Source organism: Triticum urartu, chromosome 1A (assembly GCF_056163025.1).
Source record: "Triticum urartu cultivar PI428250 chromosome 1A, HENAU_Tu73, whole genome shotgun sequence".
NCBI lineage: Eukaryota > Viridiplantae > Streptophyta > Magnoliopsida > Poales > Poaceae > Triticum > Triticum urartu.
The window spans coordinates 35,233,738-35,305,826 of record NC_141873.1 but is presented as its reverse complement, the minus strand read 5'-3'; the positions used below and the strand labels follow the sequence as shown (position 1 = coordinate 35,305,826).

Sequence of the window (72,089 nt, the reverse complement as noted above, 5' to 3'; positions counted from 1 at the left end):
CAATGTATGTTGTCAAAAAATTTAAATCAAAATTCAAAACATTGCTCGAGATACAAAAATGACAAAACCGACATCAATGTGATAATGGGCCAAATCTAGAGCCCAACTTATGTTGTGTACTATTTACTGTCGAATTTGTCATTTATATTTCTCAAGCTATATTTTGAACTTTGATTTCAAATTTTTTGACAACATGCATTTGTGTTGTGTCTATGTGCTAGATTTTTTTTCAGAATTTTTCAAACATTTAAAAATGTGCTATCGAGTTTGGAGCACCGGGAGATATTCTCCCGATAGATGCTCATACATACGCACATATACTCAATTTGTATCAACACACGAACACCACTCTGAGAGACTTGAGTCAACACATCTCTTGAGATTGACCAAATCACTACAAGCGTCTCCTTAGTCGAAGAAAATGTCTTCTCCCACTAAAAAAACATCGGCAGACACCTGAAATAAATCCAGAAAAAAAACTACTAGAAGTTAGGACTTGACGGGCAATATCATTAGTCTCTCCGAGCACGTGTTGTTTCGGAACCCCTTTATTCATCTGTTCTTGAGAGAAAACCTAAACCAGATCCAGATGCGGGTCTGACTCCGGACCCCCTCCCCCATCGAGCACGCGCCACCCCCTGCCGTCGATTCTCTCTGGTCGCCGAGCAAGCCCCTCCTCGCCGTCGGCCTCCCAGCTCGCGCCTCCCGCTCCTGCCCCGTTTGTGCCTCCCCGACCCCTGCCGCCGACCTCCGCCAGCTGCAGCTGATGCCATCGACAACTCCTCGCCAACATTGCATCCTTCAGCCTCCCGCAAGAAGATCGAGGTAACTGCATGGTCTTTCTTTGTGAGAAATGTTCGTGAGGCCTTTTGTTTGAATTGTCACCGGGGTGGAGATTCCCCACCTGAATTTTCGAGAAGGACCAAGACGAATGAGCCAGGCACTGGTGTGATCCTAAAGATCTTGTGAGGCCTTTTTTTCACTCGATGGTTGGGTGTGATAAGCTCTACGTTCACATACAACAGGTGCAAGCCAGTTTTGCACATGCAGAATACTCGGGTTAAACTTGATGAGCCTAGCATATGCAGATATGGCCTTGAAACACTGAGACCGAAAGGTCGAACGTGAATCATATAGTAGATATGATCAACATAGTGATGTTCACCATTGAAAGCTACTCCATCTCACGTGATGATCGGGCATGGTTTAGTTGATATAGATCACATGATCATTTAGATGACTAGAGGGATGTCAATCTAAGTGGGAGTTCTTAAGTAATATGATTAATTGAACTTAAATTTATCATGAACTTAGTCCTGATAGTATTTGCATATATATGTTGTAGATCAATTGCTCGCGTATAGCTTCCCCGTTTTATTTATGATATGTTCCTAGAGAAAACTAAGTTGAAAGTTGATAGTAGCAATGATGCGGACTAGGTCCGTGATCTGGGGATTATCCTCATTGTTGCATGGAAGAATTATGTACTTGATGCACCGCTAGGTGACAGAACTATTGCAGGAGCAAATGCGGACGTTGTGAATGTTTGACAAACTCCGCATGATGACTACTTGATAGTTTAGTGCACCATGCTTTACAGCTTATAACCGGGACTTAAAAAATGTTTTGAAACGTCATGGATCATATGAGATGTTCCAAGAGTTGAAATTGGTATTTCAGACTCATGCCCGAGTCGAGAGGTATGAGACCTCTTACAAGTATTTTTGTCTACAAGATGGAGGAGAATAGCTCAACCAGTGAGCATGTGCTCAGAATGTCTGAGTACTACAACCGCTTGAATCAAGTGGGAGTTAATCTTCCAGATAAGATAGTGATTGACAGAGTTCTCTAGTCACTATCACCAAGTTACTAGAACTTCGTGATGAACTATAATATGCAAGGGATGACGAAAATGATTCCCCGTGATCTTTGCAATGCTGAAATCAACGAAGGTAGAAATCAAGAAAAGCATCAAGTGTTGATGGCTGACAACACCACTTGTTTCAAGTAAAAGGGCAAGGGAAAGAAAGGGAACTTCAAGAAGAATGACAAGCAAGTTTCCACTCCCATGAAGAAGCCCAAAGCTAGACCCCAAGCCTGAAACTGAGTGCTTCTACTGCAAAGGAAATGGTCACTAGAAGCGGAACTGCCCCAAATACTTGGCGGATAAGAAGGATGACAAAGTGAACAAAAGTATATATGATATACATGTTATTGATGTGTACTTTACTAGTATTCATAGTAGCCCCTGGGTATTTGATACTGGTTCAGTTGCTATGATTAGTAACTTGAAACAAGAGTTATAAAATGAACAGAGACTAGTTGAGGGCAAGGTGACGATGTGTGTTGGAAGTGATTCCAAGGTTGATAAGATCACCATCGCACACTCCCTTTACCTTTGGGATTAGTGTTGAACAAAAAATAAATGTTATTTGGTGTTTGCGTTGAGCATAATATGATTGGATCATGTTTATTGCAATACGGTTATTCATTTAAGTCAAAGAATAATTGTTATTTTGTTTACATAAATAAAACCTTGTGTGGTCATACACCCAAGGTGAATGGTTTATTGAATCTCGATCGTAGTGATACACATATTTATGATATTGATAACAAAAGATGAAAAGTTGATAATGATAGTGCAACATACTAGTGGCACTGACGTTTAGGTCATATTGGTGTAAAACACATGAAGAAACTCCATGCGGATGGACTTTTGGAATCACTTGATTATGAATCATTTGATGCTTGCGAACCATGCCTCATGGGCAACATGAGTAAAGACTCCGTTCTCCAGAACAATGGAGCGAGCCACTGACTTACTGGAAATAATACATATCGATGTATGCAGTCCGATGAGTGTTGAGGCTCGCGGCGGGTATTGTTATTTTCTGACCTTCACAGATGATTTGAGCAGATATGGGTATATCTACTTAATAAAACACAAGTCTGAAATTTTTGAAAACTTCAAAGAATTTTAGAGTGAAGTTGAGAATCATCGTAACAAGAAAATAAAGTTTCTACGATCTGATCACGGAGGCAAATATTTGAGATACGAGTTTGGCCTTCAGTTAAAACAATGTCGAATAGTTTCGCAACTCACGCCACCTAGAACACCACAGTATAATGGTGTGTCCGAACGTCATAACCGTACTTTATTAGATATCGTGCGATCTATGGTGTCTCTTACCGATTTACCACTATCTTTTTGGGGTTATGCATTAGAGACAACTGCATTCACGTTAAATAGGGCACCGTCTAAAAATCGGTTGAGATGACACCGTATGAACTGTGGTTTAGCAAGAAACCTAAGCTGTCGTTTCTTAAAGTTTGGGGTTGCGATGCTTATTTGAAAAAGTTTCAGCCTGATAAGCTCAAACCCAAATCGGAGAAGTGCGTCTTCATAGGATACCCAAAAGAAACTATTGGGTACACCTTCTATCACAGATCCGAAGGCAAGATCTTTGTTGCTAAGAGTGGATCCTTTCTAGAGAAGGAGTTTCTCTCGAAAGAAGTGAGTGGGGGGGTAGTAGAACTTGATGAGGTAACTGTACCTTCTCCCTTATCTACACTATTTATAAAAGATCAAACAATATCTTCTCTAAACGCACCCGATAAATGTACATGGACCCATTACCGCCGTCCTATTAGATCCAGTAAGCACAATCAATAGCTATCCTTAATCTAATCTGTTCTGTGTGTACATTTAGCAATTTACTTTGACTGACCATACTCCACCACGGAGAAAAAAACAAAATCCCACACCGGTCAATTAGGAAACAAATCACGGGCACACAAGAAACAAATCATGGGCACATCATATCATCTCGGGAACCATGAGTCGCCTGCCACCACCAGGCACGCCAATCATAGTGGGGGACGCGCGAGGAGGACCTGCGGCTTCCTCTGGGCACACACGACGGTGCACATGTAGACTAACGCGGTGCCACCGGCGACAAGTCTGACGAGGACAAAGGACTTCCCTCAGGTAACTCTCCTCCTCCTTCCTCGCCCTACTCTCCATCCAGTCCTGCCGCTCAAGCCCAGACGGCAACGGCTCTCTCTGTCTCCCCCCTGTTCGTCTTTCATCGCCTGCGGCGACCTCCAACCTCTGCTCATGATTCCATTGCAGTCGCCCAATCGAAGCAGAACAGAGACCACAGGAGCCACTCAATTCCCAGGGATCGAGTCTCTTCTAATCCGCCTCCCCCCGCATCTCTTTGGATACATGAGAATAAAACTGAAATTTTATGAGTAGATTGCAACTGAACCAAATATTGCACTCTAGCACTCTGTTTATGCTGAAGCAAGTCTTACAAAAATAACATAGGATTAATTTACGCAACTTTAAGCTATACAGAGCACTCTAGCAAGCACTACAAAGAATACTGAACCTTATTGATTACTGATAACCCACAAGTATAGGGGATCGCAACAGTTTTCAATAAGTAAGAGTGTCGAACCCAACGAGGAGCTAAAGGTAGAACAAATATTCCCTCAAGTTCTATTGACCACCGATACAACTCTACGCACGCTTCACGTTCGCTTTACCTAGAACAAGTATGAAACTAGAAGTACTTTCTTGGTGTTGTTGGATAGGGTTGCAAGATAATAAAGAGTACGTAAATAAAAAGTAGGGGCTGTTTAGATAAAGAAACAATAAAGTAAATATAGCGAGTGTGGAAAAGTGGTGGTAGGAGTTGCGAAATTTCCCATTAAGCAATTGACTACTTTACTAGACCGATAGCAAGTATTATGTGGGAGAGGCCACTGCTAGCATGTCATCCCTAACATGGAATTCTATGCACTTATGATTGGAACTATTAGCAAGCATCCACAACTACTAATGTTCATCAAGGTAAAACCCAACCATAGCATTAAGATATATTGGTCCCCCTTCAATCCCGTATGCATCAATTTCTATGCTAGGTTGAAGCTTCTGTCACTCTTGCCCTCCAATACATAGTCCTATCAACATACAACTAACCCTAGGGTGTGATCCACGCGCGCAATCATATGATGGGCACCAAAGGACAGCAACATAACCACAAGCAAATTAAATCAATCATAGCAATTCATCAACCACCGATAGGACAACGAAAATCTACTCACACATCATAGGATGGCAACACATCATTGGATAATAATATGAAGCATAAAGCACCATGTTCAAGTAGAGGGTACAGCGGGTTGCGGGAGAGTGGACCACTGTAGATAGAGTGGGAAGGTGATGGAGATGTTGGTGAAGATGGCGGAGGTGTTGGTGTAGATCGCGGTGATGATGATGGCCCCCGGTGGCACTCCGGTGCCACCGGAAGCGAGGGGGAGAGAGCCCCCCTCCTCCTTTTTCTTCCTTGACCTCCTCCCTAGATGGGAGAAGGGTTTCCCCTTTGGTCCATGGCCTCCATGGCACGGGAGGGGCGAGAGCCCCTCCGAGATTGGATCTGTCTCTCTGTCTCTCTCTGTTTCTGCGTTCTCAGATTCTTCCCTTTCATCGTTTCTTATATTCCCGGAGATCCGTAACTCCGATTGGGCTGAAATTTTGACACAGTCTCTATCCAGAAATTAGCTTTCTTGCGGAGAAAGAAGGGCTCCAACCGCCTTACGGGGTGGCCACGAGGGTCAGGGGCGCGCCTGACACCCTGGGGCGTGCCCCCCTACCTCGTGCCCCCCTCGGGCACCGTCTCGGGATGATTCCACTTCCCAAAATTCATAAATATTCCAAAATAGATCTCCGTCAGTTTTTATTCCGTTTGGTATGGGTTTTCTGCGAAACAAAAAACATGCAACAAACAGGAACTAGCACTCGGCACTGGACCAATATGTTAGTCCCAAAAATAGTATAAAAAGTTGCCAAAAGTATATGAAAGTTGTAGAATATTGGCATGGAACAATCAAAAATTATAGATACGACGGAGACGTATCAGCATCCCCAAGCTTAATTCCTGCTCGTCCTTGAGTAGGTAAATGATAAAAAAGATAATTTTTGATGTGGAATGCTAGCTAGCATAATCTTGATCATGTAATCTAATCATGGCATGAATATTAAGATACGAGTGATTCAAAGCAATAGTCTATCCTTTGACATAAAAATAATAACACTTCAAGCCTACTAATAAAGCAATCATGTCTTTTCAAAATAACATGGCCAAAGAAAGTTATCCCTACAAAATCATATAGTCTGGCTATGCTCCATCTTCACCACACAAAATACTCACATCATGCATGACCCCGATGACAAGCCAAGCAATTGTTTAATACTTTTGACGTTCTCAAACCTTTTCAACTTTCACGCAATACATGAGCGTGAGTCATGGACATAGCACTATAGGTGGAATAGAATGGTGGTTGTGGAGAAGACAAAAAGGAGAAGATAGTCTCACATCAGCTAGGCGTATCAACGGGCTATGGAGATGCCCATCAATAGATATCAATGTGAGTGAGTAGGGATTGCCATGCAACGGATGCACTAGAGCTATAAGTATATGAAAGCTCTAACTGAAACTAAGTGGGTGTGCATCCAACTTGCTTGCTCATGAAGACCTAGGGCATTTGAGGAAGCCCGTCATTGGAATATACAAGCCAAGTTCTATAATGAAAATTCCCACTAGTATATGAAAGTGATAACTCAAGAGACTCTCTATATGAAGAACATGGTGCTACTTTGATGCACAAGTGTGGTAAAAGGATAGTAACATTGCCCCTTCTCTCTTTTTCTCTCATTTTTTTTGTTTTTTTGTTTTTTTCTCTTTTTTTGTAGGCTTGTTTGGCCTCTCTCTCTTTTTTTGGGCTTCTTTGGCCACTTTTATTTTGGTAACCTCACATGGGACAATGTTCTAATAATGATGATCATCACACTTTTATTTACTTACAACTCAATATTACAACTCGATATCTAGAACAAAGATATGACTCTATATGAATGCCTCCGGCGGTGTACCGGGATGTGCAATGATCTAGCGTAGCAATGATATCAAAAAACGGACAAGCCATGAAAACATCATGCTAGCTATCTTACGATCATGCAAAGCAATATGACAATGAATGCTCAAGTCATCTATATGATGATGATGGAAGTTGCATGGCAATATATCTCGGAATGGCTATGGAAATGCCATGATAGGTAGGTATGGTGGCTGTTTTGAGGAAGGTATATGGTGGGTTTATGGTACCGGCGAAAGTTGCACGGTACTAGAGAGGCTAGCAATGGTGGAAGGGTGAGAGTGCGTATAATCCATGGACTCAACATTAGTCATAAAGAACTCACATACTTATTGCAAAAATTTATTAGTCATCGAAACAAAGTACTACGCGCATGCTCCTAGGGGGATAGATTGGTAGGAAAAGACAATCGCTCGTCCCCGACCGCCACTCATAAGGACGACAATCAATAAATAAATCATGCTCCGACTTCGTTACATAACGGTTCACCATATGTGCATGCTACGGGAATCATAAACCTCAACACAAGTATTTCTACAATCCACAACTACCCACTAGCATGACTCTAATATCACCATCTTTATATCGCAAAACTATTGCAAGGAATCAAACATATCATATTCAGTGATCTACAAGTTTATGTAGGATTTTATGACTAACCATGTGAATGACTAGTTCCTGTCATCTCTCTAAATAGATATAAGTGAAGAAGGAGAGTTTAATTCTTTCTACAAAAGATATGCCCACGCTCTAACAAATATAAGTGAAGCAAAAGAGCATTCTACAAATGGCAGTTGTCTATGTAAAGAGAAACATGCAATCCAAACTTCAAATGATATAAGTGAAGCACATGAAGCATTCTATAAAGCCATACTCAAAAGATATAAGTGAAGTGCAATGAGAATTCTATAAATAAAACAAGGACCATCTCATACCAGCATGGTGCATAAAAGAAAAATGAAAACCCAAATGCAAAAGACGCTCCAAGATTGCACATATCGCATGAACGAAACGAATCCGAAAACATACCGATATTTGTTGAAGAAAGAGGGGATGCCTCCCCAGCATCCCCAAGCTTAGACGCTTGAGTCTCCTTGAATATTTACTTGGTGTGCCTCGGGCATCCCCAAGCTTGAGCTCTTGCCTCTCTTCCTTCTTCTCACATCGAGACCTTTTCAATCATCGAACACTTCATCCACACAAAACTTCAACAGAAAACTCGGTAAGATCTGTTAGTATAATAAAGCAAATCACTACTCTAAGTACTATTGCAAACCAATTCATATTTTGTTTTTGCATTGTGTCTACTGTAATATAACCTTTTCATGGCTTAATCCACTGATATGCATTGATAGTTTCATCAAAACAAGCAAACTATGCATCAAAAACAGAATCTGTCTAAAACAGAACAGTCTGTAATAATCTGAACATTCACCATACTTATGATACTTGAAAAATTCTACCAAAATTAGAAAAAAAATAAACAATTTGTATAGGAAGAAGTTGCAAAAATAATCAGAACCATTTGACGTTCCAGCTAAAAATGTAAAATCGCGCACTACAGCCAAAGTTTCTGTCCTGCACCGTACAAACCATCAAGCAAATGTAAACATCCTAAAGGCAAACCTTGGCACATTATTTTTATATTTAAACTTTATAAAAGCACACAACAGAAATAAATGACTCTCTAAAACTTCCGGGTTGTCTCCCTGGCAGTGCTTTCTTTAAAGCCATTAAGCTAGGCATATAGTGCTCAAGTAATGAATCCACCCGGATCCCAAGGTATATCAAAGCCAATTTTAATTAACAATGATTTAGCATTTAGTAGTGAGCACAAAGTAACATATATCATGTAACAACGAAGTCTAACTCTCTTCCTATGCATCGGCATGTCATAAAAGAACAATTCATGCACACATAGTAAAGGCCAATGCATAGTATAAATAGTTTCTTGCAATTTTATCATATTGGAAACATAGAGAGGTGGATATATAGTTCCTCTCTCATAATAATTGCATGTAGGAGAAGCAAGCACATGCATATTATATTCATCAAAATCATCATGTGTAATAGTAAAACGCAACACATCAATATAATCCTTAATAAGTGCAAGCTTCTTCGATATAGTGTAGTTTGGAGAATTCAAAAACATAATAGGACTATCATGCGTGGGTGCAATAGCAACAATTTCATGTTTAACATAAGGAACTATAGCAAGTTCATCTCCATAAGCATAATTCATATTGGCATCTTGGCCACAAGCATCATCAAAAAGGGATATTTCAAAAGAATCAACGGGATCATAACAATCATCATAGCAATCATCCTTCGGTAAGCACGAAGGGAAATTAAACAATGTATGAGTTGAAGAGTTACTCTCATTAAAAGGTGGGCACGGGTAGCTAATCCGCTCTTCCTCCTTTTGTTCTTCGCTCTCCTCCTCATCTTTTTCATCCAATGAGCTCACAGTTTCATCAATTTCTTCTTCCATAGACTCCTGCAAAATATTAATCTCTTCTTGGACAGCGGAGTAGTAATCAATATATGGTTCAACATAGACATTAGAAGCATAATTATCATAGCAATATTTAAATATGGCAAAATTTTCAGATTTGTAAAGAGTAGCATCATACTTTTCAATCAAAGAAGCAATTTCGTAAGCACCCTTAAAAGCAACAAATTCTTCAATTTGTTGAACATCATAGTAACTACAAACACCATTAGCATAAGAGGATACGATTCCATTATCGCTAAACAAACATTGGTAGGGAAGGTGTACCTTAGGGTCTTCAGAACAACAAGTATAATCATATATTTCACATAAATTCCAAGCATAGCATTGCAAACGATGAATTTGATCCAGTAAAGTTTTCCCTTTTCAGATATACGGTGTCGCACATAACAAGCATGCTCATCTAAAGATTTGCCCTCAACTAAGCTAGTTGGGGTTTCAGCACGAGCACATAGGGATTGAAGATGATCCAAGTAATAAGCTTCAGCAGTGTGATAGATTTTGATTGGTTCTTCAACCATTGGTTCAGTAGGTACAACTAATTTTTTTTGGTATTTTGCGTTTCCTACCCATAGCTAAAGATAGAAAACAACTAAGAACAGCAAATAAAAATTACTTAGTGATAAAGCAAACAAGCACAGACGAGAATATTCACCCCACGCTATTGCTCCCCGGCAACGGCGCCAGAAAAAGGTCTTGATAACCCACAAGTATAGGGGATCACAACAGTTTTCGATAAGTAAGAGTGTCGAACCCAACGAGGAGCTAAAGGTAGAACAAATATTCCCTCAAGTTCTATCGACCACCGATACAACTCTACGCACGCTTGACGTTCGCTTTACCTAGAACAAGTATGAAACTAGAAGTACTTTCTTGGTGTTGTTGGATAGGGTTGCAAGATAATAAAGAGTACGTAAATAAAAAGTAGGGGCTATTTAGATAAAGAAACAATAAAGTAAATATAGCGAGTGTGGAAAAGTGGTGGTAGGAGTTGCGAAATTGCCCCTTAAGCAATTGACTACTTTACTAGACCGATAGCAAGTATTATGTGGGAGAGGCCACTGCTAGCATGTCATCCCTGACTTGGAATTCTATGCACTTATGATTGGAACTATTAGCAAGCATCCACAACTACTAATGTTCATTAAGGTAAAACCCAACCATAGCATTAAGATATATTGGTCCCCCTTCAATCCCGTATGCATCAATTTCTATGCTAGGTTGAAGCTTCTGTCACTCTTGCCCTCCAATACATAGTCCTATCAACATACAACTAACCCTAGGGTGTGATCCACGCGCGCAATCATATGATGGGCACCAAAGGACAGCAACATAACCACAAGCAAATTAAATCAATCATAGCAATTCATCAACCACCGATAGGACAACGAAAATCTACTCAGACATGATAGGATGGCAACACATCATTGGATAATAATATGAAGCATAAAGCACCATGTTCAAGTAGAGGGTACAGCGGGTTGCGGGAGAGTGGACCGCTGTAGATAGAGTGGGAAGGTGATGGAGATGTTGGTGAAGATGGCGGAGGTGTTGGTGTAGATCGCGGTGATGATGATGGCCCCCGGTGGCACTCCGGTGCCACCGGAAGCGAGGGGGAGAGAGCCCCCCTCCTCCTTTTTCTTCCTTGACCTCCTCCCTAGATGGGAGAAGGGTTTCCCCTCTGGTCCATGGCCTCCATGGCACGGGAGGGGTGAGAGGCCCTCCGATATTGGATCTGTCTCTCTGTCTCTCTCTGTTTCTGCGTTCTCAGATTCTTCCCTTTCACCGTTTCTTATATTCCCGGAGATCCGTAACTCCGATTGGGCTGAAATTTTGACACGGTCTCTATCCGGAAATTAGCTTTGTTGCGGCGAAAGAAGGGCTCCATCAGTTTTTATTCCGTTTGGACTCCGTTTGGTATGGGTTTTCTGCGAAACAAAAAACATGCAACAAACAGGAACTGGCACTGGGCACTGGATCAATATGTTAGTCTCAAAAATAGTATAAAAAGTTGCCAAAAGTATATGAAAGTTGTAGAATATTGGCATGGAACAATAAAAAATTATAGATACGACGGAGACGTATCAATTACTCATATAGAACTGCCTATTTGCAACTTTGTGGCTCCTTATTACAGCCAATCATGCCACTGAGCAATAGATCAGTAACCCCATTCGTCTAGATTGAGCCTCCCTTTGCGGCCGTGCGAGCGGGATCGTGTTGTGGCCGCCGCTCTCGGGGATGTGGGATCCACATCCGCCAGCCAGTCCAAATGTGTTGTTAATTTCATTCTTCGGGTCCGCTCGGATTTCAGAATCAGGTTTTCGTCCCCTTGCTAATTTCCATTGAATGCAATGATTTTCAAAGACACAGCATGACCGGTTGATGGTTTTATCTTCATTCAGGTGTGCACTGCATGGCTGATGGTTTCTAACAGAGGCATGAATTTTAGGGAACTGTAGTGCAGTGGAGGGATTAGGTGGTATGAACAACTTTGGCAGTGGCCGCTACGTTTCTGGCCACTGCTTCCTAAGTTTATTGTGTTGGGCTGTCTTACTACACCACTTGCCTAATATACATGTTGCTTGGATGATGCAACTTGAATTTCATGTCAGAAGGCAGTACATGTTGTTCAACCTAGCGCATTGCACGTGCCGGATACTTTATCTGAAGGTCTGAATACTTGCTTAATATGTGTCTGACACACTGACTGCTATCATCAAGATTATATTTTCTCTCTTGCAAAAATGAGAAATTTCATCTCTATCTGATACTTGTCCTTCTGATTTTGTCCGCATTTTTTTGATCATAGTGAGCCGAGTAGCAGCATGCCAGTAAGGCTCGGAGCAGTGCTGGACAAAGAGCACATTCCATACCATTCCATTCTAATATGGTAACTGGGCTAAATCCATAAAGTTTGATTAATGGGACCTATTTTACCGGCTCGACGTACCTTGCAGGTTGATTAGAACAATAATTTCCGCTCGTTCATGTCATACTGTTTACTTTGGACTTTTTGTCTTGATTTATGGTCATAGGGCTGCTAAGATGCAATTGGCTCATTGATTATAACGGATGTATCATGGATTTTGATGGTTGGTGCCAAAGAGTGTCCTAATAATGTGTCTGGCAAAGATTGGATTTGTGGCATTTTAGAAGATACATAGTGGCGCTTATCCCCGGCTTGTTGTTTAGACTGAGGAGTGGCTGTACAGATAACCTAGCACCACACAAGTAAGCTCTGGGATTTGGATGACGCTCATCTGTTCAGTTAGTTGGATCGATGGAGTGTCGCTTTCACCTAGTTGTAGGAACTAACCAAGGCAAAGCTAGATTATACCTTGTTGTTTCATCACTCTTTTTCATTTATTATTGGTTGATAGTCTTCCTCTTTATTGTTTTGTTTTATGAAAGTTCATCACCATACACATGAAAAATATATGATGGATACATGGAGTTATGTGGGTAACTTGAATTACTGTGCCCTTTTTCAGGGGTTTTTTGGAATCAACATTCACTACAAATGATGTTGAAGTATAGCGAGGAAGACTATAGCTTCTAAAGCCCTCATCTATTTTCCGTACTTTGTCGGTTGTTTCACTGTAATAAAGAAGCATTGTGGTGTATCAAATATTATCATACTAATGTGTTTATAGTCGTTTCTCCTTTTGGATGACATATTATATTAATTAAACCTATTTTATCATTATTGTAACTTCATTTGGGAACGCAATGTTTGAAATTCAATGTCTTCCCGCTCTAATTTAAACTTCATTTAGACTAGTGAGAAGTTTTGATTTGGATGTTCATTTATTCACGTTAGATGACTTATACTACAAAATCTCTGAAAGTACATTCATGAAGCTAGGCAAAAAACAGAGGATGGGACTTGTAATTAAAAAATATTTTGAATGTAACCATGAGATAAGGGTAGAAGCAATGTGAATGATACAGCCACATAAATAACTAAAACTGATTAGTGGGTAGTAGCTACATATATTAGGTATATTCATTTGCACATTCATTTTGTCCATGTAATTTAGTTGTTTTAGCCCAACAAATGCTATTATTGGTAGTAAAACGTTTAAAATGATGAAAACATGTAAAACTAGACAATTATTTTGATAATTATTCGATATAGTTGAGATGTGCATTGCACGTGCAAACTTACTAGTTATTGGAAAGTAGTTCATCACAGAAATCAGTTCTAGTGATTCCTACACCAATTAGTGAGGAAGCTAATGATGATGATCATGAAACTTCTGATCAAGTTACTACCAAACCTCGTAGGTCAACCAGAGTAAGATCCGCACCAGAGTGGTACGGTAATCCTGTTCTGGAAGTCATGTTACTTGACCATGACGAACCTATGAACTATGAGGAACTGGTGATGAGCCAAGATTTCGCAAAATGGCTTGAGGCCATGAAATCTGAGATGGGATCCATGTATGAGAACAAAGTGTGGACTTTGGTTGACTTGCTCGATGATCGGCAAGCCATAGAGAATAAATGGATCTTCAAGAAGAAGACTGACGCTAACGGTAATGTTACTGTCTACAAAGCTCGAGTTGTCGAAAGGGTTTTTAACAGGTTCAAGATGTTAACTACGATGAGATTTTCTCACTCGTATCGATGCTTAAAGTCTATCCGAATCATGTTAGCAATTGCCACATTTTATGAAATCTGACAAATGGATATCAAAACTGCATTCCTTAATAGATTTATTAAAGAAGAGTTGTATATGATACAACCAGAAGGTTTTGTCAATCCTAAAGGTGGTAACAAAATGTGCAAGCTCCGGCGATCCATTTATGGACTGGTGCAAGCCTCTGGGAGTTGGAATATACGCTTTGATAGTGTGATCAAATCATATGGTTTTATACATACTTTTGGAGAAGCCTGTATTTACAAGAAAGTGAGTGGGAGCACTACAGCCTTTTTGATAAGTATATGTGAATGACATATCGTTGATCGGAAATGATGTATAATTTTCTAGAAAGCATAAAGGAGTGTTTGAAAGGAGTTTTTCAAAGAAAGACCTCGGTGAAGCTGCTTACATATTGGGCATCAAGATCTATAGAGATAGATCAAGACGCCTGAAAGATTTTTCAGTGAGTATATACCTTGACAAGATTTTTGAAGTAGTTCAAAATGGAACAGTCAAAGAAGGAGTTCTTGCCTGTGTTGCAAGGTGTGAAGTTGAGTAAAGACTCAAAACCCGACCACGGTAGAAAATAGGAAGAGAATGAAAAGTCATTCCCTATGCCTCAATCATAGGTTCTATAAAGTATGCTATGCTGTGTACCAGACCTATTGTATACCTTAGCATGATTTTGGCAAGGGAGTACAATAGTGATCTAGGAGTAAATCACTAGACAACAGTCAAAATTATCCTTAGAGGACTAAGGAAATATTTCTAGGTTATGGAGGTGATAAAAGAGTTTGTCGTAAAGAGTTACCTCGATGCAAGCTTTTGACATCGATCTAGATGACTCTAAGTCTCAATCTAGATACATATTGAAAGTGGGAGCAATTAGCTAGAGTAGCTCCGTGTAGAGTATTGTAGACATAGAAATTTGCAAAATACATACAAATCTGAATGTTGCAGACCCGTAGACTAAACTTCTCTCACAAGCAAAACATGATCACTCTTTGGGTGTTAATCACATAGCGATGTGAACTTGATTATTGACTCTAGTAAACCCTTTGGGTATTAGTCACGTGAAGATGTGAACTAATCACATAAAGATGTGAACTATTGGTGTGAAATCACATGTCGATGTGAACTAGATTATTGACTCTAGTGTAAGTGGGAGACTGAAGGAAATATTCCCAAGAGGCAATAATAAAGTTGTTATTTATATTTCCTTATATCATGATAAATGTTTATTATTCATGCTAGAATTGTATTAACCAGAAACTTAGTACATGTGTGAATACATAGACAAACAAAGTGTCCTAGTATGCCTCTACTTGACTAGCTCATTAATCAAAGATGGTTAAGTTTCCTCGCCATACACATGTGTTGTCATTTGATGCACATCATTAGAGAATGATGTGATGGACAAGACCCATCCATAAGCTTAGCACTATGATCGTTTAGTTTATTGCTATTGCTTTCTTCATGACTTATACATGTTCCTCAGACTATGAGATCATGCAACTCCTGAATACCGGAGGAACACCTTGTGTGCTATCAAACGTCACAACGTAACTGGGTGACTATAAAGATGCTCTACAGGTGTCTCCAATTGTGTTTGTTGAGTTGGCATAGATCGAGATTAGGATTTGTCACTCCGTGTATCGGAGTGGTATCTCTGGGCCCTCTCGGTAATGCACATCACAATGAGCCTTGCAAGCAATGTGACTAATGAGTTAGTCACGGGATGATGCATTACGGAGCGAGTAAAGAGACTTGCCGGTAATGAGATTGAACTAGGTATGATGATACTGACGATCAAATCTCGAGCAAGTAACATACCAATGACAAAGGGAACAACGTATGCTATTGTGTGGTTTGACCGATAAAGATCTTCGTAGAATATGTAGGAATCAATATGAGCATCCAGATTCCGCTATTGGTTATTGACTGGAGATGTGTCTTGGTCATGTATACATAGTTCTCAAACCTATAGGGTCCGCACACTTAACGTTCGATGACAATATGTATTATGAGTTATGTGATTTGATTTACCAAAGGTTGTTCGGTGTCCCGGATGTGATCACGGACATGACGAGGAGTCTTGAAATGTTCGAGGCATAAAGATTCATATATTGGAAGGCTACATTCGGACACCGGAATAATTTGGGGCGTTTCGGATAAGTTTCGGAGTACCGGGGGTTACCAGAACCCCCTCCGGGAAGTTATTGGGCCTTATGGGCCTAGTGGTGGAAGAGAGGAGGCATGCTAAGAGGTGGCACGCGCCCCCCTAGCCCAAACCTAATTGGACTAGGGCTAGGGGGTCGGCCCCTCCTTTCCTTCTCTTCTTTCTCTCCTTCCTTCTTCTCCTACTTGGACTAGGAAAGGGGGAAACCTACTCCTACTAGGAGTAGGAATCCTCCCTTTGGGCGCGCCCCTTGAGGCCGGCCGTCCTCCTCCTACCCTCCTTTATATACGGGGAGGCGGCACTCCATAGACACACAAGTTGATCTTTTAGCCATGTGCGGTGCCCCCCTCCATAGTTACACACCTCAGTCATATCGTTGTAGTGCTTAGGCGAAGCCCTGCGTCGGTAACTTCATCATCAGCGTCACGATGCCGTCGTGCTGACAGAACTCTCCCTTGTCCTCAACTGGATCAAGAGTACGAGGGACGTCACTGATCTGAACGTGTGCTGATCCGGAGGTGCCGTGTGTTCGGTACTTGGATCGGTTGGATCGCGAAGACGTTCGACTACATCAACTGCGTTATTAAACACTTCCACTTTCGGTCTATGAGGGTGCGTAGACACACTCTCCCCTCTCGTTGCTATGCATCTCCTAGATAGATCTTGCGTGATCGTAGGAAATTTTTTGAAATACTGCGTTCCCCAACAAAATAATTATATATTTTTCATGCAAAGAGTTTTTAGTATATATTTTTTTCTTTCTTTACTAACTTTTTTGAACTTCTATCTACAAACACAGTATTTCCTTCTTTTCCCAATTAGAGGGTGCATAAAAATCACTAGTTTCCAATAAAAATGTGCATTGTTAACTATCATTTACTCAAAATCTATATTTAGAAGGTTTGTCAGGATAAAATTACTACTACCATTGAATAAACCATGTACCGAGACCTAACCCTCCGCATGTGATCTTCTCTTTGAGGAATGACACATCTCTGCCTTTGCTTCTATCTAGACAACCATTTCGAGTTCGAAGAGCGTGAGGGGTAAAAAGGGAAGTTGGCAATTGCATCTAAGGCATGCGCCACATTATATAAGATATATTGATTTAAAATCCATGCCATGTATAGTGGAATGTACCATTTAATAAATGTGCTTAGTTACTTTTCATTAACTCAATACTAGATTTTGGCCTCATTTAGCAAGAAGGTTTTTAGGAACAATGGGGAGTGGGGATTGGAGAGGACTTGGAGGTCCCTCACCCAATTCCCTCAATTGCATGACCATCCCCAAACCCGTAACATACCAAATCCCCTTTCTATGAAAAAAAGGTTTGGTACAGAAGGTTTTGCACGGCCAAACTCATATTCGTCTATCAGCAGATAACAAAAGTTCATTTTTTGCACAAAGATTGTGCAAATAACAGTGCTAAACTTCATTGTCCAATTTTTACATCAAAGATGTTGCAAATATCAAGAAAATAATTGTGGAAATGTAAGTAGTTGCAATGAAAATGTACAAGATTATGCAAAATGATAAATAAAATAACATCATACGGTCAGTTACAAGTACCATTATTCAGAAAAGGAAGAAAAATGTTGTTGTATAAATACGGACACATGCCACGGTCTAGATGAATCTACAAGACGTCGATTAGCGAATGGTTTGTGGTTCATCCCAAAGAAAAATTACAACATGTTAAGAAAGGGTTGAAGGAAATATGCCCTAGAAGCAATACTAAAGTTATTATTTACTTCCTTATTTCATGATAAATGTTTATTATTCATGCTAGAATTGTATTAACCGGAAACATAATACATGTGTGAATACATAGACAAACATAGTGTCACTAGTATGCCTCTACTTGACTAGCTCATTGAATCAATGATGGTTATGTTTCCTAACCATAGACATGAGTTGTCATTTGATTAATGGGATCACATCATTAGAGAATGATGTGCATGACTTGACCCATCTGTTAGCTTAGCACAATGATCGTTTAGTTTGTTGCTATTGCTTTCTTCATGACTTATACATGTTCCTATGACTATGAGATTATGCAACTCCTGTTTATCGGAGGAACACTTTGTGTGCTACCAAACATCACAACGTAACTGGGTGATTATAAAGGTGCTCTACAGGTGTCTCCTAAGGTACTTGTTGAGTTGGCATATTTCGAGATTAGGATTTTTCACTCCGATTGTCAGAGAGGTATCTCTGGGCCCACTCGGTAATGCACATCACTATAAGCCTTGCAAGCATTGTAACTAAAGAGTTACTTGCGGAATGATGTATTCTGGAACGAGTAAAGAGACTTGCCGGTAACGAGATTGAACTAGGTATTGAGATACCGACGATCGAATCTCTGGCAAGTAACATACCGATGACAAAGGGAACAACGTATGTTGTTATGCGGTTTGACCGATAAAGATCTTCGTAGAATATGTGGGAGCCAATATGAGCAACCAGGTTCCGCTATTGGTTGTTGATCGGAGACATGTCTCGGTCATGTCTACATAGTTCTTGAACCCGTAGGGTCCTCACGCTTAAAGTTCGATGACGGTTATATTATGAGTTTATGTGTTTTGATGTACCGAAGGTAGTTCGGAGTCCCGGATGAGATCAGGGACATGACGAAGAGTCTCGAAATGGTCGATACGTAAAGATTGATATATTGGACGACTATATTCGGACATCGGAAAGGTTCCGAGTGGTTCGGGTATTTTTCGGAGTACCGGGAAGTTACGGGAATACGGGGAAAGGAGTATATGGGCCTTATTGGGCTTTAGGGGAGAGAGAGAGAGGCAGGCCGCGCGCCCCCCAATGACTAGTCCAAATTGGACTAGGGGGAGGGGCGGCGCCCCCTCCTTCCTTCTGTTCCCTCTTCCCCTTACTTGTCTCCTACTCCTACTACTTGGAAGGGGAGGAATCCTACTCCCGGTGGGAGTACGACTCCTCCAGGGCGCGCCATAGGGACCGGCCCTCTCCCCCTCCTCCACTCCTTTATATACGTGGCCAGGGGGCACCCCATAGACACAACAATTGATCTCTTGGATCTTTTAGCCGTGTGCAGTGCCCCTCTTCACCATAGTCCACCTCGATAATATCGTAGCGGTGCTTAGGCGAAGCCCTGCGACGGTAGAACATCAACATCGTCACCATGCCGTCATGCTGACGGAACTCTCCCTCAAAGCTCGGCTGGATCGGAGTTCGAGGGACATCATCGAGTTGAACGTGTGCAGAACTCGGAGGTGCCGTGCGTTCGGTATTTGATTGGTCGGATCGTGAAGACGTACGACTACATCAACCACGTTGTGCTAACGCTTCCGTTTTCGGTCTACGAGGGTATGTGGACATACTCTCCCCTCTTATTGCTATGCATCACCATGATCTTGCATGTGCGTAGGAATTTTTTTGAAATTACTACGTTCCCCAACAAGGGTTCCTTTTGATACTCCTCCGAGTCAAGAGCGAGCATGTAGACCATGTAGATGATGTCCATATGTAGCTCGGGATGGTGAGAAGCAAGCAAGGAAATATTCACTACTACAACTCCAAATAGAACTATCAAGCCAAAACGTGTCATCACTAACGTGTTAGCGGCCCATCAATGATGATTTCATCATCACTCACGGACTAGCTGGCTTGTCTGTGATGAGATTCATCACCAACGAGTCGTCTGGTTAGTGCTAGCTATCACAAAGGCACCAAACACAATCTTGTCACTAACCGGCTCTATCGAAGTGGCTGATCTGTGGTGCCATTTCTGGATGGTAGCTTTGGGTTGCACATGAATACAAATCAGAACATCACGTAGTTATAATTTCAACATTCCATTTCATATGTACATACACAAAATCTTTTACACATACAAAATATTTCAAATTGTCACCGCTTATAGCCATGGAGAACAAATGGTTAGTGATAATTTAACATTGTAACTCTGATCAGCTATCATGCATGACCGACAAGTCTTAAAGATCAATGTATTAGTGTGTTTTCAATTTTATGGTGATTAATAATTGAACTGTGGATGGTGGACTCTTGCACAAGTTTGGGATGTCTAAACATGCCTTAGATTTCATCTCCCAGATTAGCAGGATATCACATCAACAGCTCCCACCACCCCTCAATATTTGGCACACAAATTTTTACCAAGATCACAGACTCTTGCACAAGTTTGTTCTGTCTAAGTAGGCCTTAGATTTCATCTCCCAAATCAGGAGGATATCACATCAAAAACTTATATTCCCACCACCCCTCAATATTTGGCGCATTTTTTTATGAAGATCACGGGCAGCAGAAAGAGCAATTTTGGACTAAGATGTCCCTGCTAGGTCGTAATTACAGCAGTGAAAACTTGCCAAATTTTAGGGAAAGCGGGTCGTAGATGGCCAAGAGAGGGAACGCTATGAGATGTGAGGAGAGAGAACGCATTAGGTGTAATGGTTATACAACTAACGTCTTCTTCACATAGATTGATAAATAGCCTAGAATTTACTCTCTACCCCAATTTTCAGGTGCAAGATCAGAAGTTAGATTCCTTTGTCAGCCTTCGGCTACCTAACTTGGGACTAAATTATTTGAAATTTATGCCGCTTATTTTAGGTTGGAGATGTGCTATGTGTTGGGGAACGCGGTATTTCAAAAAATTTACCTACGATCACGCAAGATCTATCTAGGAGAAGCATAGAAACGAGAGGGGAGAGTGTGTCTACGTACCCTCGTAGACCAAAAGCGGAAGCGTTTAGTAACGCGGTTGATGTATTCGAACATCTTCACGATCCAACCGATCCAAGTACTGAACGTACGGCACCTCCGCGATCAGCACACGTTCAGCTCGATGACACCCCTTGTACTCTTGATCCAGTTGAGGCTGAGGGAGAGTTTCGTCAGCATGATAGTGTGGCGACAGTGATGATGAAGTTACTGACGCAGGGCTTCGCCTAAGAACTACGACGATATGACCGAAGTATGTAACTGTGGAGGGGGGCACCGCACACGGCTAAAATATCAACTTGTGTGTTCTAGGGGTGCCCTCCCCACGTATATAAATGAGGGAGAAGGAGGAAGGCAGCCTAGGGCGCACCCAAGTAGGAGGAATCCTACTTGGGCCCCTATTCCAATCCCCCCTTACCATATTTGGACAAGGGGAAAAGGAAGGAGGGGGAAGGGGAAGGAAGTAGGAGTCCTACTTCATACTTTCCTTTTCCTCCTCTCCTTTCCCTTTCTCCCCACGTGGATGGCCCTATAGGGGGCGCACCAGCCCCTTGTGGGCTGGTGTGTTCCCTTAGTTTGCCCATTAAGCCCATATCTTTGCCGGGGGTTGCCCGGAACCCCTTCCGGTGACCCGATATCACCCGGAACACTTCCGGTGTCTAAATACCATCGTCCTATATACGAATATTTACCTCTCGATCATTTCGAGACTCCTCGTCATGTCCGTGATCTCATACGGGACTCCGAACAAAGTTCGGTACATCAAAACACATAACTCATAATACAAATCGTCATCGAACATTAAGCGTACGGACCCTACGGGTTCGAGAACTATGTAGACGTGAGCGAGACACATCTCCGGTCAATAACGAATAGTGGAACCTGGATGCTCATATTCACTGGTAGAAAAAGGGCCTGTTGTCCCGGTTCGTAAGGGCCTTTTGTCCCGGTTCCTGAACCGGGACTAAAGGGTCGGTACTAATGCCCTGCCCCTTTAGTCCCGGTTCAATCCAGAACCGGGACTGATGGGCCTCCACGTGGCCTATGCACGGAGCCCAGGCAGGAGACCCTTTGGTCCCGATTGGTGGCACCAACCGGGACCAATAGGCATCCACGCGTCAGCATTTCTGTGGCTGGGGTTTTTGTTTTTTTTGAAAGGGGGGGGGGTTTGGGGGTTTTGGGGGGTTAATTTAGGTGTTTCATATATTGTGTTAGCTAGCTATAATTAATAGAGAGATGAGTGTCATCCCCTATGCCTCAGCCATAGGTTCTATTATGTTTGCCATGCTGTGTGCCAGACCTGATGTAAACCTTGCCGTAAGCTTGGTAGGAAGGTACCAAAGTAATCCCGGCAAGGAACACTGGACAGCGGTCAAGAATATCCTGAAGTACCTGAAAAGGACTAAGGAAATGTTTCTCATTTATGGAGGTGACGAAGAGCTCGTCGTAAAAGGTTACGTCGACGCTAGCTACAACACAGATCTGGATGACTCTAAGTCACAAACCGGATACGTGTATATTTTGAATGGTGGGGCAGTAAGCTGGTGCAGTTGCAAGCAAAGCGTCGTGGCGGGATCTACATGTGAAGCGAAATACATGGCAGCCTCGGAGGCAGCGCATGAAGCAATTTGGGTGAAGGAGTTCATCACCGACCTAGGAGTCATACCCAATGCGTCGGGGCCGATCAAGCTCTTCTGTGACAACACTGGAGCTATTGCACTTGCCAAGGAGCCCAGGTTTCACAAGAAGACAAGGCACATCAAGCGTCGCTTCAACTCCATTCGTGAAAATGTTCAAGATGGAGACATAGATATTTGTAAAGTACATGCGGACCTGAATGTAGCAGATCCGTTGACTAAACCTCTCCCTAGAGCAAAACATGATCAACACCAGAATTCCATGGGTGTTCGATTCATCACAATGTAACTAGATTATTGACTCTAGTGCAAGTGGGAGACTGTTGGAAATATGCCCTAGAGGCAATAATAAAAGCATTATTATTATTATATTTCCTTGTTCATGATAATTGTCTTTATTCATGCTATAATTGTGTTATCCGGAAATCGTAATACATGTGTGAATAATAGACACCAACATGTCCCTAGTAAGCCTCTGGTTGACTAGCTCGTTGATCAACAGATAGTCATGGTTTCCTGACTATGGACATTGGATGTCATTGATAACGAGATCACATCATTAGGAGAATGATGTGATGGACAAGACCCAATCCTAAACATAGCACAAGGTCGTATAGTTCGTTTGCTAGAGTTTTTCCAATGTCAAGTATCTTTTCCTTAAACCATGAGATCGTGTAACTCCCGGATACCGTAGGAGTGCTTTGGGTGTGCCAAACGTCACAACGTAACTGGGTGACTATAAAGGTATACTACGGGTATCTCCGAAAGTGTCTGTTGGGTTGACATGGATCAAGACTGGGATTTGTCACTCCGTATGATGGAGAGGTATCACTGGGCCCACTTGGTAATGCATCATCATAATGAGCTCAAAGTGACCAAGTGTTTGGTCACGGAATCATGCATTACGATACGAGTAAAGTGACTTGTCGGTAACGAGATTGAACGAGGTATTGGGATACCGACGATCGGATCTCGGGCAAGTAACATACCGATTGACAAAGGGAATTGTATACGGGGTTGCTTGAATCCTCGACATCGTGGTTCATCCGATGAGATCATCGAGGAGCATGTGGGAGCCAACATGGGTATCCAGATCCCGCTGTTCGTTATTGACCGGAGAGCGATCTCGGTCATGTCTACATGTCTCCCGAACCCGTAGGGTCTACACACTTAAGGTTCGGTGACGCTAGGGTTATAGGGATATGTATATGTAGTAACCCGAATGTTGTTCGGAGTCCCGGATGAGATCCCGGACGTCACGAGGAGTTCCGAAATGGTCCGGAGGTAAAGAATTATATATAGGAAGTGCTATTTCGGGCATCGGGACAAGTTTCGGGGTCACCGGTATTGTACCGGGACCACCGGAAGGGTCCCGGGGGTCCACCAGGTGGGGCCACCTGCCCCGGGGGGCCACATGGGCTGTAGGGGGTGCGCCTTGGCCTACATGGGCCAAGGGCACCAGCCCCAAGAGGCCCATGCGCCTAGGGTTCAAGGAGGGAAGAGTCCCAAAGGGGGAAGGCACCCCCTAGGTGCCTTGGGGGGGAGGGATTCCTCCCCTTGGCCGCACCCCCCTAGGAGATTAGATCTCCTAGGGCTGGCGCCCCGCCCCCCTTGGCCCTCCTATATATAGTGGGGAGATGGAGGACTTCTTACCTTGGTCTTTGGTGCCTCCCTCTCCCTCTTCAACACATCCTCCTCCTCCATAGTGCTTGGCGAAGCCCTGCCGGAGTACTGCAGCTCCATCACCACCACGCCATCGTGCTGCTGCTAGGAGCCATCTTCCTCAACCTCTTCTTCCCTCTTGCTGGATCAAGAAGAAGGAGACGTTACGCTAACCGTACGTGTGTTGAACGTGGAGGTGCCGTCCGTTCGGCACTAGGATCTCCGGTGATTTGGATCACGTCGAGTACGCCTTCCTCATCCCCGTTCTTTGAACGCTTCCACGCGTGATCTACAAAGGTATGTAGATGCAATCCAATCACTCGTTGCTAGATGAACTCCTAGATGGATCTTGGTGAAACCGTAGGAAAATTTTTGTTTTCTACAACGTTCCCCAACATCGACCACCTCTCCTTCTCCGAGAGATTGGTCGAACAACAAGTTCTCGTATATCTATCCGACACTACCGGCTACATATATACAATAATTATCTCTTACAAATATAATCATACGGACTCATGGTCCACATAGTATTCTCCATCTTCAGCGATCACGTGGTCAAGAAAGAATGCCGCCAATTCCTCTTGAATTGCTCGCATGCGAGCTGGTGCTAGGAGTTCATCCCGCTTCCGAAACATCTAATTTGAAGAAGGGGGTCAATACATATATATATGAATGAATGAAACTCAACACAAATGATGGTAATAAAATAAAATTGTGAATGTTGTTATTTACGTACTTCATATTGTTCGTCAGTGTAGCCCCGCTCACAGGTCGTGTGGCGGATGGACTCACAAACGTAGTATCCACAGAAATAATTCCCTTTTTCCTGCCACAACCACTTTACAAGAAATAGAGGTCAATCAAACTGATAAGCAAGAATGCCAAATCAATAGGAGATGCGCGGAACATGCTACTATAGTACTTACTTTCGGGTGTCTAAATTGCAGCTTCTTCGGGACTCCTGGAGCTTTTTTGGAGAATTTTTTCCAAACCCTGCCAGACAAAGAAAACAATTACTTGATATATCAGGAAATGAACAAAGTTGCTGATATGGTGGATAATGATTGATTTAACTTACTTCTCGAGCATTTGAGTCATGTCCGCATAGTCCTGGGGATCTTTTCATTTTGAGTCTAAGACAGTTACTAGTCCCTGCTCAAGCTTAATCTCTAGGAGAATATAGTGGTAACTGCACACACATGCATAACTCATCAATTACATTACTATAACCTTGACTAATATATATATAAGGGAAACCGAATACGCACAAGACAGTAACACTCACTTGAAGTTGTAAGGAAAGAGTATTATATCTTTGTTTTCATTTATTACCAACGATCGTAGCAAGTTAGCCTCGGTATCTGCGGCATGAAATTTAACCTGAGTTGCATCTATGAGATATGTGTTAATGAACCCAATATCACCGACTTGTCTTCTCTTCAATTCGGCGATCTTCAATCTACATAATATAGTGAGGATGATTATAAATACATGCAATGAAAGAGCTGAGCTATATAGAGAGACTTAATGACAGAAGTAGTACTACTTATAGACAGTACCAGGTGACCGTTGTTTTATCGAGGGCCAATTGATTGAAAAACTAAAAGAACTCCTCAAATGGAACAGGCAACAGTTCAATTCCAACGAGGTCATGCTCCTTTTTAACTTTCACATACAAAGTACTCCTCCCCCCAGAGTCTCTGCAGATTTTCAAGTACCAATCATGCAATCTTCGCATCATCGTTGATAGAGATCTTTCATCTTTGACGAGAGGCTTCCCGTACTCGTATCTTTGTATCTGCACCTCCATGGGTTCATAATGTACATCGTCGGGCAGGTAATCGGCAAGATTGCTATAACCAGGCACCATCCTCGGATCATTAGCGACGTTGTCGCTAGGCACCTTGAGCGGGGGGCACGATTGCTTCGCTTGTTCGCCGAGCTGGGCAATTTGTTTCCCAGCTCGTCGTTCTTTCAGCCTTTGATCACTGACAGTACTTCCCGACCGCTCCGCTTCGACAAATTCCTTTCCAATAATGCACTCATAGTTTCCTTTCGGCGGAGACTTGGGTGGTTTTGTCAGGGCAGCCAGAGTGCGCTTCACTTTCACCGGATCTACCTTCTCCTCGGGAGGTGGATGTCTCTTTGCTTTCAACCCTTGAAACCAGTCATCCACTTCGGTTCGTGCGATCTTCGCGTTCTCCTCCGGGGTCCTCTCGTATGGTAACTTCTCTGTAGTCTTCAGAGAAGGACCGAATCTGTATGTCCTCCCGCCTCTGGCTGTATTGCTAGACGCTGGCCGAGCAGACGGAGCGGTTGTCTTCTTTACTTGCTTACGAGGCGGAGGAGAAGGACTATGACGCGCCGGAGTAGCCGGAGCGGCGGCAGGTCTCTTTCGCCCTTGCTGACGAGGCGGAGAAGGAGGAGGCTGGCTGCTCGGGCACGTCGGCGCAGGCGGAGAAGGAGGCAGAGTGCCGCCACGCGCCGGAGAAGGAGCCGGTCGAGTGCCCTGATCGTCACTCGCCGGAGGAGGAGGCGGTGGAGGAGGCGGAGTGCCCTGACTCGCCGGAGGAGGAGGCGGTGGAGGAGGCGGAGTGCCCTGACTTGCCGGAGGAGGAGGAGGCGGAGGCGTCAAGTTCGGAAGGTTGATGAGCTCCTTCCGCCATAGGCATGGAGTCTTCAGAGCAGACCCTAGCCTAGTCTCCCCTTCACCGGTAGGGTGGTCAAGCTGGAGGTCCTCAAATCCCTCCGTTATTTCATCCACCATCACCCTAGCATATCCTTCTGGAATCGGCCGGCAGTGAAAAGTTGCGCCGGGTTCAGTAGGATAAACAGAGCCAACAGCCGCCTTGACCTTCAAATTCATCCATTGCGTCATAAGGTGGCAATTTTGAGACTCCGTGATAGCATCCACGGGATAGCTGGCAGGAGCTGTCAAGGCATGCTCCGGCTGAAGCTGCTTCTCCGCTGAGATGGCGGGGTAGCTTCGGGGGAAGCTTCGGCAGTACGTTTGCTGCGATTTGCTTCTCGTTCCTCTATCGCTTGTACCCTTGCTTGCAGCGCCTGCATTTGGGTCTGCTGCAATTTTTTCCTCCTCTCCTGGGATTTGTAACCGCCTGCGTCTGGAAACCCAACCTTCCACGGAATGGAGCCTGGCGTGCCTCGTGTCCGTCCAGGGTGCTCAGGATTCCCGAGGGCCATTGTGAGCTCGTCGTTCTCTCTATCTGGAAAGAACGTCCCTTGATGCGGTGCTTTGATATACTGCCGAAGCTTCCTGACTGGTATGTCCATTTGATCGTTCGTCCAAATGCACTTCCCTATTACAGGGTCCAAGGTTCCGCCAGCCCCGAAGAACCAAGTCCGGCAATGGTCTGGCCAGTTAATTGTCTCTGGTTCGATCCCTTTATCAACCAGATCATTCTCAGTCTTGGCCCACTTAGGCCAGGTTACGAGGTAGCCACCTAACCCCGTGCGATGGTGATGCTTCTTCTTCGCAGCATTTTGCTTGTTTGTCGCCGACATCTTCTTACTCTTTTCCGATGTCTTGTGGGCCACAAATGCGGGCCAGTGATCTCTGATCCTCTCATATCTGCCCTTGAATTCTGGTGTCTCTTTATTTTCGACAAACTTATTCAGCTCTTTCTTCCACCTCCTGAATAGTTCTGCCATCCTCTTAAGAGCAAAAGACTTGATTAATTGCTCTTTAACTGGCTTCTCTGGATCATCCTCTCGCGGTAGGGTGAAATTTGACTTCAGCTCAGTACAAAGATCATTTTTCTGCATATCATTGACATAAGACACCTCAGGGTCTTCTGTAGCCGGCTTTAACCATTGCTGGATGCTGATCGGGATCTTGTCCCTAACCAAAACCCTGCACTGAGCAACAAATGCACTCTTTGTCCGGAGGGGTTCAATCAGTTGGCCGTCGGGCGCGACTGCTATGATCTCAAACTTTTCATCCGAGCTCAAATTTTTCTTCGGGCCTCGTCTCTTTACCGAAGTTGTGCTCGATCCGGAGGGCTAGAAAAAAGAACAAAGACTTAATTAATATGTGTACATACCAAAACAATGAATGCGTCAATTAGCTAGTCAACAGAAGCTTAACTAATATATATACCTGGCCAGACTTGGTTCGGTCACCGGAGACGTCATCACGGTCTCCTTCTTGCACCGGCATTGGGTCACCGGAGCCGTCCTCACGGTCTCCTTCTTGCACCGGCATTAGGTCACCTGAGCCATCATAATCATAGCCAGCTGCTTCCAGACCATCGGTGTCGTTGAGAAACAACGAGCAGACGGCATCACTTCCTCGTGCGATTATGTCCCCCAACAACTCTTCTTGTACTTCGTCTCGGGCGGTGTCCATAGTTTCTACAAATATTTACAACATAGCAATTATTATTCAAACATGACAGATGGATATATTAGTGGCAAACGTAGAACTAATATTAATTAGTGGCCTCAACGCTGCTTCCCTAGGGTTTGGGGTGGCCTCGACAACGCTTCAAGGATAAAAAAAGAAGAGGAAGAAGAAAAAAAGAGGAGAAGAAAGAATAGAGGAGTAAGAACTCCTCTATTCTCTCTTCTCCTCTTTTTTTCTTCTTCTTCCTCTTTTTTTATCGGGAACGAGGGTCGTCGAGGGTCACCGAGCGATAGAGGAAACCCTAAATAGCAAGTATCGTGGGTGTGAGATACATGTGGCCGTCGGTGTCGGACACTACATCCACGTCCCACAAGTGACGTGGGCGTCGAAGCCCGCGCCACTTGTGGGACGTGGATGTAGTGTCCGACACCGACGGCCACATATATCTCACACCGACGATACTTTCTATTTAGGGTTTCCTCTACCGCTCGGCGACCCTGACCGTCGATGACCCTCGTTTCCGATAAAATAAAGAGGAAGAAGAAGAAAAAAAAGAGAAGAAAAGAAGAAGAAGAAAAAAAAGAGGAGAAGAAATTCTTCTCCTCTTTTTTTTCTTCTTCTTCTCTTCTTCTCTTTTTTTTCTTCTTCTTCCTCTTTATTTTTCTTCTCCTCTTTTTCTTCTTCTTCTTCTTCTCTTCTGCTCTTTTTTTTCTTCTTCTTCCTCTTTATTTTATCGGAAACGAGGGTCGTCGAGGGTCAGGGTCGCCGAACGGTAGAGGAAACCCTAAATAGCAAGTATCGTGGGTGTGAGATACATGTGGCCATCGGTGTCGGACACTACATCCACGTCCCACAAGTGACGTGGGTGTCGAAGCCCGCGCCACTTGTGGGACGTGGATGTAGTGTCCGACACCGACGGTACATGTATCTCACACCGACGATACTTTCTATTCAGGGTTTCTCCTCTACGGCTCGGCGACCCTCGACGACCTTCGTTCCCGATAAAATAAAGAGGAAGAAGAAGAAAAAAAAGAGAAGAAGAGGAAGAAGAAGAAGAAAAAAAAGAGAAAAAGAAATCTTTCTTCTCCTCTTTTTTTCTTCTTCTTCTCTTTTTTTTTATTCTTCTTCCTCTTTATTTTATCGGAAACAAGGGTCGTCGAGGGTCAGGGTCGCCGAACGGTAGAGGAAACCCTAAATAGCAAGTATCGTGGGTGTGAGATACATGTGGCCGTCGGTGTCGGACACTACATCCACGTCCCACAAGTGACGTGGGCGTCGAAGCCTGCGCCACTTGTGGGACGTGGATGTAGTGTCCGACACCGACGGTACATGTATCTCACACCGATGATACTTTCTATTTAGGGTTTCTCCTCTACCGCTCGGCGACCCTCGACGACCCTCGTTCCCGATAAAATAAAGAGGAAGAAGACCTTTCTTCTCCTCTTTTTTTCTTCTTCCTCTTCTTTTTTTATCCTCTTCTTCCTCTCATGTTCGACGACCCTCGACCCCTCGGCGACTCTAGACCCCCTCTCGACCCCCTCATGTCGAAGTTATCGGGTAGGGGGTATATCGACAACGACATACCCGATACATACATACATACATATCAATTGCATCCATACATATATGAACAAAATTAATATCTACTAATTAACAACCTAAATAAAAAAAACTAATACATATAGGAAGAAGAAGAAAAAAGAAGAGAAGAAAGAATAGAGGAGAAGATCTCCTCTATTCTTTCTTCTCCTCTCTTTTTTTCTTCTTCCTCTTCTTTTTTTATCCTTTTCTTCCTCTCATGTTCGACGACCCCCTCTCGACCGTCGACCCCCTCTCGACCCTCATATATAAAACATTTTCTTCCTTCTATTCCTTCTTCCTAAATATATAAAACTTTTTTTAAAATGAAACTAACCTAAAATGTACTAAATCAGAGAACATATATAGATAAAAATTTTCTAATTAAAAATCTAACTTTTGCATATATGTATTTTTAAAACATCATTACAATTGAAAAAATACATACATACATACAAAAAACATGTAAAAAATACATACATACATATATGAACATACATCAAAAATTACGTATATCTAAAAAATACATACATACACATATATATGAAAATCTAAAAACATGTAAAAAATAGCATGTATAATAAAAAAATGCACGGCAGCGGCGGGGGCGGCAGACGTGCGGTGCTCACAGAGGCGGCGACGTTCGGGGCAGGGGACGACGGCACGGCGACGGCGACGGGGCAGGGGCGGCGCATGTCGGGGTAGGGGACGGTGGCGCGCGGTGACGGTGTCGGCCGAGGGCGCAGGCGACGGCGTCGGGCGAGGGCCCGGGCGACGGCCGGCGAGGGCGCGGGCGACGGCGACTCGGGGCGCGGGCGACGGTGATGGCTGGGGCGGCGGGCGGCGTTGGGGCAGCATGGCGGCGTCGATGTGCTCAGCGTCGTCGGGGGGCAACTGCGAGGGAAATGTGACCAATGCCCCCCTTTAGTCCCGGTTGGTGCCACCAACCGAGACCAAAGGCCTCTTTTCAGTAGTCCAAAGGGCGGGAAGCGGCGGCCTTTGGTCTCGGTTGGTGGCACCAACCGGGACTAAAGGGGGGCATTGGTCATGGTTTGTGCCACGAACCGTGACCAATGGCCCCCTTTAGTCCCGGTTGGTGCCACCAACCGGGACCAAAGGCCTTGTGCGGCTGCTGCGTCGAAAGTTTGGTCCCACCTCGCTAGTTGAGAGGGGTGCGCAGTGGTTTATAAGCCCCACTGTCGCACCCCTGTCGAGCTTCTCTCCATTGCAGGCTTACGGGCCTAATTGTCACTGCTATGCTTGTGGGCCTACTGGGCCTCCTGCGGGCCTGAATCCTGGCCCTTTGATGGGTTTCTAGTCGTATTCACGCCGTGGGGGCCCAGTGGGTGGCATTTTTTTTGTTTTTTTGTTGCTTTATTTATTTTATTTTCTTTTGTTTTTTGCTTTATTTTTTAATTCTTTATGCTTTTAGTTTTAGAAAAATTGTAAACTTTGTTAATGCCATTAGTTTTCAAATTTGAAAACACTTTTTTTGTTTTTTTGTTTTCTTTGTTGCTTTATTTATTTTATTTTGTTTCTACTTACAACAAAATACTTATTGTTGCTATTTTTTTCCAGTTTTTTTGTTTTGTTTTCTGCATTATTTATTTTCTTTTGTTTTTTGCTTTAGTTTTTTATTCTTTTTGCTTTTAGTCTTAGAAAAATTATAAACTTTCTGTTAGTGCCATTTTATTTTGTGATTAACTTTACTATAAAAATAGTTTTTTTCCTGTTTTTTTGATTTGTTTTTTGCATTATTTATTTTCTTTTGTTTTTTGCTTTAATTTTTAATTCTGTTTGCTTTTAGGTTAGCAAAATTATAAACTTTCTGTTAGTGTCATTAGTTTTAGAAAAATTATAAACTTTCTGTTAGTGCCATTAGTTTTCAAATTTGAATAGTTAAAATTTGAATTCTTTGAAAATTGTTCGAATCACAAGTTTGTGATTAACTTACTAAAAAATGAGAATGGATGCGCTTATAGAGAAAATTCAACCTAAATTCCTAGTAAATTTCTATGAATTTCAGAGAAATTCACTATGAATTTAGGTTAAACTTTTCTCTATTAGGGCATCTATTTTCACTTTGAGAGGAGCTCAACAAGGCAGAGAGGGAAGGGCTTATAAACCGGTGTGAGCCCCCTTCGGTTGGCGAGGTGGGACTAAACTCTGCCCGCAACGAGGACCAACCCTTTAGTCTCGGTTTGTGGCACAAACCGGGACTAATGGTCATGGGCCAGGGGCGAGGAGAAAAATTATAAACTTTCTGTTAGTGCCATTAGTTTTAGAAAGTTGAAAGTTGAAAGTTGGCATGGGCCAGGGACTAATGGTCATGGTATTACGAGGGCCGAACCATAAGACATGAAAGCATTTCAAATGAACTCTGAAAAAGTTGAAAGTTGGCATGGTATCATAATTTCACCCACATAGCATGTGCATGTACAAAATGGACAATGGTAGCATGTTCGTGTGTTACAAAGTTGGCATGGTATCATCATAACAGTTGCGGGAGAAAGTCTTCACTTTTTCTTCACTTGTGTCATTTGCTTATTGCGCCGTAACCATGGATAATCTTCATTGTTTATCAGGATGCTTGGGTCAGCCTTGACATTGAAGGGAGGAATTTCATGAAACTTTTCATAATCTTCAGACATGTCTGTCTTGCCGTCCACTCCCAGGATGTCCCTTTTTCCTGAAAGAACTATGTGGCGCTTTGGCTCATCGTATGATGTATTCGCTTCCTTATCTTTTCTTTTTCTCAGTTTGGTAGACATGTCCTTCACATAGATAACCTGTGCCACATCATTGGCTAGGACGAACGGTTCGTCAGTGTACCCAAGATTTTTCAGATCCACTGTTGTCATTCCGTACTGTGGGTCTACCTGTACCCCGCCGCCTGACAGATTGACCCATTTGCACTTAAACAAAGGGACCTTAAAATCAGGTCCGTAGTCAAGTTCCCATATGTCCACTATGTAACCATAATATGTGTCCTTTCCGCTCTCGGTTGCTGCATCAAAGCGGACACCGCTGTTTTGGTTGGTGCTCTTTTAATCTTGGGCGATCGTGTAAAATGTATTCCCATTTATCTCGTATCCTTTGTAAGTCAATACAGTCAAAGATGGTCCCCTGGACAACAAGTACAACTCATCACAAACAGTGTTGTCACCTCTGAGATGTGTTTCCAACCAACTGCTGAAAGTCCTGATGTGTTCACATGTAATCCAGTCATCGCACTGCTCCGGGTGTTTGGAGTGCAGACTGTTCTTGTGTTCATCGACATACGGGGTCACCAAGGTAGAGTTCTGTAGAACTGCGTAGTGTGCTTGAGACCAAGAATATCCGTCCCTGCATATTATTGAGGCTCTTCCAAGAGTGCCTTTTCCAGTCAGTCTCCCCTCATGCCGCGATTTAGGGAGACCTATCTTCTTAAGGCCAGGAATGAAGTCAACACAAAACCCGATAACATCCTCTGTTTGATGGCCCATGGAGATGCTTCCTTCTGGCCTAGCGCGGTTACGGACATATTTCTTTAGGACTCCCATGAACTTCTCAAAGGGGAACATATTGTGTAGAAATACGGGCCCCAGGATGACAATCTCGTCGACTAGATGAACTAGGACGTGCATCATGATATTGAAGAAGGATGGTGGGAACACCAGCTCGAAATTGACAAGACATTGCGCCACATCACTCCTTAGCCTTCGTACGATTTCTGGATCGATCACCTTCTGAGAGATTGCATTGAGGAATGCACATAGCTTCACAATGGCTAATCGGACGTTTTCCGGTAGAAGCCCCCTCAATGCAACCGGAAGCAGTTGCGTCATAATCATGTGGCAGTCATGAGACTTTAGGTTCTGAAACTTTTTCTCTGGCATATTTATTATTCCCTTTATATTCGACGAGAAGCCAGTCGTGACCTTCATACTTAGCAGGCATTCAAAGAAGATTTCTTTCTCTTCTTTCGTAAGAGCGTAGCTGGCAGGACCTTTATACTGCTTCGGAGGCATGCCATCTTTTTCGTGCAAACGTTGCAGGTCCTCCCGTGCCTCAGGTGTATCTTTTGTCTTCCCATACACGCCCAAGAAGCCTAGCAGGTTCACGCAAAGGTTCTTTGTCACGTGCATCACGTCGATTGAAGAGCGGACCTCTAGGTCTTTCCAGTAGGGTAGGTCCCAAAATATAGATTTCTGCTTCCACATGGGTGCGTGTCCCTCAGCGTCATTCGGAACAGCTAGTCCACCGGGACCCTTTCCGAAGATTATGTAGTGTAAATCATTGACCATAGCAAGTACGTGATCACCGGTACCCATGGCGGGCTTCTTCCGGTGATCTGCCTCGCCTTTGAAATGCTTGCCTTTCTTTCGACATTGATGGTTGGTCGGAAGAAATCGACGATGGCCCAGGTACACATTCTTCCTACATTTGTCCAGGTATATACTTTCAGTGTCATCTAAATAGTGCGTGCATGCGTGGTATCCTTTGTTTGTCTATCCTGAAAGGTTACTGAGAGCGGGCCAATCGTTGATGGTCACGAACAGCAACGCCTTAAGGTTAAATTCCTCCTGTTTGTGCTCATCCCACGTACGTACACCGTTTCCATTCCACAGCTTTAAAAGTTCTTCAACTAATGGCCTTAGGTACACATCAATTTTGTTGCCGGGTTGCTTAGGGCCTTGGATGAGAACTGGCATCATAATGAACTTCCGCTTCATGCACATCCAAGGAGGAAGGTTATACATACATAGAGTCACGGGCCAGGTGCTGTGATTGCTGCTCTGCTCCCCGAAAGGATTAATGCCATCCACGCTTAAAGCAAACCATACATTCCTTGGGTCCTTTGAAAACTCATCCCAGTACTTTCTCTCGATTTTTCTCCACTGCGACCCGTCAGCGGGTGCTCTCAACTTCCCATCTTTCTTTCGGTTCTCATTGTGTCATCGCATCAACTTGGCATGCTCTTCATTTCTGAACAGACGTTTCAACCGTGGTATTATAGGAGCATACCACATCACCTTCGCGGGAACCCTCTTCCTGGGGGGCTCGCCGTCAACATCACCAGGGTCATCTCGTCTGATCTTATACCGCAATGCACCGCATACCGGGCATGCGTTCAGATCCTTGTATGCACCGCGGTAGAGGATGCAGTCATTAGGGCATGCATGTATCTTCTCCACCTCCAATCCTAGAGGGCATACGACCTTCTTTGCTGCATATGTACTGTCGGGCAATTCGTTATCCTTTGGAAGCTTCTTCTTCAATATTTTCAGTAGCTTCTCAAATCCTTTGTCAGCCACAGCATTCTCTGCCTTCCACTACAGCAATTCCAGTACGGTACCGAGCTTTGTGTTGCCATCTTCGCAATTGGGGTATAACCCTTTTTTGTGATCCTCTAACATGCGATCGAACTTCAGCTTCTCCTTTTGACTTTCGCATTGCGTCCTTGCATCAACAATGACCCAGCGGAGATCATCATCATCGGGCACATCGTCCGGTTCCTCTTGATCTTCAGCAGCTTCACCCGTTGCAGCATCATTGGGCACATCGTCTGGTTCCTCTTGATCTTCACCAGCTCCCCCCGTTGCAGCATCACCGTATTCAGGGGGCACATAGTTGTCATCGTACTCTTCTTCTTCGTCGTCTTCCATCATAACCCCTATTTCTCCGTGCCTCGTCCAAACATTATAGTGTGGCATGAAACCCTTGTAAAGCAGATGGGAGTGAAGGATTTTCTGGTTAGAGTAAGACCTCGTATTCCCACATTCAGTGCATGGACAACACATAAAACCATTCTGCTTGTTTGCCTCAGCCGCATCGAGAAACTCATGCACGCCCTTAATGTACTCGCAGGTGTGTCTGTCACCGTACATCCATTGCCGGTTCATCTGCGTGCATTATATATAATTAAGTGTCCAAATTAATAGAAGTTCATCATCACATTAAAACCAAAGTGCATACATAGTTCTCATCTAACAACATATAGCTCTCCAAAGCATCTAATTAATTAAACCATACATTGAAACTATGTAAAACATTTCAATGCGAAAACAAATGCGATCATAATCGCAACCAAGGTAACAATTGATCCAACGGCATAATGATACCAAGCCTCGGTATGAATGGCATATTTTCTAATCTTTCTAATCTTCAAGCGCATTGCATCCATCTTGATCTTGTGATCATCGACGACATCCGCAACATGCAACTCCAATATCATCTTCTCCTCCTCAATTTTTTTTATTTTTTCCTTCAACAAATTGTTTTCTTCTTCAACTAAATTTAACCTCTCGACAATAGGGTCGGTTGGCATTTCCGATTCACATACATCCTACATAAATAAAATCTATGTCACGGTTGTCGGCATAATTTTCATAAACAATAAATGAACCAATAGTTATAAAGATAATATATATACCACATCCGAATCATAGACAGGACGAGGGCCGACGGGGGCGGATACCAAAACCATCGCACTATATAAGATGCAATAATAAAAGTAAGAAAATAATACAAGTATCTATGTAAACATACAAGTAAGAATATTTTTCCTTTCAGAAAGAAGATAAGAACAAGAGGCTCACCGCAGTGGTGCCGGCAATGAGCTTGGCGCGGGTGATCGACGGCGGTGAAGACGGGGACGGGGCGTGATGGACCGCTAAACCTAGACAAATATTATGGAAAATGGAGCTTGGAGGTCGATCTTGGAGAGGAGAAAGCTTAAGTAGTGTGGCTCGGGCATTCCATCGAACACCTTGTGTGCATATGAGGTGAGCTAGAGCACCACCAAGACCTCTCCCCCTCGGCCAGAGAAAAACAGAGCACTGGGGTGCTCTGCTCACGAGCGAGGGGTATATATAGGCACATCATTGGTCCCGGTTGGTGACATGAGCCGGGACTAAAGGGGAGCCTTTGGTCCCGGTTCAAGCCACCAACCGGGACCAATGGTGGTGGGCCAGGAGCGAGGCCCATTGGTTCCGGTTCATCCCACCAACCGGGACCAAAAGGTCCAGATGAACCGGGACCAATGGCCCACGTGGCCCGCCCGGCCCCCTGGGCTCACGAACCGAGACCAATGCCCACATTGGTCCCGGTTCTGGACTAAACCGGGACTAATGGGCTGACCCGGCCTGGACCAAAGCCCTATTTTCTACTAGTGATTGGCTCCCACATATTCTACGAAGATCTTTATCGGTCAAACCGCATAACAACATACGTTGTTCCCTTTGTCATCAGTATGTTACTTGCCCGAGATTTGATCATCAGTATCATCATCCCTAGTTCAATCTCGTTACCGGCAAGTCTCTTTACTCGTTCTGTAATGCATCATCCCATGACTAACTCATTAGTCACATTGCTTGCAAGGCTCATAGTGATGTGCATTACCGAGAGGGCCCAGAGATACCTCTCCGATACTCAGAGTGACAAATCCTAATCTCGATATATGCCAACTCAACAAACAACATCAGAGACAACTGTAGAGCATCTTTATAATCACCCAGTTACGTTGTGATGTTTGATAGCACACAAGGTGTTCCTCCGGTATTCGGGAGTTGCATAATCTCATAGTTAGAGGAACATGTATAAGTCATGAAGAAAGCAATAGCAATAAAACTAAACAATCATTATGCTAAGCTAATAGATGAGTCTTGTCCAGCACATCATTCTCTAATGATGTGATCTCGTTTATCAAATGACAACACATGTCTATGGTTAGGAAACTTAACCATCTTTGATTAGCGAGCTAGTCAAGTAGAGGCATACTAGCTAGGGACACTCTGTTTGTCTATGTATTCACACATGTACTAAGTTTCCGGTTAATACAATTCTAGCATGAATAATAAACATTTATCATGATATAAGGAGATATAAATAACAACTTTATTATTGCCTCTAGGGCATATTTCCTTCACTATGAATCTTTTGGGTCAAGTTCCATAGAAATTTCTTTTGAAATACATCATCTCAAATGGATAATAAATGACTTGAGATTAATCATATCTATAAGGAATACGAATAACAATTAAATCTGACAAGTTTGGGGTGCAAAATATACTATTGCCACAAAAGACGTGAAAACTATAGGAACAGTCGCTCGGATAGAACAAAGAATGTGCGTCTCGATCCCACGCGGATGATTGTTAAAAGGAGGTTGGAGCCAATATTTAAATTCACATGGAATTGAGATATAGGAGACTAATCCAAATGAACTTTGCTAGTACCATTCCTTTGATCCAAATGGCGTTCATAGGAATGGAAACCATAAGAATTAGAATCATAGAAAGAACCTCCAAATGATATAAAGAGTAGTTTAAGCTTATTTCAGCTTCACATGCATGCATGTCAATGTTGCGTCCCACAACTAAGGTAGATGCACTATTAGGGTTATCGGTACGATCTGCCGATCTCAATGATCCATTGCAAAACTAGGCGGCTTGGAGAGCAGAGGATGGGAATCGTTAATGGACTAAAAAATTAATCAAACCATCTATTTTCAAGTAGTATGGTATATTTTCTTACGGTTGATATGAACCAAATTCGTTTAACATATGTTGGGAAACCTTACGCGTCCGCCGACGGATAATCTAAAAACATCCGCCCCCTCAGTAGCCGTTAGATCTAGTCACACCAACGGTCTAGCCCCGTCCTTATTATTGCAACAGAGTTCATGTTGTAGAACCATCTTTGCAACAGAGTTCATGTTGCAGAAACATTCAGGGGTTGTAATTTTTTTCGTCTTCACTTATTTCGCAACATAGATGATGTTCCGGAAGGAGTTTCGTAACATAAATGATGTTGAACAAATTAGAGGAAGAACGGGAGTTTGGGAGAAACACGGGAGGCACTGTGCCTGAGGGATCCATGTTCAGATCCTGTAACATACGAGTTGTTGCGGTGTCAAAACTGCAACAAAGACTCAGTTGTCAAACCGTAAAAGATAATGCAGGTGAGCCCCATAGGACACGCATCACACGAACAAGGGGGTGGACGCCAGTGTGCGATCCACCAGCTAAAGCCAAGCTTTTCCCAATAAATAAGCAGCTCAAGGGTAACCTTTTCGGGAATACTGCTAGCAAGAAACCAAATATGTGCATGGATGGAGTCCATCCATAAGCCACACACCCAGAAAGCATATGAACCGTGTTGCATCACCAAAACATGGGACGCTCCACGAGGACGACGATAGGGACCACCCAGGGTTCAGATACGTGTCTGTCATTCAACTACCTTATTTGGACCTTCTTGACACACCAACCTCACAAGGAATTAGGAAACAGACAACAAACTATGCAGCGCCCACTGCCAAAGCCACGCGGTGCCAGGGTTTTCGAAACCATTTGGTCCCCGTGCCCATGTGTCAGCTAGCTAGAACGAAACCCAGTAGTACTGTCACTCGCGACGACAGTTAGCTACCAAAAACATCTTCCAAAGAAAGAAGAGCGAGAAACTATATGCAGTACTAGCAATAAGATTGCAATAGGGTGTGGACGTTAGCGAACATACTAACTCGACCAACGATGGCAATGCAATTACTAGTACACCACATTGCGTTCTTCCAATCGTTGATGATACCAAAGTTACGAACCACTACTGGTGCTACTACAGAATACGGTATCACTTACCATTACTACGGAACAGAATATCACTTACTACAACTCGAAATAAAAACACTAACAAGTCACCACTCGTTGCTTACAACCAGTCTGCTGATGGGATTCATACATACCAACTCTTACTCTATGTGATCAATTAATCGATGGATTATGTAACTCACAATGGCAGCAACTAACTGAATATGAATTGTAATCGCTGAATTCACTTTGCTTGCTTACTGTTGGGCGACGACGCTTGTTGAGTTGAGAGGGTCAGCGATCGTCTGGCACCCGGTAGGACTCCGCGTTGATCTCCGATAAGCGTGAGCCAGGAAGTAGCAGCTGGGGACGAGAACATTTACAGAATTACAAATGGTTTCCTAGCAAGGAGCGACAGGATCTCAACTTATAAGGGGAGTGAGGGAGGGAGCAGAGGAAGAACGGGATCTCCCATTGATCTGATTCTGCACCGCGGGTGGGCGGTGGCGAGGGCGGCTGCGTGGCAGCGCGCCGGTGAGGGCGTAGATGTCTTCCTCAATCTCTTCTGTGGAGAGCGTCACGGAGAACCGTGGCCTGTCGAGCGCATCGGCGCGGACCAACCATTGCTTGCGCTCGGACGCCTGCGGTGGCACACTCACGGCTGCCTCATCTGTGTGGGATGACATAGCAGGGTGGCGGCGGCGGGGGTGTGCCTTCAATGCCTGCGGAGAAACCGCCTCAGTGACCACAGGGGACTCGTTGTCCCTGGGGTTGCCGACACCCGATGCCACGGCCACTTCATCGAGGCCGAGTTGTAGCCTCTGGCTGACCTTGTTGAGATGTTGCGAGGAGGAACCCATGGCCGGGGCGATGGCCTCACCAGCGCGGTTGACGGGAGCATCTTGCGGCATCTTGAGCGTCGACCGGTGCGGAGAAAGCATCTCGCGGTGGGCACTCAGTGACGTTGTCACAGCCTCCGCGGCAGTGCCCCACACCTCCCCAACGCTACTTTATATCCCTCGATCTGACGAGGGAGGCTCGGTCGGTGGCTCCGTCGAATTCACCATGGTCGTGGGCGAAATCTTGCCCTTAAACGGCGCTTCTGCGGCCGCTCTAGATCTGAAAGCGGCGTCGGCAGAAAGGGAATGGCGTGGATGTGGTGAGGAGGAATGAAGAGTGAGATACGATAGGGAGGAGTGGGTTTGTCTGCAACGATGGGAGTACGGGCGAAAGGGGAAATAGGTGGATGCATCGCTGGTGAATAAGTAACGGGGCCGCATGAGCATGCATGAATTCTTCACAGGGGGGGTGGTACAATGGGGTTTTCACTTCTGCTTTACGTCATGTTTGGGGTTTTTTCTATGGAACAGTGTTTGGACTGTTGTCTCTGCACACTCCATTTATCCATGAATTTCTCCTTTCATTCCATTGAATGGATCACCAGTTTTAAAAAGTAATATTTAGATGTTAGTCTACCTAGGGGAAAAGTGCATATAATGCAATGCTCATCTACACATTTACTTTCATGTTGAATGGTCTCGTAAAAACCCACAAAAATGTTTAAAAGCTTCCTTTGACAATTAACCTAAGGATATATTTTTAGTGATGTATAACATGAGTTTTGAGTCGAATTAACGATCTAAAAACCATGCGTGTCATACAAACCTGGAGAGAGATATTATCCAAGTTCATAGGCACTGAAATTTGTGTCGATTTGGCTAATGAAAGATTTTAGATAATTCATATCCTAAGGTAAATAGTTATAAATGTTTCATGCAAATGAGTTTTTCATATACATTTTTGTGTTTCTTTACTAACTTTTTGGAACTTACTTTTATAAACATACTATTTCCTTCTTTTATCCGTTAGAGGGTGACTAAAAATCACTAGTTTCCAATAAAAATGTGCATGGTTAACTATCATTAACCGACAATCAAAGTTTTTTAGGAATGCATTACTACTACCGCTGATTAGACCATCTACATCTACGCAGGGCCATTGAGGGTCCTGTGTGTGCTGAGGGACCCCAAAATGCAGGGGGGGCCAGTTTGGGCCGAATTTCTTTAGTGGCTAAACTTTGACTGGCTATAACTTTTTAAATATAAGTCCAATTGACTTGATTCTTTTTCGGTTGTTTCTCAAATTCTGTCTAATTTATTTTCATATTTATTTGAAAATTTTCCAAACAACTTTTTTGTACTGTTTTGAAACTAGGTGTTGATTTGAAATTTTTCAAAATAGGATTATGGAGAGAGAAGAAAACTTTCAAAAGTTTTTGGGATGCACCCTGCCTATCCACAACTTGAAGGCAAGCATTCTGAACCCTGGCATAATATTTTTGTGTGTTGTTTGATACAGTTACAACACCACCTTGACATGGAACCTTCGTTATTTTTGTGACGATATGATCATACTCATGAGTGAAAAAGGAAGATGCTTTGCTATTGTGAATGGATTTGCTTGTGATAGTAATCACCCTCGTATGCCCTCATGTCTACCGGAAGGAAACCGGGATAGTCTCTGTCTTGGGTAGACACGAGCTTACCCCTAGTTCCTCGTCGAGACGGTTGTGTCTGGTATGGCATGATGAGGTATGATGGGTGGTGATTCTGTCTATCGATTGAAATATATTTTTTATGCTTATCATGCAGGGAACACTAAAACCTCCTGAGTCGACCATAGATCGAGTCTTGTTCCGGTAATCCCCATACTTGTTTCGTACTACCACTTGTCCCTGCCATAGGAAGGGCACGGTTCAGTAAGTTGTCAACCCCTTTCTAGCACACACCGTACAGAGAGGCCATGGTGGAAGATACCGACTGCAGCCGGTAGGCATGCCACCTGGTCCGGGGGCATGGGTGTTTCGGTTGTAGTCGAAGGGGTAGCTCCCCTAGTTTGCGCGCGGTATAAATTTTGTGATCCCATGCTAGTCGAGGTTGTAGCCTCCCCGCTTAGAGTTTCGCTTAACAGGTGTCGTGGGTGATTCCAGACACCGGTAAAATTATGCTGGTGTGTGTGAGTCAGGTGTGTTTTCAACTAAAAGACCGTAGACGGAATTAGTCCTAATGGACTAAAGGAATCTATTGCTCGTGGGTAAAGAGTACACCCTCTGAAGAGATTATATCTATTCGAATAGCCGTGTCCATGGTTAAGGACTCCAGTTTGGGATGGGTCAAGTGTCGGTCTTCGAAGGAAAGATTGCTAAGCCAAAACATGGATCATGACTTGTGACACGTGTTGATTATGATTACTATTATTATGGACTAACCATCTGAATTATTTTAATTATTAAGTATCCCTGGGACGGTTCTACCCCCCCCCCCCGGATATTCACTGTGATTACTCCTTATAAGCCCTTTATGTGGTGTCGCTGAGACGCCCGACTGTGGCATGCTTGTTATCCATATACTTTATAAGCCCTTTATGTGGTGTCGCTGAGACGCCCGACTGTGGCATGCTTGTTATTCATATACTTTATAAGCCCTTTATGTGGTGTCGCTGAGACGCCCAACTGTGGCATGCTTGTTATTCATGTACCTTATAAGCCCTTTATGTGGTGTCGCGGAGACGCCCGACTGTGGCATGTTTGTTACTTATTTACCTTATAAGCCCTTTATGTGACATCGCGCAGACGCCCGACTGAGGCACACTTTATATTATTATCCTTTTGAGGCGTCGCTGCAGATACCCGATCAGTGCATTTTATTTCTATTCCCTGATTGTTTAATTCAAGTTTTATTCAAATGACCTGCTTGCGTGCATCATGGATGTTTATTTTGTGACTAACATAGGATCATAGAACATTTCAGAGCATGATTATAAAATTGTTATATTATACATGTGTTCATAATGCTTGCGAGTACATTCAAAGTACTCACTAGCTTGTCCCTGGCTATTGACTTGGCCAGATTTCTTGCGTGGAGAGGAGCCCTGCAATGACAGCCCCGAAACCTAGGCAACGGTGATAGTAGACTCGCGAAGATAGGAGTTATCCAGGTCAGCTGTTCCTGTGGGAAATGGAGTCCCATAGACGCCGATGATCCGCAAACCACTTCCGCCATCAACCACTAGAAACCAGTTGTTGTACTCATAGGCCAGAATGGTCTTGTACTACATATCTTGTATTTTGCTTGGAGTTTCTGTATCAAGTTGGTGCCTCATCATCTAACAGTAATCCTGGGGCTGGTGAGCACAAGGGCCATTTTCTGGAAATTAATATCCCGAAAATCCGGTCCTGACAAACCCTGTCGTTTTATCCTTAGTAGCAACAATAAAAATATGTGTCTTGTCCCCATTCTGTTACTGGGATAGAGAACACTGTAAGATTGAACCTACTACTGTGCCCCACTCCTTTTGAAAAATTACCCATCTATCTTGGCCAGAGAAGACAAATAACACAAAAAGCATACATAGTTACTCAATTGCACAACAAAGAAACATCAAAAAATTCAACAATATCCAATGAACAATCTGGTTATAAATCCACAAATTCATCGGATCCTAACAAACACAACATAAGAATTACATCTGATTGATCTCGGAGGAGAACATGGTATTGAAGATCCAAGAGAGAGAGAGGGAGAGAGAGAGAGAGTGACCATCTAGCTACTACTATGGACCCGTATGTCCTAATGGAATTACTCACACATCATCATGGAGGCAACAAGTTTGATGAAGAGGCCTCCTCCAATGGCTTCCCCCTCCGGCAGAACTTTGGAACAGAGGCTTGCAGCGGTGGCGATAACTTCTCTCTAAGAACGATAGATGGTTTCGATATTTAAGTATTTATAGAGATTTATGACGGTGGAATTAGGTCAGAACTCTACATGTGGGCCCCACAAGCCCAGGTGGCGCGACCACCTCTCCTGCTGGTCGCGCTACTTGCCCTTGTGGCTGGCTGGTGGGTCCTTTTGACTCTTCCCGAAGCTTCCAATGTTCCTTCTGATCCATAAAAAATGGTCGTGTTTGGACCTTCCTAGGTATTGATTTTCTTTGAAACAAAAACAAAAAAAAATAGTAACGACCACTAGGCACTGAACTAATGGGTTAGTCCAGGAAAATAAGATAAAATAGTATAAAATGATAATAAAAGCATATATAAATGATAATATAGCAGCATGGAACAATACAAAAATTATAGATACGTTTGAAATGTATCACCTGCCTAGTGAGTGGTGTCGAGGTGCTCTGAAAAGTCTTATGCTCATTTCTAGGAACAGGAAAACCCCTTTAGTTAAGTGCTTCATTTAGCTTTGATTTTGTCCCCTGTTTGCCTAAGTGAGCTTCTGTTATATAGTTGGTATTGGGGGGGTTAGGTGTTGGTGTGTGTTTGTATGGTTTTTATGTACTGGTTGTTGCTTTATTCATAAAGCAGAGCAAAAACGTTCGGCGAGTATGCTTCAAGCTCCACGCAAGGCGTGTGCGTGGTGGACTGCAGTCGCTACCATCAATGGGGCGGTGAGCATGGGGAAGCCGTGGTACAATCATGATGAAGGAAATATGCCCTAGAGGCAATAATAAAGTTTTTATTTATATTTACTTATATCACGATAAATGTCTATTATTCATGCTAGAATTGTATTAACCTGAAACTTAGTACATGTGTGAATACATAGACAAACGGAGTGTCACTAGTATGCATCTACTTGACTAGCTCGTTGATCAAAGATGGTTAAGTTTCCTAGCCATGGACAAAGAGTTGTCATTTGATAAACGGGATCACATCATTAGAGAATGATGTTATTGAATTAACCCATCCGTTAGCTTAGCACTATGATCGTTTAGTTTACTGCTATTGCTTTCTCCATAACTTATACATGTTCCTATGACTATGAGATTATGCAACTCCCGAATACTGGGGGAACACTTAGTGTGATATAAAACGTCACAATGTAACTAGGTGACTATAAAGATGCTCTACAGGTGTCTCCGATGGTGTTTGTTGAGTTGGCAGAGATCGAGATTAGGATTTGTCACTCTGTGTATCGGAGAGGTATATCTAGGCCCTCTCGGTAATGCACATCACTATAAGCCTTGCAAGCAATATGACTAATGAGTTAGTTACGGGATGTTGCATTATGGAACGAGTAAAGATACTTGTCGGTAACGAGATTGAACTAGGTATTGAGATACCGACGATCGAATCTCGGGCAAGTAACATACGGATGACAAAGCGAACAACGTATGTTGTTATGCGGTTTGACCGATAAAGATCTTCGTACAATATGTAGGAACCAATATGAGCATCCAGGTTCCGCTATTGGTTATTGACCAGAGATGAGTCTCGGTCATGTCTACATAGTTCTCGAACCCGTAGGGTCCGCACGCTTAACGATCGGTATTATGAGTTTATGTGTTTTGATGTACCGAAGGTAGTTCGGAGTCCCGGATATGATCACGGACATGACGAGGAGTCTCGGAATGGTCGAGACATAAAGATCGATATATTGGAAGCCTATGTTTGGACATAGGAATGGTTCCAGGTGAGTTTGGGCATTTACCGGAGTACCGAGGGGTTACCGGAACCCCCTAGGGAGTATATGGGCCTTATTGGGCCTTAGTGGAATAGAGGACAGGAAGGCCAAGGAGGAGGGCGCCCCCCCCCCCTAGCCCAATCCAAATTAGGTGGGGGGCCGGGGCCCCCTTCCTTCCTTCTCTCTTCCCCTTCCTTCTCTCCTACTCCTACTAGGGAAAGGGGGGAATCCTACTCCCGGTGGGAGTAGGACTCCCCATAGGGCGCGCCATAGAGAGGGCCGGCCCTCCCCTCCTCCACTCCTTTATATATGGGGGACAGGTCTCCCCATAGATACACAAGTTGATCATTGATCTCTTAGCCGTGTGCGGTGCCCCCCTCCACCATAATCCACCTCGGTCATATCATAGCGGTGCTTAGGCGAAGCCCTGTTTCGGTAGCATCATCATCACCATCATCACGCTGTCGTGCTGACGAAGCTCTCCCTCGACACTCTGCTGGATCGGGAGTTCGTGGGACGTCACCGAGCCGAACGTGTGTAGATCGCGGAGGTGCCGTACTTTCGGTACTAGGATCGGTCGATCGTGAAGACGTACGACCACATCAACCGTGTTGTCATAACGCTTCCGCTTACGGTCTACAATGGTACGTGGACAACACTCTCCCCTCTCGTTGCTATGCATCACCATGATCTTGCGTGTGCGTACGAAATTTTCTGAAATTACTGCGTTTCCCAACACATGATACCTTGATTACCATGCGTGACACACAATTATGTGTTGATGACGTGATTTTTTTGCCACGTGGAGGATGATTCCCTGCCAGTTTTGTGTAGTGAATTTTAAAATCCAATGATTGGTGTGGTTACCAGGCCAAGCGGTTCTCTTCCGCTTGCCTATTTAAAGGCGCATTGTGCAAATGCCACAGTGTATCCCGCTTGCATTGCTTCTTCTTTTTTCCGGGAGAATATCCGGTACTCCCATCCCTAGGGTGCTCCCGGTGCTCCAAACTCGGTAGCACATTTTTAAATGTTCAAAAAATTCTTGAAAAAATCCTAACACATTGACACAACATCAATGTATGTTGTCAAAAAATTTAAACCAAAATTCAAAACATTGCTCGAGATACAAAAATGACAAAACCAACATCAATGTGATACTGGGCCAAATCTAGAGCCCAACTTATGTTGTGTACTATTTACTGTCGAATTTGTCATTTATATTTCTCAAGCTATATTTTGAACTTTTATTTCAAATTTTTTGACAACATGCATTTGTGTTGTGTCTATGTGCTAGATTTTTTCAGAATTTTTCAAACATTTAAAAATGTGCTATCGAGTTTGGAGCACCAGGAGATATTCTCCCGATAGATGCTCATACATACGCACATATACTCAATTTGTATCAACACACGAACACCACTCTGAGAGACTTGAGTCAACACATCTCTTGAGATTGACCAAATCACTACAAGCGTCTCCTTAGTCGAAGAAAACGTCTTCTCCCACTAAAAAAACATCGGCAGACACCTGAAATAAATCCAGAAAAAAAACTACTAGAAGTTAGGACTTGACGGGCAATATCATTAGTCTCTCCGAGCACGTGTTGTTTCGGAACCCCTTTATTCATCTGTTCTTGAGAGAAAACCTAAACCAGATCCAGATGCGGGTCTGACTCCGGACCCCCTCCCCCATCGAGCACGCGCCACCCCCTGCCGTCGATTCTCTCTGGCCGCCGAGCAATCCCCTCCTCGCCGTCGGCCTTCCAGCTCGCGCCTCCCGCTCCTGCCCCGTTTGTGCCTCCCCGACCCCTGCCGCCGACCTCCGCCAGCTGCGGCTGATGCCATCGACAACTCCTCGCCAACATTGCATCCTTCAGCCTCCCGCAAGAAGATCGAGGTAACTGCATGGTATTTCTTTGTGAGAAATGTTCGTGAGGCCTTTTGTTTGAATTGTAACCGGCGTGGAGATTCCCCACCTGAATTTTCGAGAAGGACCAAGACGAATGAGCCAGGCACTGGTGTGATCCTGAAGATCTTGTGAGTCCTTTTTTTCACTCGATGGTTGGGTGTGATAAGCTCTACGTTCACATACAACAAGTGCAAGCCAGTTTTGCACATGCAGAATACTCGGGTTAAACTTGATGAGCCTAGCATATGCAGATATGGCCTCGAAACACTGAGACCGAAAGGTCGAACGTGAATCATATAGTAGATATGATCAACATAGTGACGTTCACCATTGAAAGCTACTCCATCTCACGTGATGATCGGGCATGGTTTAGTTGATATAGATCACATGATCATTTAGATGACTAGAGGGATGTCAATCTAAGTGGGAGTTCTTAAGTAATATGATTAATTGAACTTAAATTTATCATGAACTTAGTCCTGATAGTATTTGCATATATATGTTGTAGATCAATTGCTCGCGTATAGCTTCCCCGATTTATTTATGATATGTTCCTAGAGAAAACTAAGTTGAAAGTTGATAGTAGCAATGATGCGGACTAGGTCCGTGATCTGGGGATTATCCTCATTGTTGCACGGAAGAATTATGTACTTGATGCACCGCTAGGTGACAGAACTATTGCAGGAGCAAATGCGGACGTTGTGAATGTTTGACAAACTTGGCATGATGACTACTTGATAGTTTAGTGCACCATGCTTTACAGCTTATAACCGGGACTTCAAAAATGTTTTGAAACGCCATGGAGCATATGAGATGTTCCAAGAGTTGAAATTGGTATTTCAGACTCATGCCCGAGTCGAGAGGTATGATACCTCTTGCAAGTATTTTTGTCTACAAGATGGAGGAGAATAGCTCAACCAGTGAGCATGTGCTCAGAATGTCTCAGTACTACAACCGCTTGAATCAAGTGGGAGTTAATCTTCCAGATAAGATAGTGATTGACAGAGTTCTCTAGTCACTATCACCAAGTTACTGGAACTTCGTGATGAACTATAATATGCAAGGGATGACAAAAACAATTCCCCGAGCTCTTTGCAATGCTGAAATCAACGAAGGTAGAAATCAAGAAAAGCATCAAGTGTTGATGGCTGACAAGACCACTTGTTTCAAGTAAAAGGGCAAGGGAAAGAAAGGGAACTTCAAGAAGAATGACAAGCAAGTTTCCACTCCCATGAAGAAGCCCAAAGCTAGACCCCAAGCCTGAAACTAAGTGCTTCTAGTGCAAAGAAAATGGTCACTAGAAGCGGAACTGCCCCAAATACTTGGCGGATAAGAAGGATGACAAAGTGAACAAAAGTATATATGATATACATGTTATTGATGTGTACTTTACTAGTATTCATAGTAGCCCCTGGGTATTTGATACTGGTTCAGTTGCTATGATTAGTAACTTGAAACAAGAGTTATAAAATGAACAGAGACTAGTTGAGGGCAAGGTGACGATGTGTGTTGGAAGTGATTCCAAGGTTGATAAGATCACCATCGCACACTCCCTTTACCTTTGGGATTAGTGTTGAACAAAAAATAAATGTTATTTGGTGTTTGCGTTGAGCATAATATGATTGGATCATGTTTATTGCAATACGGTTATTCATTTAAGTCAAAGAATAATTGTTATTTTGTTTACATAAATAAAACCTTGTGTGGTCATACACCCAAGGTGAATGGTTTATTGAATCTCGATCGTAGTGATACACATATTTATGATATTGATAACAAAAGATGAAAAGTTGATAATGATAGTGCAACATACTAGTGGCACTGACGTTTAGGTCATATTGGTGTAAAACACATGAAGAAACTCCATGCGGATGGACTTTTGGAATCACTTGATTATGAATCATTTGATGCTTGCGAACCATGCCTCATGGGCAACATGAGTAAAGACTCCGTTCTCCAGAACAATGGAGCGAGCCACTGACTTACTGGAAATAATACATATCGATGTATGCGGTCCGATGAGTGTTGAGGCTCACGGCGGGTATTGTTATTTTCTGACCTTCACAAATGATTTGAGCAGATATGGGTATATCTACTTAATAAAACACAAGTCTAAAACATTTGAAAACTTCAAAGAATTTTAGAGTGAAGTTGAGAATCATCGTAACAAGAAAATAAAGTTTCTACCATCAGATCACGGAGGCAAATATTTGAGTTACGAGTTTGGCCTTCAGTTAAAACAATGTCGAATAGTTTCGCAACTCACGCCACCTAGAACACCACAGTGCAATGGTGTGTCTGAACGTCATAACCGTACTTTATTAGATATCGTGCGATCTATGGTGTCTCTTACCGATTTACCACTATCTTTTTGGGGTTATGCATTAGAGACAACTGCATTCACGTTAAATAGGGCACCATCTAAAAATCCGTTGAGATGACACCGTATGAACTGTGGTTTAGCAAGAAACCTAAGCTGTCATTTCTTAAAGTTTGGGGTTGCGATGCTTATTTGAAAAAGTTTCAGCCTGATAAGCTCAAACCCAAATCGGAGAAGTGTGTCTTCATAGGATACCCAAAAGAAACTATTGGGTACACCTTCTATCACAGATCCGAAGGCAAGATCTTTGTTGCTAAGAGTGGATCCTTTCTAGAGAAGGAGTTTCTCTCGAAAGAAGTGAGTGGGGGGATAGTAGAACTTGATGAGGTATATGTACCTTCTCCCTTATCTACACTATTTATAAAAGATCAAACAATATCTTCTCTAAACGCACCCGATAAATGTACATGGACCCACTACCGCCGTCCTATTAGATCCACTAAGCACAATCAATAGCTATCCTTAATCTAATCTGTTCTGTGCGTACATTTAGCAATTTACTTTGACTGACCATACTCCACCACGGAGAAAAAAACAAAATCCCACACCGGTCAATTAGGAAACAAATCACGGGCACACAAGAAACAAATCATGGGCACATCATATCATCTCGGGAACCATGAGTCGCCTGCCACCACCAGGCACGCCAATCATAGTGGGGGACGCGTGAGGAGGACCTGCGGCTTCCTCTGGGCACACACGACGGTGCACATGTAGACTGACGCGGTGCCACCGGCGACAAGTCTGACGAGGATGAAGGACTTCCCTCAGGTAACTCTCCTCCTCCTTCCTCGCCCTACTCTCCATCTAGTCCTGCCGCTCAAGCCCAGACGGCAACGGCTCTCTCTGTCTCCCCCTGTTCGTCTTTCATCGCCTGCGGCGACCTCCAACCTCTGCTCATGATTCCATTGCAGTCGCCCAATCAAAGCAGAACAGAGACCACAGGAGCCACTCAATTCCCAGGGATCGAGTCTCTTCTAATCCGCCTCCCCCTGCATCTCTTTGGATACATGAGAATAACATTGAAATTTTACGAGTAGATTGCACTGAACCAAATATTGCACTCTAGCACTCTGTTTATGCTGAAGCAAGTCTTACAAAAATAACATAGGATTAATTTACGCAACTTTAAGCTATACAGAGCACTCTAGCAAGCACTACAAAGAATACTGAACCTTATTGATTACTGATAACCCACAAGTATAGGGGATCGCAACAGTTTTCAATAAGTAAGAGTGTCGAACCCAACGAGGAGCTAAAGGTAGAACAAATATTCCCTCAAGTTCTATCGACCACCGATACAACTCTACGCATGCTTGACGTTCGCTTTACCTAGAACAAGTATGAAACTAGAAGTACTTTGTTGGTGTTGTTGGATAGGGTTGCAAGATAATAAAGAGTACGTAAATAAAAAGTAGGGGCTGTTTAGATAAAGAAACAATAAAGTAAATATAGCGAGTGTGGAAAAGTGGTGGTAGGAGTTGCGAAATTGCCCATTAAGCAATTGACTACTTTACTAGACCGATAGCAAGTATTATGTGGGAGAGGCCACTGCTAGCATGTCATCCCTGACTTGGAATTCTATGCACTTATGATTGGAACTATTAGCAAGCATCCACAACTACTAATGTTCATTAAGGTAAAACCCAACCATAGCATTAAGATATATTGGTCCCCCTTCAATCCCGTATGCATCAATTTCTATGCTAGGTTGAAGCTTCTATCACTCTTGCCCTCCAATACATAGTCCTATCAACATACAACTAACCCTAGGGTGTGATCCACGTGCGCAATCATATGATGGGCACCAAAGGACAGCAACATAACCACAAGCAAATTAAATCAATCATAGCAATTCATCAACCACCGATAGGACAACGAAAATCTACTCAGACATCATAGGATGGCAACACATCATTGGATAATAATATGAAGCATAAAGCACCATGTTCAATTAGAGGGTACAGCGGGTTGCGGGAGAGTGGACCGCTGTAGATAGAGGGGGAAGGTGATGGAGATGTTGGTGAAGATGGCGGAGGTGTTGGTGTAGATCGGGTGATGATGATGGCCCCCGGTGGCACTCCGGTGCCACCGGAAGCGAGGGGGAGAGAGCCCCCCTCCTTCTTCTTCTTCCTTGACCTCCTCCCTAGATGGGAGAAGGGTTTCCCCTCTGGTCCATGGCCTCCATGGCACGGGAGGGGCGAGAGCCCCTCCGAGATTGGATCTGTCTCTCTGTCTCTCTCTGTTTCTGCGTTCTCAGATTCTTCCCTTTCATCGTTTCTTATATTCCCGGAGATCCGTAACTCCGATTGGGCTGAAATTTTGACACGGTCTCTATCCGGAAATTAGCTTTCTTACGGTGAAAGAAGGGCTCCAACCGCCTTACGGGGTGGCCACGAGGGTCAGGGGCGCGCCTGACACCCTGGGGCGCGCCCCCCTACCTCGTGCCCCCCCTCGGGCACCGTCTCGGGATGATTCCACTTCCCAAAATTCATAAATATTCCAAAATAAATCTGCGTCAGTTTTTATTCCATTTTGTATGGGTTTTCTGCGAAACAAAAAACATGCAACAAATAGGAACTAGCACTCGGCACTGGACCAATATGTTAGTCCCAAAAATAGTATAAAAAGTTGCCAAAAGTATATGAAAGTTGTAGAATATTGGCATGGAACAATCAAAAATTATAGATACGACGGAGACGTATCAGCATCCCCAAGCTTAATTCCTGCTCGTCCTTGAGTAGGTAAATGATAAAAAAGATAATTTTTGATGTGGAATGCTAGCTAGCATAATCTTGATCATGTAATCTAATCATGGCATGAATATTAAGATACGAGTGATTCAAAGCAATAGTCTATCCTTTGACATAAAAATAATAACACTTCAAGCCTACTAATAAAGCAATCATGTCTTTTCAAAATAACATGGCCAAAGAAAGTTATCCCTACAAAATCATATAGTCTGGCTATGCTCCATCTTCACCACACAAAATACTCACATCATGCACGACCCCGATGACAAGCCAAGCAATTGTTTAATACTTTTGACGTTCTCAAACCTTTTCAACTTTCACGCAATACATGAGCGTGAGCCATGGACATAGCACTATAGGTGGAATAGAATGGTGGTTGTGGAGAAGACAAAAAGGAGAAGATAGTCTCACATCAGCTAGGCGTATCAACGGGCTATGGAGATGCCCATCAATAGATATCAATGTGAGTGAGTAGGGATTGCCATGCAACGGATGCACTAGAGCTATAAGTATATGAAAGCTCTAACTGAAACTAAGTGGGTGTGCATCCAACTTGCTTGCTCATGAAGACCTAGGGCATTTGAGGAAGCCCGTCGTTGGAATATACAAGCCAAGTTCTATAATGAAAATTCCCACTAGTATATGAAAGTGATAACTCAAGAGACTCTCTATATGAAGAACATGGTGCTACTTTGATGCACAAGTGTGGTAAAAGGATAGTAACATTGCCCCTTCTCTCTTTTTCTCTCATTTTTTTTTGTTTTTTTGTTTTTTTCTCTTTTTTGTAGGCTTGTTTGGCCTCTCTCTCTTTTTTTGGGCTTCTTTGGCCACTTTTATTTTGGTAACCTCACATGGGACAATGTTCTAATAATGATGATCATCACACTTTTATTTACTTACAACTCAATATTACAACTCGATATCTAGAACAAAGATATGACTCTATATGAATGCCTCCGGCGGTGTACCGGGATGTGCAATGATCTAGCGTAGCAATGATATCAAAAAACGGACAAGCCATGAAAACATCATGCTAGCTATCTTACGATCATGCAAAGCAATATGACAATGAATGCTCAAGTCATGTATATGATGATGATGGAAGTTGCATGGCAATATATCTCGGAATGGCTATGGAAATGCCATGATAGGTAGGTATGGTGGCTGTTTTGAGGAAGGTATATGGTGGGTTTATGGTACCGGCGAAAGTTGCACGGTACTAGAGAGGCTAGCAATGGTGGAAGGGTGAGAGTGCATATAATCCATGGACTCAACATTAGTCATAAAGAACTCACATACTTATTGCAAAAATTTATTAGTCATCGAAACAAAGTACTACGCGCATGCTCCTAGGGGGATAGATTGGTAGGAAAAGACAATCGCTTGTCCCCGACCGCCACTCATAAGGACGACAATCAATAAATAAATCATGCTCCGACTTCGTTACATAACGGTTCACCATACGTGCATGCTACGGGAATCACAAACCTCAACACAAGTATTTCTACAATCCAAAACTACCCACTAGCATGACTCTAATATCACCATCTTTATATCGCAAAACTATTGCAAGGAATCAAACATATCATATTCAGTGATCTACAAGTTTATGTAGGATTTTATGACTAACCATGTGAATGACCAGTTCCTGTCATCTCTCTAAATAGATATAAGTGAAGCAGGAGAGTTTAATTCTTTCTACAAAAGATATGCCCACGCTCTAACAAATACAAGTGAAGCAAAAGAGCATTCTACAAATGGCGGTTGTCTATGTAAAGAGAAACAGGCAATCCAAACTTCAAATGATATAAGTGAAGCACATGAAGCATTCTATAAAGCCATACTCAAAAGATATAAGTGAAGTGCAATGAGAATTCTATAAATAAACCAAGGACCATCTCATACCAGCATGGTGCATAAAAGAAAAATGAAAACCTAAATGCAAAAGACGCTCCAAGATTGCACATATCGCATGAACGAAACGAATCCGAAAACATACCGATATTTGTTGAAGAAAGAGGGGATGCCTCCCCAGCATCCCCAAGCTTAGACGCTTGAGTCTCCTTGAATATTTACTTGGTGTGCCTTGGGCATCCCCAAGCTTGAGCTCTTGCCTCTCTTCCTTCTTCTCACATCGAGACCTTTTCAATCATCGAACACTTCATCCACACAAAACTTCAACAGAAAACTCGGTAAGATCTGTTAGTATAATAAAGCAAATCACTACTCTAAGTACTATTGCAAACCAATTCATATTTTGTTTTTGCATTGTGTCTACTGTAATATAAATGTTTCATGGCTTAATCCACTGATATGAATTGATAGTTTCATCAAAACAAGCAAACTATGCATCAAAAACAGAATCTGTCTAAAACAGAACAGTCTGTAATAATCTGAACATTCACCATACTTATGATACTTGAAAAATTCTACCAAAATTAGAAAAAAAAAATAAAAAATTTGTATAGGAAGAAGTTGCAAAAATAATCAGAACCATTTGACGTTCCAGCTAAAAATGTAAAATCGCGCACTATAGCCAAAGTTTCTGTCCTGCACCGTACAAACCATCAAGCAAATGTAAACATACTAAAGGCAAACCTTGGCACATTATTTTTATATTTGAACTTTATAAAAGCACACAACAGAAATAAATGACTCTCTAAAACTTCCGGGTTGTCTCCCTGGCAGTGCTTTCTTTAAAGCCATTAAGCTAGGCATATAATGCTCAAGTAATGAATCCACCCGGATCCCAAGGTATATCAAAGCCAATTTTAATTAACAATGATTTAGCATTTAGTAGTGAGCACAAAGTAACATATATCATGTAACAACGAAGTCTAACTCTCTTCCTATGCATCGGCATGTCATAAAAGAACAATTCAGGCACACATAGTAAAGGCCAATGCATAGTATAAATAGTTTCTTGCAATTTTATCATATTGGAAACATAGAGAGGTGGAGATATAGTTCCTCTCTCATAATAATTGCAAGTAGGAGCAGCAAGCACATGCATATTATATTCATCAAAATCATCATGTGTAATAGTAAAACGCAACCCATCAATATAATCCTTAATAAGTGCAAGCTTCTCCGATATAGTGTAGTTTGGAGAATTCAAAAAGATAATGGGACTATCATGCGTGGGTGCAATAGCAACAATTTCATGTTTAACATAAGGAACTATAGCAAGTTCATCTCCATAAGCATAATTCATATTGGCATCTTGGCCACAAGCATCATCAAAAAGGGATATTTCAAAAGAATCAACGGGATCATAACAATCATCATAGCAATCATCCTTCGGTAAGCACGAAGGGAAATTAAACAATGTATGAGTTGAAGAGTTACTCTCATTAGAAGGTGGGCACGGGTAGCTAATCCGCTCTTCCTCCTTTTGTTCTTCGCTCTCCTCCTCATCTTTTTCATCCAATGAGCTCACAGTTTCATCAATTTCTTCTTCCATAGACTCCTGCAAAATATTAGTCTCTTCTTGGACAGCGGAGTAGTAATCAATATATGGTTCAACATAGACATTAGAAGCATAATTATCATAGCAATATTTAAGTATGGCAAAATTTTCAGATTTGTAAAGAGTAGCATCATACTTTTCAATCAAAGAAGCAATTTCGTAAGCACCCTTAAAAGCAACAAATTCTTCAATTTGTTGAACATCATAGTAACTAGAAACACCATTAGCATAAGAGGATACGATTCCATTATCGCTAAACAAACATTGGTAGGGAAGGTGTACCTTAGGGTCTTCAGAACAACAAGTATAATCATATATTTCACATAAATTCCAAGCATAGCATTGCAAACGATGAATTTGATCCAGTAAAGTTTTCCCTTTTCAGATATACGGTGTCGCACATAACAATCATGCTCATCTAAAGATTTGCCCTCAACTAAGCTAGTTGGGGTTTCAGCACGAGCACATAGGGATCGAAGATGATCCAAGTAATAAGCTTCAGCAGTGTGATAGATTTTGATTGGTTCTTCAACCATTGGTTCAGTAGGTACAACTAATTTTTTTGGTATTTTGCGTTTCCTACCCATAGCTAAAGATAGAAAAAAACTAAGAACAGCAAATAAAAATTACTTAGTGATAAAGCAAACAAGCACACACGAGAATATTCACCCCACGCTATTGCTCCCCGGCAACGGCGCCAGAAAAAGGTCTTGATAACCCACAAGTATAGGGGATCGCAACAGTTTTCGATAAGTAAGAGTGTCGAACCCAACGAGGAGCTAAAGGTAAATATTCCCTCAAGTTCTATCGACCACCGATACAACTCTACGCACGCTTGACGTTCGCTTTACCTAGAACAAGTATGAAACTAGAAGTACTTTCTTGGTGTTGTTGGATAGGGTTGCAAGATAATAAAGAGTACGTAAATAAAAATTAGGGGATGTTTAGATAAAGAAACAATAAAGTAAATATAGCGAGTGTGGAAAAGTGGTGGTAGGAGTTGCGAAATTGCCCCTTAAGCAATTGAATACTTTACTAGACCGATAGCAAGTATTATGTGGGAGAGGCCACTGCTAGCATGTCATCCCTGACTTGGAATTCTATGCACTTATGATTGGAACTATTAGCAAGCATCCGCAACTACTAATGTTCATTAAGGTAAAACCCAACCATAGCATTAAGATATATTGGCCCCCCTTCAATCCCGTATGCATCAATTTCTATGCTAGGTTGAAGCTTCTGTCACTCTTGCCCTCCAATACATAGTCCTATCAACATACAACTAACCCTAGGGTGTGATCCACGCGCGCAATCATATGATGGGCACCAAAGGACAGCAACATAACCACAAGCAAATTAAATCAATCATAGCAATTCATCAACCACCGATAGGACAACGAAAATCTACTCAGACATCATAGGATGGCAACACATCATTGGATAATAATATGAAGCATAAAGCACCATGTTCAAGTAGAGGGTACAGCGGGTTGCGGGAGAGTGGACCACTGTAGATAGAGGGGGAAGGTGATGGAGATGTTGGTGAAGATGGCGGAGGTGTTGGTGTAGATCGCGGTGATGATGATGGCCCCCGGTGGCACTTTGGTGCCACCGGAAGCGAGGGGGAGAGAGCCCCCCTCCTTCTTCTTCTTCTTCCTTAACCTCCTCCCTAGATGGGAGAAGGGTTTCCCCTCTGGTCCATGGCCTCCATGGCACGGGAGGGGCGAGAGCCCCTCCGAGATTGGATCTGTCTCTCTGTCTCTCTCTGTTTCTGCGTTCTCAGATTCTTCCCTTTCACTGTTTCTTATATAATCCCGGAGATCCGTAACTCCGATTGGGCTGAAATTTTGACACGGTCTCTATTCGGAAATTAGCTTTCTTGCGGCAAAAGAAGGGCTCCAACCGCCTTACGGTGTGGCCACGAGGGTCAGGGGCACGCCTGACACCCTGGGGCACGCCCCCTACCTCGTGCCCCCCTCGGGCACCGTCTCGCGATGATTCCACTTCCCAAAATTCATAAATATTCCAAAATAGATCTCCGTCAGTTTTTATTCCGTTTGGTATGGGTTTTCTGCGAAACAAAAAACATGCAACAAACAGGAACTGGCACTCGGCACTGGACCAATATGTTAGTCTCAAAAATAGTATAAAAAGTTGCCAAAAGTATATGAAAGTTGTAGAATATTGGCATGGAACAATCAAAAATTATAGATACGACGGAGACGTATCAATTACTCATATAGAACTGCCTATTTGCAACTTTGTGGCTCCTTATCACGGCCAATCATGCCACTGAGCAATAGATCAGTAACCCCATTCGTCTAGATTGAGCCTCCCTTTGCGGCCATGCGAGCGGGATCGTGTTGTGGCTGCCGCTCTCGGGGATGTGGGATCCACATCCGCCAGCCAGTCCAAATGTGTTGTTAATTTCGTTCTTCGGGTCCACTCGGATTTCAGAATCAAGTTTTCGTCCCCTTGCTAATTTCCATTGAATGCAATGATTTTCAAAGACACAGCATGACCGGTTTATGGTTTTATCTTCATTCAAGTGTGCACTGCATGGCTGATGGTTGCTAACAGAGGCATGAATTTTAGGGAACTGTAGTGCAGTGGAGGGATTAGGTGGTATGAACAACTTTGGCAGTGGCCGCTACGTTTCTGGCCACTGCTTCCTAAGTTTATTGTGTTGGGTTGTCTTACTACACCACTTGCCTAATATACATTTTGCTTGGATGATGCAACTTGAATTTCATGTCAGAAGGCAGTACATGTTGTTCAACCTAGCGCATTGCATGTGCCGGATACTTTATCTGAAAGTCTGAATACTTGCTTAATATGTGTCTGGCACACTGACTGCTATCATCAAGATTATATTTTCTCTCTTGCAAAAATGAGAAATTTCATCTCTATCTGATACTTGTCCTTCTGATTTTGTCCGCAATTTTTTGATCATAGTGAGCCGAGTAGCAGCATGCCAGTAAGGCTCGGAGCAGTGCTAGACAAAGAGCACATTCCATACCATTCCATTCTAATATGATAACTGGGCTAAATCCATAAAGTTTGATTAATGGGACATATTTTACCGGCTCGACGTACCTTGCAGGTTGATTAGAACAATAATTGCCGCTCGTTCATGTCATACTGTTTACTTTGGAGTTTTTGTCTTGATTTATGGTCATAGGGCTGCTAAGATGCAATTGGCTCATTGATTATAACGGATCTATCAGGGATTTTGACGGTTGGTGCCAAAGAGTGTCCTAATAATGTGTCTGTCAAAGATTGGATTTGTGGCATTTTAGAAGATACATAGTGGCGCTTATCCCCGGCTTGTTGTTTAGACTGAGGAGTGGCTGTACAGATAACCTAGCACCACACAAGTAAGCTCTGGGATTTGGATGACACTCATCTGTTCAGTTAGTTGGATCGATGGAGTGTCGCTTTCACCTAGTTGTAGGAACTAACCAAGGCAAAGCTAGATTATACCTTGTTGTTTCATCACTCTTTTTCATTTATTATTGGTTGATAGTCTTCCTCTTTATTGTTTTGTTTTATGAAAGTTCATCACCATACGCATGAAAAATATATGATGGATACATGGAGTTATGTGGGTAACTTGAATTACTGTGCCCTTTTTCAGGGGTTTTTTTGGAATCAACATTCACTACAAATGATGTTGAAGTATAGCGAGGAAGACTATAGCTTCTAAAGCCCTCATCTATTTTCCGTACTTTGTCGGTTGTTTCACTGTAATAAAGAAGCATTGTGGTGTATCAAATATTATCATACTATTGTGTTTATAGTCGTTTCTCCTTTTGGATGACATATTATATTAATTAAACCTATTTTATCATTATTGTAACTTCATTTGGGAACGCAATGTTTGAAATTCAATGTCTTTCCGCTCTAATTTCAACTTCATTTAGACCAGTGAGAAGTTTTGATTTGGATGTTCATTTATTCACGTTAGATGACTTATACTACAAAATCTCTGAAAGTACATTCATGAAGCTAGGCAAAAAACAGAGGATGGGACTTGTAATTAAAAAATATTTTGAATGTAACCATGAGATAAGGGTAGAAGCAATGTGAATGATACAGCCACATAAATAACTAAAACTGATTAGTGGGTAGTAGCTACATATATTAGGTATATTCATTTGCACATTCATTTTGTCCATGTAATTCAGTTGTTTTAGCCCAACAAATGCTATTATTGGTAGTAAAACGTTTAAAATGATGAAAACATGTAAGACTAGACAATTATTTTGATAATTATTCGATATAGTTGAGATGTGCATTGCACGTGCAAACTTACTAGTTATTGGAAAGTAGTTCATCACAGAAATCAGTTCTAGTGATTCCTACACCAATTAGTGAGGAAGCTAATGATGATGATCATGAAACTTCTGATCAAGTTACTACCAAACCTCGTAGGTCAACTAGAGTAAGATCCGCAGCAGAGTGGTACGGTAATCCTGTTCTGGAAGTCATGTTACTTGACCATGACGAACCTATGAACTATGAGGAAGTGGTGATGAGCCCAGATTCCGCAAAATGGCTTGAGGCCATGAAATCTGAGATGGGATCCATGTATGAGAACAAAGTGTGGACTTTGGTTGACTTGCTCGATGATCGGCAAGCCATAGAGAATAAATGGATCTTCAAGAAGAAGACTGATGCTAACGGTAATGTTACTGTCTACAAAGCTCGAGTTGTCGACAGAGTTTTTAACAGGTTCAAGATGATGACTACGATGAGATTTTCTCACTCGTATCGATGCTTAAAGTCTATCCGAATCATGTTAGCAATTGCCACATTTTATGAAATCTGACAAATGGATATCAAAACTGCATTCCTTAATAGATTTATTAAAGAAGAGTTGTATATGATACAACCAGAAGGTTTTGTCAATCTTAAAGGTGCTAACAAAATGTGCAAGCTCCAGCGATCCATTTATGGACTGGTGCAAGCCTCTGGGAGTTGGAATATACGCTTTGATAGTGTGATCAAAGCATATGGTTTTATACATACTTTTGGAGAAGCCTGTATTTACAAGAAAGTGAGTGGGAGCACTACAGCCTTTTTGATAAGTATATGTGAATGACATATCGTTGATCGGAAATGATGTATAATTTTCTAGAAAGCATAAAGGAGTGTTTGAAAGGAGTTTTTCAAAGAAAGACCTCGGTGAAGCTGCTTACATATTGGGCATCAAGATCTATAGAGATAGATCAAGACGCCTGAAAGATTTTTCAGTGAGTATATACCTTGACAAGATTTTTGAAGTAGTTCAAAATGGAACAGTCAAAGAAGGAGTTCTTGCCTGTGTTGCAAGGTGTGAAGTTGAATAAAGACTCAAAACCCGACCACGGTAGAAAATAGGAAGAGAATGAAAAGTCATTCCCTATGCCTCAGTCATAGGTTCTATAAAGTATGCTATGTTGTGTACCAGACCTATTGTATACCTTAGCATGATTTTGGCAAGGGAGTACAATAGTGATCTAGGAGTAAATCACTAGACAACAGTCAAAATTATCCTTAGAGGACTAAGGAAATATTTCTAGGTTATGGAGGTGATAAAAGAGTTTGTCGTAAAGAGTTACCTCGATGCAAGCTTTTGACACCGATCTAGATGACTCTAAGTCTCGATCTAGATACATATTGAAAGTGGGAGCAATTAGCTAGAGTAGCTCCGTGCAGAGTATTGTAGACATAGAAATTTGCAAAATACATACAAATCTGAATGTTGCAGACCCGTAGACTAAACTTCTCTCACAAGCAAAACATGATCACTCTTTGGGTGTTAATCACATAGCGATGTGAACTTGATTATTGACTCTAGTAAACCCTTTGGGTATTAGTCACATGAAGATGTGAACTAATCACATAAAGATGTGAACTATTGGTGTGAAATCACATGTCGATGTGAACTAGATTATTGACTCTAGTGTAAGTGGGAGACTGAAGGAAATATTCCCAAGAGGCAATAATAAAGTTGTTATTTATATTTCCTTATATCATGATAAATGTTTATTATTCATGCTAGAATTGTATTAACCGGAAACTTAGTACATGTGTGAATACATAGACAAACAAAGTGTCCTAGTATGCCTCTACTTGACTAGCTCGTTAATCAAAGATGGTTAAGTTTCCTCGCCATAGACATGTGTTGTCATTTGATGCACATCATTAGAGAATGATGTGATGGACAAGACCCATCCGTAAGCTTAGCACTATGATCGTTTAGTTTATTGCTATTGCTTTCTTCATGACTTATACATGTTCCTCAGACTATGAGATTATGCAACTCCTGAATACCGGAGGAACACCTTGTGTGCTATCAAACGTCACAACGTAACTGGGTGATTATAAAGATGCTCTACAGGTGTCTCCGATTGTGTTTGTTGAGTTGGCATAGATCAAGATTAGGATTTGTCACTCCGTGTATCGGAGTGGTATCTCTGGGCCCTCTCGCTAATGCACATCACAATGAGCCTTGCAAGCAATGTGACTAATGAGTTAGTCACGGGATGATGCATTACGGAGCGAGTAAAGAGACTTGCCGGTAATGAGATTGAACTAGGTATGATGATACTGACGATCAAATCTCGAGCAAGTAACATACCAATGACAAAGGGAACAACGTATGTTATTGTGTGGTTTGACCAATAAAGATCTTCGTAGAATATGTAGGAACCAATATGAGCATCCAGATTCCGCTATTGGTTATTGACTGGAGATGTGTCTTGGTCATGTATACATAGTTCTCGAACCTATAGGGTCCGCACGCTTAACGTTCGATGACGATATCTATTATGAGTTATGTGATTTGATTTACCGAAGGTTGTTCGGTGTCCCGGATGTGATCACGGACATGACGAGGAGTCTTGAAATGTTCGAGGCATAAAGATTCATATATTGGAAGGCTACATTCGGACACCGGAATAATTTGGGGCGTTTCGGATAAGTTTCGGAGTATCGGGGGTTACCAGAACCCCCTCCGGGAAGTTATTGGGCCTTATGGGCCTAGTGGTGGAAGAGAGGAGGCATGCCAAGAGGTGGCACGCGCCCCCCTAGCCCAAACCTAATTGGACTAGGGCTAGGGGGTCGGCCCCTCCTTTCCTTCTCTTCTTTCTCTCCTTCCTTCTTCTCCTACTTGGACTAGGAAAGGGGGAAACCTACTCCTACTAGGAGTAGGAATCCCCCCTTTGGGCGCGCCCCTTGAGGCCGGCCGTCCTCCTCCTACCCTCCTTTATATACGGGGAGGCGGCACTCCATAGACACACAAGTTGATCTTTTGGCCGTGTGCGGTGCCCCCCTCCATAGTTACACACCTCAGTCATATCGTTGTAGTGCTTAGGCGAAGCCCTGCGTCGGTAACTTCATCATCAGCGTCACCATGTCGTCGTGCTGACAGAACTCTCCCTTGTCCTCAGCTGGATCAAGAGTACGAGGGACGTCACTGATCTGAACGTGTGCTGATCCGGAGGTGCCGTGTGTTCGGTACTTGGATCGGTTGGATCGTGAAGACGTTCGACTACATCAACTGTGTTATTAAACACTTCCACTTTCGGTCTATGAGGGTGCGTAGACACACTCTCCCCTCTCGTTGCTATGCATCTCCTAGATAGATCTTGCGTGATCGTAGGAAATTTTTTGAAATACTGCGTTCCCCAACAAAATAATTATATATTTTTCATGCAAAGAGTTTTTAGTATATATTTTTTTCTTTCTTTACTAACTTTTTTGAACTTCTATCTACAAACACAGTATTTCCTTCTTTTCCCAATTAGAGGGTGCATAAAAATCACTAGTTTCCAATAAAAATGTGCATTGTTAACTATCATTTACTTAAAATCTATATTTAGAAGGTTTATCAGGATAAAATTACTACTACCATTGAATAAACCATGTACCGAGACCTAACCCTCCGCATGTGATCTTCTCTTTGAGGAATGACACATCTTTGCCTTTGCTTCTATCTAGACAACCATTTCGAGTTCGAAGAGCGTGAGGGGTAAAAAGGGAAGTTGGCAATTGCATCTAAGGCATGCGCCACATTATATAAGATATATTGATTTAAAATCCATGCCATGTATAGTGGACTGTACCATTTAATAAATGTTCTTAGTTACTTTTCATTAACTCAATACTAGATTTTGGCCTCATTTAGCAAGAAGGTTTTTAGGAACAATGGGGAGTGGGGATTGGAGAGGACTTGGAGGTCCCTCACCCAATTCCCTCAATTGCATGACCATCCCCAAACCCGTAACATACCAAATCCCCTTTCTTTGAAAAAAAGGTTTGGTACAGAAGGTTTTGTACGGCCAAACTCATATTCGTCTATCAGCAGATAACAAAAGTTCATTTTTTGCACAAAGATTGTGCAAATAACAGTGCTAAACTTCAGTGTCCAATTTTTACATCAAAGATGTTGCAAATATCAAGAAAATAATTGTGGAAATGTAAGTAGTTGCAATGAAAATGTACAAGATTATGCAAAATGATAAATAAAATAACATCATACGGTCAGTTACAAGTACCATTATTTAGAAAAGGAAGAAAAATGTTGCTGTATAAATACGGACACATGCCACGGTCTAGATGAATCTACAAGACGTCGATTAGCGAATGGTTTGTGGTTCATCCCAAAGAAAAATTACAACATGTTAAGAAAGGGTTGAAGGAAATATGCCCTAGAAGCAATACTAAAGTTATTATTTACTTCCTTATTTCATGATAAATGTTTATTATTCATGCTAGAATTGTATTAACCGGAAACATAATACATGTGTGAATACATAGACAAACATAGTGTCACTAGTATGCCTCTACTTGACTAGCTCATTGAATCAATGATGGTTATGTTTCCTAACCATAGACATGAGTTGTCATTTGATTAATGGGATCACATCATTAGAGAATGATGTGCATGACTTGACCCATCTGTTAGCTTAGCACAATGATCGTTTAGTTTGTTGCTATTGCTTTCTTCATGACTTATACATGTTCCTATGACTATGAGATTATGCAACTCCCGTTTATCGGAGGAACACTTTGTGTGCTACCAAACATCACAACGTAACTGGGTGATTATAAAGGTGCTCTACAGGTGTCTCCTAAGGTACTTGTTGAGTTGGCATATTTCGAGATTAGGATTTTTCACTCCGATTGTCAGAGAGGTATCTCTGGGCCCACTCGGTAATGCACATCACTATAAGCCTTGCAAGCATTGTAACTAAAGAGTTACTTGCGGAATGATGTATTACGGAACGAGTAAAGAGACTTGCCGGTAACGAGATTGAACTAGGTATTGAGATACCGACGATCGAATCTCTGGCAAGTAACATACCGATGACAAAGGGAACAACGTATGTTGTTATGCGGTTTGACCGATAAAGATCTTCGTAGAATATGTGGGAGCCAATATGAGCATCCAGGTTCCGCTATTGGTTGTTGATCGGAGACATGTCTCGGTCATGTCTACATAGTTCTTGAACCCGTAGGGTCCTCACGCTTAAAGTTCGATGACGGTTATATTATGAGTTTATGTGTTTTGATGTACCGAAGGTAGTTCGGAGTCCCGGATGAGATCAGGGACATGACGAAGAGTCTCGAAATGGTCGATACGTAAAGATAGATATATTGGACGACTATATTTGGACATCGGAAAGGTTCCGAGTGGTTCGGGTATTTTTCGGAGTACCGGGAAGTTACGGGAATACGGGGAAAGGAGTATATGGGCCTTATTGGGCTTTAGGGGAGAGAGAGAGAGAGGCAGGCCGCGCGCCCCCCAATGACTAGTCCAAATTGGACTAGGGGGAGGGGCGGCGCCCCCTCCTTCCTTCTGTTCCCTCTTCCCCTTACTTGTCTCCTACTCCTACTACTTGGAAGGGGAGGAATCCTACTCCCGGTGGGAGTACGACTCCTCCAGGGCGCGCCATAGGGACCGGCCCTCTCCCCCTCCTCCACTCCTTTATATACGTGGCCAGGGGGCACCCCATAGACACAACAATTGATCTCTTGGATCTTTTAGCCGTGTGCAGTGCCCCTCTTCACCATAGTCCACCTCGATAATATCGTAGCGGTGCTTAGGCGAAGCCCTGCGACGGTAGAACATCAACATCGTCACCATGCCGTCATGCTGACGGAACTCTCCCTCAAAGCTCGGCTGGATCGGAGTTCGAGGGATGTCATCGAGTTGAACGTGTGCAGAACTCGGAGGTGCCGTGCGTTCGGTATTTGATTGGTCGGATCGTGAAGACGTACGACTACATCAACCACGTTGTGCTAACGCTTCCGTTTTCGGTCTACGAGGGTACGTGGACATACGCTCCCCTCTCGTTGCTATGCATCACCTGTTGGAAATATGCCCTAGAGGCAATAATAAAAGCATTATTATTATATTTCTTTGTTCATGATAATTGTCTTTATTCATGCTATAATTGTATTATCCGGAAATCGTAATACACGTGTGAATACATAGACCATAATATGTCCCTAGTAAGCCTCTAGTTGACTAGCTCGTTGATCAACAGATAGTCATGATTTCCTGGCTATGGACATTGGATGTCATTGATAACGGGATCACATCATTAGGAGAATGATGTGATGGACAAGACCCAATCCTAAGCATAGCACAAAGATCGTGTAGTTCGTTTGCTAGAGCTTTTCCAATGTCAAGTATCTTTTCCTTTGACCATGAGATCGTGTAACTCCCGGATACCGTAGGAGTGCTTTGGGTGTATCAAACGTCACAACGTAACTGGGTGACTATAAAGGTGCATTACAGGTATCTCCGAAAGTGTCTGTTGGGTTGACACGGATCGAGACTGGGATTTGTCACTCCGGATAACGGAGAGGTATCACTGGGCCCACTCGGTAATGCATCATCATTATGAGCTCAAGGTGACCAAGTGGTTGATCATGGGATCATGCATTACGGTACGAGTAAAGTGACTTGCCGGTAACGAGATTGAACAAGGTATTGGGATACCAACGATCGAGTCTCGGGCAAGTAACATACCGATTGACAAAGGGAATTGTATACGGGGTTGATTAATCCTCGACATCGTGGTTCATCCGATGAGATCATCATGGAGCATGTGGGAGCCATCATGGGTATCCAGATCCCGCTGTTGGTTATTGACCAGAGAGTCGTCTCGGTCATGTCTGCTTGTCTCCCGAACCCGTAGGGTCTACACACTTAAGGTTCGGTGACGCTAGGGTTATGAAGATATGTATATGCAGTAATCCGAATGTTGTTCGGAGTCCCGGATGAGATCCCGGACGTCATGAGGAGTTCCGGAATGGTCCGGAGGTAAAGAATTATATATAGGAAGTGCTGTTTCGGCCATCGGGACAAGTTTCGGGGTTATCGGTATTGTACCGGGACCACCGGAGGGGTCCCGGGGGCCCACTGGGTGGGGCCACCTGTCCCGGGGGGGCCACATGGGCTGTAGGGGGTGCGCCTTGGCCTATATGGGCCAAGGGCACCAGCCCTACTAGGCCCATGCGCCTAGGGTTTCTACCACGGAGGAGTCCAAGTGGTGGAAGGCACCCCGAGGTGCCTTGGGGGGAGGGAAACCCTCCCCTGGCCGCCGCACCTAGGAGATCAGATCTCCTAGGCTGCGCACCACCCCCCCTTGGCCCTCCTATATATAGTGGGGGAGAGGAGGGATTTCATACCTCAGCCTTTGGTGCTTCCTCTCTCCCCGTTACGTCTCTCTCTCGTAGTATAGGCGAAGCCCTGCTACTGTGACGCCCTGCATCCACCACCACGCCGTCGTGCTGCTGGATCTTCATCAACCTCTCTTCCCCCCTTGCTGGATCAAGAAAGGAGGAGACGTCATCCGTTCCGTACGTGTGTTGAACGCGGAGGCACCGTCCGTTCGGTGCTAAGATCATCGGTGATTTGAATCACGTCGTGTTCGACTACATCATCCCCGTTCTTTGAACGCTTCCGCTCGCGATCTACAAGGTACGTAGATGCATCTAATCACTCGTTGCTAGATGAACTCCTAGATGGATCTTGGTGAAACCGTAGGAAAATTTTTGTTTTCTGCAACGTTCTGCAATATCACCATGATCTTGAATGTGCGTAGGAAATTTTTTGAAATTACTACGTTCCCCAACAAGGGTTCCTTTTGATACTCCTCCGAGTCAAGAGCGAGCATGTAGACCATGTAGATGATGTCCATATGTAGCTCGGGATGGTGAGAAGCAAGCAAGGAAATATTCACTACTACAACTCCAAATAGAACTATCAAGCCAAAACGTGTCATCACTAACGTGTTAGCGGCCCATCAATGATGATTTCATCATCACTCACGAACTAGCTGGCTTGTCTGTGATGAGATTCATCACCAACGAGTCGTCTGGTTAGTGCTAGCTATCACAAAGGCACCAAACACAATCTTGTCACTAACCGGCTCTATCGAAGTGGCTGATCTGTGATGCCATTTCTGGATGGTAGCTTTGGGTTGCACATGAATACAAATCACAACATCACGTAGTTATAATTTCAACATTCCATTTCATATGTACATACACAAAATCTTTTACACATACAAAATATTTTAAATTGTCACCGCTTACAGCCATGGAGAACAAATGGTTAGTGATAATTTAACATTGTAACTCTAATCATCTATCATGCATGACTGACAAGTCTTAAAGATCAATGTATTAGTGTGTTTTCAATTTTATGGTGATTAATAATTGAACTGTGGATGGTGGACTCTTGCACAAGTTTGGGATGTCTAAACATGCCTTAGATTTCATCTCCCAGATTAGCAGGATATCACATCAACAGCTCCCACCACCCCTCAATATTTGGCACACAAATTTTTACCAAGATCACAGACTCTTGCACAAGTTTGTTCTGTCTAAGTAGGCCTTAGATTTCATCTCCCAAATCAGGAGGATATCACATCAAAAACTTATATTCCCACCACCCCTCAATATTTGGCGCATTTTTTTATGAAGATCATGGGCAGCAGAAAGAGCAATTTTGGACTAAGATGTCCCTGCTAGGTCGTAATTGCAGCAGTGAAAACTTGCCAAATTTTAGGGAAAGCGGGTCGTAGATGGCCAAGAGAGGGAACGCTATGAGATGTGAGGAGAGAGAACGCATTAGGTGTAATGGTTATACAATTAACGTCTTCTTCACATAGATTGATAAATAGCCTAGAATTTACTCTCTACCCCAATTTTCAGGCGCAAGATCAGAAGTTAGATTCCTTTGTCAGCCTTCGGCTACCTAACTTGGGACTAAATTATTTGAAATTTATGCCGCTTATTTTAGGTTGGAGATGTGCTATGTGTTGGGGAACGTAGTATTTCAAAAAATTTACCTACGATCACGCACGATCTATCTTGGAGAAGCATAGAAACGAGAGGGGAGAGTGCGTCTACGTACCCTCGTAGACCAAAAGCGGAAGCGTTTAGTAACGCGGTTGATGTATTCGAACATCTTCACGATCCAACCGATCCAAGTACTGAACGTACGGCACCTCCGCGATCAGCACACGTTCAGCTCGATGACGCCCCTTGTACTCTTGATCCAGTTGAGGCTGAGGGAGAGTTTCGTCAGCACGACAGTGTGGGGACAGTGATGATGAAGTTACTGACACAGGGCTTCGCCTAAGAACTACGACGATATGACCGAAGTATGTAACTGTGGAGGGGGGCACCGCACACGGCTAAAAGATCAACTTGTGTGTTCTAGGGGTGCCCTCCCCACGTATATAAATGAGGGAGAAGGAGGAAGGCAGCCTAGGGCGCACCCAAGTAGGAGGAATCCTACTTGGGCCCCTATTCCAATCCCCCCTTACCATATTTGGACAAGGGGAAAAGGAAGGAGGGGGAAGGGGAAGGAAGTAGGAGTCCTACTTCATACTTTCCTTTTCCTCCTCTCCTTTCCCTTTCTCCCCACGTGGATGGCCCTATAGGGGGTGCACCAGCCCCTTGTGGGCTGGTGTGTTCCCTTAGTTTGCCCATTAAGCCCATATCTTTGCCGGGGGTTGCCCGGAACCCCTTCCGGTGACCCGGTATCACCTGGAACACTTCCGGTGTCTAAATACCATCGTCCTATATATGAATATTTACCTCTCGATCATTTCGAGACTCCTCGTCATGTCCGTGATCTCATACGGGACTCTGACAAAGTTCGGTACATCAAAACACATAACTCATAATACAAATCGTCATCGAACGTTAAGCGTGCGGACCCTACGGGTTCGAGAACTATGTAGACGTGAGCGAGACACATCTCCGGTCAATAACGAATAGTGGAACCTGGATGCTCATAATCACTGGTAGAAAAAGGGCATGTTGTCCCGGTTCGTAAGGGCCTTTTGTCCCGGTTCCTGAACCGGGACTAAAGGGTCGGTACTAATGCCCTGCCCCTTTAGTCCCGGTTCAATCCAGAACCGGGACTGATGGGCCTCCACGTGGCCTGTGCGCGGAGCCCAGACAGGAGACCCTTTGGTCCCGGTTGGTGGCACCAACCGGGACCAATAGGCATCCACGCGTCAGCATTTCTGTGACTGGGGTTTTTGTTTTTTTTTTGAAAGGGGGGGTTTGGGGGTTTTGGGGGGTTAATTTAGGTGTTTCATATATTGTGTTAGCTAGCTATAATTAATAGAGAGAAGTGTCCTCTCTTATGTCCGTGCTTGGTCGACGCTGCGTACTATACATACGTATAGAGAGGACTAGACACGCTAGCTAGCTAGTAAGCAAACGAAGGAAACAGAAGATCGTCATGAACATATATGCATACGGAGAGAAGTCATATCGACCACCTCTCCTTCTCCGAGAGATTGGTCGAACAACAAGTTCTCGTATATCTATCCGACACTACCGGCTACATATATACAATAATTATCTCTTACAAATATAATCATACAGACTCATGGTCCACATAGTATTCTCCGTCTTCAGTGATCACGTGGTCAAGAAAGAATGCTGCCAATTCCTCTTGAATTGCTCGCATGCGAGCTGGTGCTAGGAGTTCATCCCGCTTCCGAAACATCTAATTTGAAGAAGGGGGTCAATACATATATATATGAATGAATGAAACTCAACACAAATGATGGTAATAAAATAAAATTGTGAATGTTGTTATTTACGTACTTCATATTATTCGTCAGTGTAGCCCCGCTCACAGGTCATGTGGCGGATGGACTCACAAACGTAGTATCCACAGAAATCATTCCCTTTTTCCTGCCACAACCACTTTACAAGAAATAGAGGTCAATCAAACTGATAAGCAAGAATGCCAAATCAATAGGAGAT

At 43.1% G+C, this 72,089-nt stretch overlaps 1 protein-coding gene across 1 annotated transcript; it reads right to left on the bottom strand.

Annotated features, from left to right (window-relative positions):
- Nucleotides 1-39,662: 39,662 nt before the first annotated feature.
- On the bottom strand, nt 39,663-40,750 carry LOC147988814 (uncharacterized). Its single transcript, XM_087535947.1, has 2 exons — nt 40,283-40,750; nt 39,663-40,172 (listed from the first exon to the last, which is right to left on the bottom strand). Exons 1-2 carry the CDS (start codon nt 40,748-40,750, stop codon nt 40,104-40,106), a joined length of 537 nt encoding a protein of 178 aa, XP_087392073.1. The 3' UTR covers nt 39,663-40,103.
- Nucleotides 40,751-72,089: the final 31,339 nt, after the last annotated feature.

Excerpts from the sequence above, each read along its gene's own strand:
- LOC147988814 (XM_087535947.1), bottom strand. The coding sequence starts at position 40,750 with ATGCTTTCTCCGCACCGGTCGACGCTCAAGATGCCGCAAGATGCTCCC. Across the intron at positions 40,173-40,282 it reads CGGTGCAGAATCAGATCAAT|CTGCTACTTCCTGGCTCACG; the intron begins GGGAGATCCCGT and ends TCTCGTCCCCAG.